At 44.4% G+C, this 72,089-nt stretch overlaps 3 protein-coding genes and 1 long non-coding RNA gene across 4 annotated transcripts; 2 read left to right on the top strand and 2 right to left on the bottom strand.

The window, feature by feature from the left end:
* Positions 1 to 1,744: 1,744 nt before the first annotated feature.
* GNG3 (G protein subunit gamma 3) lies at positions 1,745 to 14,218 on the top strand. The gene is made up of 3 exons (XM_083163616.1): positions 1,745 to 1,901; positions 9,799 to 9,905; positions 12,483 to 14,218. Exons 2-3 carry the CDS (start codon positions 9,807 to 9,809, stop codon positions 12,609 to 12,611), a joined length of 228 nt encoding a protein of 75 aa, XP_083019742.1. The 5' UTR covers positions 1,745 to 1,901; positions 9,799 to 9,806; the 3' UTR covers positions 12,612 to 14,218.
* On the bottom strand, positions 12,906 to 22,118 carry LOC146044942 (uncharacterized). Its single transcript, XR_014465351.1, has 3 exons — positions 21,835 to 22,118; positions 16,190 to 16,235; positions 12,906 to 14,046 (listed from the first exon to the last, which is right to left on the bottom strand). It is a non-coding gene; the product is annotated as an uncharacterized LOC146044942 (long non-coding RNA).
* Positions 22,119 to 49,706: 27,588 nt separating this feature from the next.
* On the bottom strand, positions 49,707 to 61,182 carry HNRNPUL2 (heterogeneous nuclear ribonucleoprotein U like 2). The gene is made up of 14 exons (XM_083165726.1): positions 60,437 to 61,182; positions 59,540 to 59,678; positions 58,032 to 58,102; positions 57,246 to 57,385; positions 54,895 to 54,985; positions 54,685 to 54,797; positions 53,596 to 53,859; positions 52,762 to 52,884; positions 52,292 to 52,420; positions 51,948 to 52,113; positions 51,674 to 51,859; positions 51,483 to 51,589; positions 51,247 to 51,330; positions 49,707 to 50,207 (listed from the first exon to the last, which is right to left on the bottom strand). Exons 1-14 carry the CDS (start codon positions 60,885 to 60,887, stop codon positions 50,145 to 50,147), a joined length of 2,127 nt encoding a protein of 708 aa, XP_083021852.1. The 5' UTR covers positions 60,888 to 61,182; the 3' UTR covers positions 49,707 to 50,144.
* Positions 61,183 to 61,569: 387 nt separating this feature from the next.
* On the top strand, positions 61,570 to 67,113 carry TTC9C (tetratricopeptide repeat domain 9C). The gene is made up of 4 exons (XM_083165727.1): positions 61,570 to 61,773; positions 63,233 to 63,485; positions 63,604 to 63,786; positions 65,640 to 67,113. The coding sequence occupies exons 1-4, from the start codon at positions 61,756 to 61,758 to the stop codon at positions 65,732 to 65,734; spliced, it is 549 nt and encodes a 182-aa protein (XP_083021853.1). The 5' UTR covers positions 61,570 to 61,755; the 3' UTR covers positions 65,735 to 67,113.
* The last annotated feature ends 4,976 nt before the right edge of the window (positions 67,114 to 72,089 follow it).

Raw genomic sequence — 72,089 nt, 5'->3', positions numbered from 1 at the left:
GCTCCTACCTGTCATTTTTCAAACCAAGCCTGTAACTTCACAGTTAGGAGCTGATTGGCCAGTGATAAAGTACTAGCCACATTATGACTTCACCGAGCTTAATGAATCTGCACCTGAGTTTCAAAAAATGACAAGTAAAAGCTGATTGGCTGGTTGTTTATCACTCTCCATTTAATACTTTTTGAAGCTTGATACATCTGGCACCAAAGTGAGAATAACCTATAACCAGCATTAGCTGAGTCACTGAGCCGGAATTTGAGTGCCTGCCGATTAGTTGACCACAGTGTGGGTGACATCAAACGCCACTTCCGTCCATCTCCCAGCCACACCCAGAATTCTGTGATCTCTGATAAGCAGCGACCCGAGCTCCCGCCTGATCACTTTTCCCCAGAGGCCGGGAAATGCTGTGATGTGAAACTTGGTTCCTAACAGCAATATGCCCTCAGCCAATCAGAAACAACTGGCGAATAGGGATGGACATCGCTGCCTTTGCCATCGATGGCAAACGTGCAACTGGCCATCGATGATCCATAACTGCAATGGATGACCATCAATGTTTTTACATATCGATGGTCACCCATTGTCTTTGACTGATTGGCCTGTGCGTGGGGTGTCCTGGGCGGAGCTATGCTCCATGTCCCAGGAAAAGGCAAAATAAACTATTCTTTAAGCTTGACATCGATGGTGGGAAACCATCTGGTTCTCCCCCATGGATGTCAAAACTATTCAACATTAGCCATAAACCATTGATGTTTTCTAAACATCGATGGTCGATGGCCATCCCTACTACCGATTATCATCATTGTGCTGTGTGTTTTGCACCAGTGGTTGGCCACCTGCAACTTTTAATCCTCCTAAAAATTCTGCATGTGACACATTTGGGTGAACATACTTGTTTCTGTACTTGTATAGTTCAGACAGCAAACCCCATTTAAGCACAAGAAGCCATAATGCAACCAAATCTACATCTGACAGAATTATTGTGTGATGTGTAGTACAAAACAGGTGCAAGCTGCATTCAAACACTGCATTCATGTCTATCTCAGCATAAGCTGGCATTTCTACTTTCAATATCATTTGAGGATCTGTTGCTCCAGATGTACTGGACATTCTGCTTATATGGGAACTGATGGATGACAAGTCCAATACTCCAGTTTTACCTACAGAACGAGTGCAGAAACAGCATAATGAAGTACAGGAACAAGCGCTTATCAGGATAAATGTATCTATGGGAGCTCTATTGCTATTTGGCCATGCTAAAATTGTTGCAAGGCATGCTGGGATGTGTAGTTCACAACAGCTAGAGGTCCAAAGGTTCCCCATCCTTGTTCTAGAAGATTAAAAGAATCTGATTGGTTGCAACATCTCATCTTCAATAGAACTCCCATCTTTGCAAATAAGCCTACAGTATGTATATATGTATGCAGTGCACCACTACACATGTCATTGAATGAATGCAGGAGGTTGCAGACAGATACTATTGCATTTTAATATATTATTGTACTGTTGCTAAAATCCAAAATAGGCAATGACATTAATAATGCAATTAACAAGAGAATATCCATGTAAATGTTTCTTTGGAGTTTCAGGTTTGTTGCTGCAGACAATAACAGACCATTATGTGTATGTCCATGGCCAGCTGTTATTAGCAGCACATTTGCAGACCTTGTCCTACAATTACATACAGTTCACTCTTTAGTCTCCTCCCATATTATTCCATCTTTCTCTCGCCTTGCTTTGCCTGAGCATATTCAGTCATTCACTCAGTTTTCACCATCCTCCTCCTTCCCCCAGTCTCTCCTCCCCCATTTCTCTTTGTTGCAGGGTGTGAGTGTTTGGTGTAGCTGCAGTGAAGGAGCTGCTCTCAGCATCCTGTATCCCTCCATCACCAAAACAGACAGGTGGGTACCAGCCACATAAACCTTTGCATTGCAGTGGGGAATAGAGGGCATAGACAGTGTACTTATATCAGGACCCCTTTATTGCACCATACACATTGAGCCGGAGTCTTTTTCTCTGAGAGTCTGTTAGAGGATGCCCCTCCCTGCTTCTATAGAAAATCTTTCTAGACAAAACATCTACAATACTAACATCACATGTCTGTAAAAGAACATACAGATCTATCTAAACCCTGGTTGTATAGGATGTGTCAAGTGAATATTTCTTTGTTAATAATTCATTTTTCATTTTCAGCCACTGAAATGAATGAATGAATATCAATTTAGTTTTTTCCCCTACAATTAACCATAAATGTGTATCTTCTCTGTAATTGTGCACCATGAATGTATGGGTAAAATGTTATGGCCTCCTCCTATTTGAGGGCACATGTAACATGGAATGCATAGGACTTGTAGTAAAGCAATCCGAGCAGCTAGGAAACCAGAGGAAGAACAGATTTATAATAAATGTATTGTTTCACAAATATGGTAGAATATGGCAGAATACAGCTCCAGTTACAAGGTAGACACAAACCTATGTCAATATGTGATTGTATGATACGGTGCATCTTAAGGCCCCCATACAGTCTGATTTCATCCCATTCCGACTGATTGGGCTGGTAGATTGGATGAGATCGGGCCAAATCGGAGGTGCTTGACATCAGGTCCGATACAATGAGCGCTTCCATGTGCATCGGATCAGATCATGTAGATCATACTTGCAGCACATGGTATATTGGAATCAGCTCATGATCAGCATATTGCAGGTGCTTTTTAGCACCCTTGTTGTATAGTATCCGACTCCCCTGGCAGCTCCCCGGGAGAACTTTTGCATTGCGATTTATCGCATTTAAAAAAAGGCACATTGATGTGGTTATAAATACATATGTAGGTTTCCTTTGTGACAAAGGGCCCGATTCAGACCTGCTCGCTAGGCTGTGTATGTTTACTGCCTAGCAAGCAGGTAAATGCCACCTCGCTGAATGCAAACTTCCCGGCCAAGCGAATCCCCACACTAGCATGCAAGGGGATGTGTATGTTATTACATCTGCTCGCATTTGTCCTCAAGAAGGAGAAATCATTCTATGGTCGCTCACCATCGAATAATACTTACTTTCCAGATGGTCGCTTTCTGCAGGCGCTGTCATGTGATGTCAGCCGCCCTAACTGAGGATGCATGGGCACGCCCTTTAACTGCTGGGTGGTCCCCTGCGACCGTCCGGTGAGTATGAAACTCACCAAAGGCGTTTGCTCCCAGGGTTTGCATATGCGCCAACCCCCCTTATCGGAACCGGGGACTAATTCAGACCTGAGCCATCAGGTCTGAATAGCCCCTAATATAATTACAAAGGCTTCCTAATATTCTTCAATTGTTATTGAATGATAGGACCCAAAAATGAATTACAGAATATAAAAACTATATATATATATATATATATATTTGCTTGTTGTTTAGGGGTAATGATCTTTATCCATTTATTACTAATTTAAAAATATTGTTTTATTGTTACTAAAGATTTTTTTTATGACGATTGATAACTTTGCCCAAAAACCATTGGAACCAAGTCATTTTTACATAACCCATTAGGAATGACTGCTATCCTCAGCGCAGCATCGCTTTACAACATATTTATCAGGTTAAAGCAGTGGTTCCCACCCTGGGGTGCCTCAGGACACTTGCAGGGGTGCCTTGGGTAGGTGGAACAAGATCAATTCATATTATTTATGGTCAATGTACCAGGCAAAATCAGTGCTTGTGGCTGCCAATCATAAAAAAAAAATTGAAAAAGTTGACACATGTCGACTTCTGTGAATTGCGTGTCCTGCTTTTTAAAGTATACAAAAACACTTTCTGATTGGGTGTAGATGGTTATAAAATAACTACCTTGACATATATAACCAGGACTTAGAATGAATATTACCTAAAATTAAACCATCCTTTACATGTAGAGAAGTGTAGAAAGATAAGGTTCCAATGTGTTTGAGGGCTGTGTGTGGCTTGCAGGTAGTGAAATAATGGTTTCCACTTAATAGCCTGCAGCATTGCTTATTACATTCAGGTGTAGTAATCAGCATTAATTAGCAGACCCAGGCGTCCACTCTCCTACGGTATCTCTAGGGGTGGTCTGGAGCTATCTTTGGTGTCCGCCTGTTTTTGGGCCAAAATGCACAGTGCGTTTGCCGATCGAGGCGGTTGTGGCAACGTGCATTTTGTGTGCACACCCAGTTTTCCTCATTATTCCGGCCGCTCCCCTAAAAACGCCCACTTGCCACCCACAATGACCGTGCTCTTGCGGACAGGTTTTTTCGCACGGAGAGACCCATCCGTGAGCGGTGTGAGGTCGCCACACATGCGCATTGCGAAAGCAACACATGCGCAGATGAAAAAAAAACCTGATCCACCCGTATATGGTCCCACCGTTCCAAGCAGAATAACCCCCTCAGTGACCATTTTCATCCACATGCTCATCTCCATCTTTGGCCACCAGCCCCTTGTAGTACATTGATCACATCCTCACTACCTACATTTTAGCTGTAGTGTGTTTTGGATTGTGGTGCACTTTTTATTTGTAATCTCTGTTATTTACTGTAATGTTCCCTTGTACCGCGCTGAAAAACACTTGTGGCACCATATAAATAAAATATATTAATAATGCAGAAACTGAAGTATTGGGTTTAGCCAATGCACGCAATATCTCCTGCAGAAGACTAATTAGCACTGCCGAACACAGGCCTGGTACCTATTTATTAAGTACCAAACTGATGCCAGGACTGCTTCTCCAATTAGAGCATGGGTCCTCAAACTGCGGCCCTCCAGATGTTGTGAAACTACAAATCCCAACATGCCTTGCCACAGTTTTGCTATAAGGGAGTGTTAAAACTGTGGCAAGGCATGCTGGGATTTGTAGTTTCACAACATCTGAAGGGCCGCAGTTTGAGGACCCATGAATTAGAGGCTGCCCCAGCAATGAGCTGGGAAGTGAAATGACAGTTACTGCAGGGTAGGTGTATTAAGCTTGGTGAAGACATAATATATATATATATATATATATATAGTAGGTGATAAATGCACCAGCCAATCAGCCATGTTTGAAAAATAAGTTAGGAGTTGATTGGCTGGTGCATTATCACCTTCCACTCTCTTTACCAGGCCTAATACATCTGCCCCTGTATCTGACACTTCTTTTCTGGGCACTATACATTTTTGATAATGTCCACTAGAATTCATTCATAGGAACAAACCAGCATTAGCTGATTTGTGCCTTTACATGCATACTTGCAGGAATAGAATCTTGTATTTTAACCAAGTACGCACAATTTTTGTATAATGGTGCTTTTGATCTTAGAACCATGGATACAACCATGGAGTATATGCAGCATGCTTCATGCAGCAATGAAGACCATGTCGGGGTTTACCATGAGCATTGAGGCTCTCAACCCTTCTAGCCCTGCAGGCTTAAGACTTTAATTTGAAAGCAAATATTTAATGAACTTTGCTTTAAATATCCTAGATGATGATCTTTGAAGGTTTAACCTGTGCAATGTATGTACTGTATGTATGTGTGTATATATATATATATATATATATGTATGTATTTATATATATATGTATACACATACACACACACACACACATATATACTCAGATATTTTAATATATTTTATCCTATTAACTGTTTGTGACTGTTATAGTTTGTTTTTTAACTGCATTTTACTTGTACATTACAATAATTTTTTTGGTAGATATACAGACACCTGATTGTTTTCTATATATTAGCGGAATCCAATGGCAGGCGAAGGGTGTGAGTGCCTGTAGCAATGGAGTTGGAATGCCGGCAACAATACCACATCTCGCACCCCCAGTGGTCCTTTCTGCCCCTGGATTTGCACAATTTTGTACAAAGCCCCATAACCAAAATGCAGTAAAGGGCAGTTGTTGCCAAACTTGCGGACATAAAAACTTCGCCCGCAATTGGATTACCCTCTGTATTTAAATTTGGCTGTGTAACCAACTCTAAAGGCTCCCACACACTAGTGCAATTTGCCGTTTTCACCCAATTCCGATGGATCGGCCCAAGAAATCTGGAGAGATTGTTCCAATCACGTTTGACATCCGTATCGAGCAGATGTGCAGTCCCATGCATATTGGTCTGAGTCGGAGGTCTGACTTACCTCACATAAGAAATATCGTATGTGCAGCCATCAGGGGCACATCGTGGGTGCTTCTTAGCACACCCGATATATCACATCCAACCTCCCTTAAACTCCCCCGGGACCAGTGTTCCCTCTAAGCTGCGCGCGCGCGCGCACACACACACAACTCAACGAGCGTGCGCACAGACAATACAGAGCGCACAAAGCAGCAGTGGTCCCTTTTTGCAGTTGTGGACTCAATGTGTGTTTCACACATTAACTACATTGTGTGCTGTGTTTTGAATGTTTAATATCATTTTAAAGTAAAGTTAACACAAATGCTGAATGTCATTTTCCAGTTATATAGAAGTGACGCACAAAAATTTTAATTTCCTTCCAAAGTTGCACAGCCAAAATCTTTTGCCGCACGCACACAGCTTTCGTAAAATTAGAGGGAACATTGCCCTAAATCAGCTTAAGCCCTAAATATATCCACGTGTGACTACCAAAGTAGCATAACTACAGTAATAATATGTATATAATCATATCCTATTTTTTTTTCTCTTGTTCCTACCATGCAACTGTATAAATGAAACCTGTTAATACTACCACCTTATATAAAATAACATCCATATACCGAAACCACTTAGCTGGACTCGACTTAATGTAATATCTGTACATTTTCTTTTATGTCTGTACTACTTTCTTGTTATGTAATTATTATTCTTAAAAATCTAATAAAGATTAAATAAAAATTAAAAAAACTGGCACATCAAGTGGGAAGTTGTATGAAGGGATTCAGTATTGAATCCCGGCGGTCGGGATCCCAGCGTTCAGAATCCCGACAGCCGAAATGCTGACAAGGGGGGGGACGTGGATCGCCCCCCCTTGCGGGCTCGCTGCGCTCGCCACGCAGCGGGCCCGGGGCCTCGCTACGCTCGGCACACTAATTTATTCTCCCTCCAGGGGTGTCGTGGACACCCACGGAGGGAGAAAGTGTCGGCATTTCGGCGGTCGGGATTCTGAACGCCGGGATCCTGACCGCCGGGATGGTAACTGCATCCCGTATGAAGGACTCTTGGGGAAGTTCAAAGGAAAACTGGTCCGACTTGTGCCTCAGACAAGTCGGACCAGTACACAGGGGCATTTGCAGAGTAGGAGGCTACTGGTTTTCAAGAACACTTGCTTTTATATACTTGTATATTTATGGAATCCCATAAAATGCGCATTCATTAATAACCTGATTGTCATAGTCCAGTACTTTGTTGTAATGCCAATGTACACGACAAAATGTAACTATTGAAATGTTTTTAATTTACACCTGCTTTGCTTAAGTCATATGAATAGTGGGAGGCCTGTTCTCACTCTAAACCAGAGGTTCCCAAACGCGGTCCTCAAGGCAACCCAATGGTCCAGGTTTTAGGTATATCCATGGCTCAGCACAGATGGTTAAATCAGACTGAGTTACTAATTAAGTCACCTGTGGCCAAGCATGGATATACTTCATACCTGGACCATTGGGGTGCCTTGAGGACCACATTTGGGAACCTGTACTCTAAGCTAATAACCCCCTTTTCACTTCACTATAACAAATAAGTGCACAGGAGAGTCCTCAAATCGGGGTCGCACCTGCCATGTCAGTGCCCTCCGTGTAAGTGCTGTGTTACACATATATAATAAAACATTCTTGGTAAACAGGAATAAGTAATCTGTCCTGGTCTTTGGGGTCTCTTTGGCCAATTACAGAACATTTTTAGAAAGTGTCTTGAATTGCCAATAGCGCCAAATGCATTATGGCATCACATTAAGTCAGACTTCTTGAGATGATTTCTATCATTGTTGATGTATGTACTAGCGCTGAAAGAAGCTATACTATACAGACTTAAATTAACCAGTGATAACAACCCCCGCTGTAAGGAATGAGCATGACTGAATGGGAATAATAGCTTTCATTCTTGAAAGCACTAGCATAATTGTGGCCAAGTAATTTTCCAAGTAGGTCATCTTAGGTGTTACAATGCAGCAGTGCCACTGCAGCAAACTATCCCTGCACTAATGGATGGGGAAATAGTTTTACACAAGAAGCTGACTTACAACGTGTATGGGAAAGCCTATTTCCAAGTATAGCACCAGTGCTTATATACCTATACTGTGATTAAAAACTAACAATGGTAGTATTAGATTAACATAATGAAAAAGATACATTTGAGAAACAAAAAAAAATTAAAAAAATTACTAACAAATACATATAATAAATTCTATATTTGTTGGAAATGAAAGCAGAAATTAGTTTTATTTCATTGTATATATTTTGTTCAATACTTTTAAAAACAAAAAAGGGTACTTGTGTATTTTGGCGGCGCCCCCGATGTCCGTCGTACGACGAACAGATCGCATCGCATGCCATGCACCCGATGGCATGCGATGCGACGCGATTTTTACCCCCTATACGACCAAAAATCGTATAAGCATCCTAAAGGCTGCTTTTGAGCACCCAAATGGGTGCTTACAATGTTAAATGCACCCCCACGCCACCCCCCACTATAAACGTGAACCCGAAGCGTGGCGAGCGCAGCGAGCCCGCGAGAGGCGGCGGTACGCGTCCTACGACCTTTTCATACCCCCACTATCCACGTCGGCGTGGAGTTGAGAATAGAATAGTGTGGCGAGCATAGCGAGCCACCGAGCCCGAAGCGTGGCGAGCGCAGTGAGCCCCGCGAGGGGACGCGGATACCTTCACAGTTATACGCGTCCCCTCGCGGGCTTCACAGGTGTCCGTGGCGACGCGGACACCTGCGAAGCCCGCGAGGGGACGCGTTTACCTGTGAAGGTATCCGCGTCCTCTCGCCACGCTTCGGGCTCGCCACACTATTCTATTCTCAACTCCACGCCGACGTGGATAGTGGGGGTATGAAAAGGTCGTAGGACGCGTACCGCCGCCGCTCGCCACGCTTCGGGTTCACGTTTATAGTGGGGGGTGGCGTGGGGGTGCATTTAACATTGTAAGCACCCATTTGGGTGCTTAACATTGTATAAGCACCCATTAGGGTGCTTATACAATGTTTAATCGCATCGCATCGCATCGTATGCCATGTACAATGGCATACAATTTCAAAATTGTATGCCATCGTGCACTATTGTACGATATCGCGTCGCATCGCATACCATCGTATGTGTTATGGTATGCGATGCGATGGGCGCCGCCAAAATACACAAGTACCCAAAAAAGGGGCAGATCCAATTAACTACTCTCAAACTCTGGCCAAGCGATTAGGGCCACTACCCCATGCAGTAAGCCCTACAAAGTGCATGGAAATATCTGTGTTTAAGGCCCTCTCCGCACTTACTGTGCACAGTAATAGATTCCAAGCACATAGCCCAGAATCTATAGGTTTAAGTGCAGTAGAAGCATGTTTACGGCATGGAACAATTGCATAATATTTGAATAGCCGAGCAGTAAAACACAGCATCTAATTGAATCTGTCCCTTAATGCAAATTACATTTTTTTAATGTTTTCATTATTATTCTGCAACATATTTAACTGTCAAATTTACATAACCACAAAGTATCTCCTTAACATTTGCCTTCCTGTGGATAGGGGTTGTAGGTTCTATAACTTGGAATTATTCCCTTGTTACTGTATGCCAACAAAAACAAAGCATTGGCTGAACCGCACACCTGTGTATTGTATATTCATCCTAGTTACAAGATCTTTTCACAATCTAGGCAGCACCATGAAAGGGGAAACCCCGGTAAACAGCACCCTGAGTGTTGGGCAGGCCAGAAAACTTGTGGAGCAGCTGAAGATTGAAGCCTCTATGTGTCGCATTAAGGTACGAAAACACTGTAAGAATATACTTTTATTGGTATGGACGGGTAAGAATGACAAAAATATTCATATTGTTTAAAGTGTATGGGCCTGATTCTACTGAAATCGGTACCTGTCGTGTTCGCACTAGTGATGATGTTTGGAGGCAGGCAGGCTGCTTTTTCTGGGCGTAACCACGAAAATGCAAAATGCTGGGCGTCCCCATGCAAACTTTCTGGGGGCAGGCAGCTAACGTCACAGGCCATCAGCCGCCCACCCAGTTCTCGGACCAGGATGCCGCAAGTCTAAGTCAGCCTATACGGACTTAGATTTGCGAGCATGGTAGAAATCATTTGATGGTCGACGACCATTGAATGATTTTGGCCCCGCATGCTGCCCTACGAATGGTTGTTTATGGAAAACATCCATTCGCAGTGCAGCGGGGATATTCGCAAGGCAGCAGGGGGTGGGCATTCACACGCCCGGGGTGTTAGGAGGCTCGCTAAGCAGCAAACTACCATTGCTTAGCGAGCCAACCAGGATGACCCCCCGCCCCCCTATGCTCTGTGTCGCTGATGATGCACACCCTCGCACATCAGTTACATCCATCATTGGCAGGTATTCAATGTGGCCGACGAGGGGGGTTAAACAGCAAAAATTGCAGAAAACCTCGCTGTTTAACCCCCTCGCCCTATAACGTTCTGGGGTAATCCCCAAAAAACAGTGAGACCCGCAGCTAATGCAGAAAACTTGCTGTATTTACCTGCAAGTCTCGCTGCTCCTGGAACCGCATACGCCAATTCCTCTTGCTCATTCGCATTCTGCGGAATTGGAAGCGATGTAGCCTAATACAGTAGTTCCTCAGCACAGATTTATATATTCATCCACCATTGTAATTACCGCTACTCTAGTTCAGACTTCTCCAATAAATTGGGAGGGTATTCAATCCCCCCTCTATTTCCAACAGGGGAAATAGTGGCAGGCACCAATTCAATACTGCTGATAGCTTTGAAGAGGCAGATCCACAGAATGGACCAGACTAAAAAGCCCGTTGGGCCCTTTTTGCCGAAATAGCCGTGGATTGTTGAGATCACAGCCAGATCTCGATAATCCATGGACATTTTCACAGACACGCCCCCTTTTCACAGATCGGCAGGTGGCACATTGAATCCTGTCTGCCGGCCAAAAATGGGACAGGGTCCCGACTGTCGGGACCTGGCATTGACTGCCCCCCCCCCCCCCCCATGTATCCTCCATATTTTGTAATCAATTTTCTGTCCAGTGTTTTCACTTTGCAAATTGACTTATCAAACAAAACAGTTTATTTAGGCTTAAACCCATTGACATTACATGGAGATGTAACAGTTGACAGTTTGCAGAGAAGAGTACCACCCAAACTGCAGGTGTGGGAGGAATGGGCCAGCTAAAAGTACACAGGCGGATGCCATGGCCATTCCAGCCAGTTACCACATCCAGTAATAACTCCAATTTTAAGGCACTATACACTATGCGATTTGGGCCCAATTTCGGTCGAGCAGGCCGAGAAATCTGATGTTATAGGCACAAATCATATGTATCACATCCAATGTCCCGTTCGATTCGAATCGGAGGATCATCCGTGCTGCAAATAAGATAAATCTTATGTGTAGCTGTCATCGGCACATCGTGGGTGCTTTTTAGCTGGGGTGACGCAGAGAGCAGGGCAAATTATAAAAAAAAAAAATACAAAGAGATGAATAGTCAGCCGCTGATTGGCTGAGAGCTCTCGTAGCCAACCAGTGGCTGCCCATTAATTTGTATGGTTCTTTTGTATTCTTCTGTAGCTTGGCTCCCTCTGCTCCCCCCACAGCTCCCTGGGAGTTACATGTGATAAATCGCATAAAATAAGGCACGTCAAATCGTATGTGAGCCATCCCGGTTAGCTGCCAGGGAAATCAGTGTCGACTTGTCCTAAGGACGAGTCAGCCTAGTGTATGGGGGTCTTTAGAAGACAATGTTCCTTTTTTGAAACATTCAAGTAACAACAAATATCCAGGGATGCAATGTTGCAATTTCACAAGATTGGTGCTTGGTGGGAACCCAACTAAAGAAGGTGTGCCTATAAGGGGCAACCCCTTGAACATCCCAACTCGTATTAACTTATTTATAAAAAGCACACATATTTCAGAGAATATCTTGACAGTCACATCAGTCCCTGCCCCAGTGGAGCTTACAACCTCTCAATTGTACATGCACACACATTCAAAGCTAGGGTAAATTTTGTTGGGAGTCATTTAACCTACCAGGATATTTTTGGATTGTGGGAAGAACCGGGATGAAACCCACGCAAGCACAGGAGCAGATGCAAACTCCACACATAAGGGCAGTGGTGGGAATGAAATGCAAGAACCTCAGCGCTGTGAGGCAGCACAGTAAATGTGAATCATTTCTGGCTATAGTAATGCACATGCCTTAGCTACTAACACCTATGCTTCAAAGCCTAATACAGATACTTATTCCATCCTGCAGAAAATTAAGAGATCTAAAAGTACTAGAACCAGTTTCATATCATCCATTATGCGGCTCTATGCATATGACAGTTTAACCTGTTCTTTCTGTGCAGGTCTCGAAAGCAGCATCAGACCTCATGACATTCTGTGATGCTCATGCGTGCGAGGATCCACTCATCACTCCAGTTCCCACATCGGAAAACCCGTTCAGAGAGAAGAAATTCTTCTGTGCCCTCCTCTGACATCTTTCATAAAGGCAAACCCTTCACTGACCCGTCAGACCACTGTTTACCCTTCATGTCTCTTAATGGCACATCCCTGCATCATCTCTCACATGTCCTCACTAGAAGTGGTTTTAATGTCGCCCCTCTTCTTTCTCAGCATGGAGAATTACGGACAATTATGTCCGTTTCCCAATACAAAAGGGACTTGAAAAACTTTTTCCTTTCTGCGGATGGGAGATTGCGAGGGGCATATACAAGCAGTATTTATTTGTAAATTATACCAACAGTGATTAATAAATCTAACAAAAAAAAAACGTTTAAATCAAACTATGTATTTTTGCACACACAGGTTTTAAGACCAAACAGCAGATATACAACAGGTTATTCCCAAATGTAAAAGGGTGTACACTTGGACTGTGCAGGTGGTGATTTTGAATAAGGTCATGGGCGATTTGGACTAGGAGACCGGTGCAGACCTGAACACACAACTGCGAATGGCCAGCGTTCACCATCATAGTCCAAGACTTACTCGGCAATGGGACGGATAACGGCATATCCTGGCTGATGCTCACGCCCTCACCCAACAGGCCTTTGGCACACCTAGGTTTTTCCGGACACTCCCAGCGTTATTTTCTGGCATGGCTGCATTTTTGTTAGCACTCCCACTAAACAGCCGGTTTCCTACCCTATGCGCCTACAGACAGCGATCAGAAAAAGTTGCAGGAGTTGATTGCTGACTGGCATTGGTCATGTGCATGGAGGCCTATGCACAGCTCAACGATAATCAGCCGCTGTGCGAATTTGCAGCCGTACATTCAGGTCTGAAATACCCCCTATGGCTGACTCGGCCATATACACGGGATAATGTCATTGGGTCATTAGCATTTTTCTAAATTTTTTGAGCTGACAGGCGGTATTTCACGCTCTACCATCCACTAGGGCGTGGTGGGAGAATAAAATAGTGCGCCCGAAGCATGGCGAGGCACAGTGAGCCACGCGACGTGGTGCTACGTTTGTGTCCATGTCGACATTCGGGAAAAGAGATGTGAAAAACCCCATGTCGACCTTTTGACTGTAGACCAACATGCTGGTGACCTAATGATCCATACCCATATACACTGTGTGGAATAGGCACAATTGCCTTGCCTGCACAGTCTATTTTCCGAAAAAGCAACGTAGCAGGACCACACATCTCCAGCAGGGGAAAAGCTGTGTACACATGGTGCAACTCTGCCTAACTTGCTGCCTATATAGTTACATCGCACTGTGTTTACATGGCTTATGTTTATAAGCAGACGATCCGATGCAAGACTGAGTATCAGCCACTTTGCACAGCAATATAACAGGGTGATCTTGTGTGTAGTTTTAAAGTGTTGTTGTATTCCAGACTCCTTGGGTAAAATTGGAGAAATAGTCACAGTTTCCCTCATTTTTTGTCTGCTCCCAGGGAATTCTGTAAAAAAATAAAATAAAAAAGATGAATGTGACATTAATGTCTAGCTGCTTAGTTAGAAGTTCATAGTAATCTATCTGTTGTCTACAAAGTGCTATTAACCTTAAAGTATTGATTATGGCTTAGAAGAGGCCCCTATTAGCACATGCTTCTGGGTACTTTATCTGTACAATATAGGCTACATGCAAACTATGGCTGCCTTCTATAACCGCTTGGGGCATGGCATAGGAGAAATACATCAACTGGAATATATTTTGCCATTAGGTCTCACCCCTAAGTTACTGTGGGGCAGATATTTTAAGCTTGGTGAAGTGATAAAATGGCCGGTTATAATGCACCAACCAATCAGCTCCCAAAGTTCAAGTTACAGGCAGTGTTAAAAAAAAATGAGTTAGGAGCTGATGGGCTACTGCATTATCCCCAGCCACTTGTAGCACTTCACCAATAATAAATCTGCCCCTATATTCTTAAGCTGTGTACACACGGGCAAAAATCGCTGGCAATATGGTCGCTGAGCGACCATATTGCCAGCGATTGGAGTGTGCACCGGTGATAAATCGCTGGGTGCGCTCTCCCGTTTTTAGCCCCCTTATGATCGCTGGAGCTTGCGACCAGCTAATAATCTCGGCGGCTCCCCTGGCAACCAATCCAACCCTGGCTCCCCCCCATCTCTGGTTGCTGCTGAAAACAAGACACAATATTTTGCCCCTGTGTGTACGCACCTTTAGAGGAATGCTACACTATAAAATTATCTTTCCAATCTGACTGGATGTAATGAAAATCTGGAAATTTCTGGGAGCAAATGACAATTGACCGTTTGCTCCCAAACATGGAAAAACAGACAAAAATGGTCAGACAAATTGCTTAAAGCCTTTTTATTTAAATTCAATTTATGCAAATTACTGCAGTTTTTTTTTTTACCATTTTCCAGCTTTTGGGAGCAAATGGTTGGTTGTAAATTGTTCGGAAGACATTTTCAGATTTTGGTTCCAACTAGCTTAAGGCTGGATACACAGTACATGGTCTGTGTACCCAGCCACAGCATGACCGATGCACCTATACATCAGGCTTAAACACTGCACAATATATCAGATGTGTCACAATATAGGGTACACTCCACATCTACTTGCATGCTGGCATCAGCGGAGTTGGCCTGTCTGTCAGATGTAATGATCCTGCTGATGACAGCTGGAAGCACATAATCGTGGGTACACACTAGTATGCAATGTGGCCCCCCGTTAAAAGACCCCCCTGGGGAGCTGGCAGGGGGTCCGTGCGGTGCGGAGATAGCACGTTATTTCCACTTCACTGCAGGGACCCCGGCCGGCAACATCATACTCAGCGCCGCAGGCGCAGGGACCTCCAGGCTCTCCCTGAATACAGGTACCTCCGCGCCCTGCCAGCTCCCCGCTGCACCCACAAGCAGTGGGGAGCTGGCGGAGAAAAAATAGCACCCGTAGACCCCCAGCGCCTCCCCGCCACCGCGGGGGCTGCGGCCTTATAGTTATGCCACTGATCAGGATGACAGCATCCTCATCAATGGGGGAATTAAGTCTTGGGGCCACAAGTTGGGATGCCTATGTCGGTACTCTGACTGCCGGAATGTTAACCACATCCCCTGCTATTATGTCATAGTACTGGATAGTATGTATGGACACTTATGCTGCTTGTACATGGGCCACAACCTGGTATCACAAGCGGTTATGTGAGGGCACCTGTAACATATTGCTGGTATACACACTTCTGTAGCTAAACACTGGTATAAAGCACCATCGCTGTATCATTATTATGAGTGCACAGCTGGGGCTTCTCTTTTCTCATGTCACCTATATGTATGTCTTGTGTCCGAGTCTCCAAAATACTGCTATCTGCTGGCCGAGTGAAACTACATCTCTTTCTCACACATACACAAACCCAGGAGGTGGCAGACTAGCTTGCAAAGCTTTTGCTTTGAGTGGGCTTACTAGTTATGCATAATGCTCCTAATTCACATTTTGCATAAAGAATTGCTGGATTTTAATATTTTGACCCTTGATTCTGTTATCGGAATAATTTGTCCAGACTTGTTTTAGGCAATTAGTTCTGCGTCTGTAGAGGAGGAATGGGAAAACGTTAATACATTTATCTATGTTGAGTAACATACCAGCATTCTCGCCAGCTCTTCTATGTCCGATTTATCCTCCAGTATTCTGTGTAAACAGATAATAACTTGAATGATTTCCAGCAGGATTCACTATATCATCACTGGACAATTGTGTCTTCACTTTCACCTATCTTGGTTGTCAAAATAAAGCCCTGCTGACAGGCAAGACATACAGTATTTAAGCTTTGTACTCATATGGGGGTGGGAATCCAATTTCCGGTGGTTTTTTCCAATGCTATTCAATTGTAGGAATTAAAATGGGACGCAGTATTTTCTATAGAAATTCTTTGTACACCTGCAGGAAAAATGACCAGGACTTGCTCTGGGACCCTGTCATCAACCAACATGAGGACTAGTTAAGCAATAGTAAGTTTCCAATTGGCTGAAGTAGGCAGAGGGGAGATTTTTTACACACCCTTGTTTTCATTGATTAAAAACCCTGCAACCATTTTTTGTACTATTCTGAAATCTCAGGTATAGGGAGCACGCATACACGCAGTAGTCCAAAATTGGGAGTGAAATATCCAACTTTTTTTTTTACCTATTACTGAATTCCCCCCACAGACAACAATAAGAAGCATTCATTCACCCACCAATGTAAATACATTATTTGGTACTTGTTTCCTAGCACGGCCACAATCTTATGGATCGTGTACCTTTAAGTTAAGGTACACGTTCCATACGATGGACCCGATTTCCTTTGAAATCAGGAACATTTTGCCGGCTATACACAATATCGGGGGCATCGCGTCGGTCGGGACCATTAACATTGGTCCCGACGCGACCGACGCGATGCCCCCGATATTTCCATAGGCTTCAATGTTAAAAAATATTTTAACATTGAAATCGTGTCGGGAAAGGTAAAATATCGGGGGCATCGCGTCGGTCGGGACCATTAACATAGGTCCCGACGCGATGCCCCCGATTTTTCCATAGGCTTCAATGTTAAAATATTTTTTAACATTGAAATCGTGAAAAAATTTGAAAAATGTGAAATGGGCCAATATGACCCATTTCACATTATAGATGTCCCCGTCGTCACCCCACGATAGACGCCAACCCGAAGCGTGGCGAGTGCAGCGAGCCCGCGAGGGGCGGCGGTGCGCGTCCTCCGACCTTTTCATTCCCCTACTATCCACGTCGGCGTGGAGTTGAGAATAGAATAGTGTGGCGAGCGCAGCGAGCCACCGAGCCCGAAGCGTGGCGAGCGCAGCGAGCCCCGCGAGGGGACGCGTATAACTTCACAGGTATACGCTGCGCTCGCCACGCTTCGGGCTCGGTGGCTCGCTGCGCTCGCCACACTATTCTATTCTCAACTCCACACCGACGTGGATAGTAGGGGAATGAAAAGGTCGGAGGACGCGCACCGCTGCGCTCGCCACGCTTCGGGATGGCGTCTATCGTGGGGTGGGGTGTACGCCGTTAAATTTGGGGGGGTTGGGAATATTTTACATTGAATCCAATGTAAAATCGGGTCCCAGGGACCCGATTTACATTTCATTCAATAAAAAAATCGGGTTGAAAATCGGTCGGTCGCATCGCATGCGACCAAATCGCATGCGATGCGATCGACCCGATTTTTCCGACACGTCCACCCCGATGTAAATCGGTGTGGCCGTGCTAGGAAACAAGTACCCATTACTTTATGGAAAAGACCTTCTTACTAGCAATGAGTACCCCACCCACTCCTTAATACCAACATGTCTGTCTCTTGTAGAGTTAAATGCTTTTTTTATGTGGAAAGCACAGGTGTAAAAAAAAAAAAAAGTTAAAATATCATACATACATAATCATATGCAACACATTTATGATAGATGCAAAAAAAGTGCACAAAAGTGGCCTCACAGTACTAGAGCTAAAGGCTAACGTAGGTATGGCCAACAACGATTCAAAATCATTGGTTTATAGCCAATGTTAAACACTTTTGCCATCAATGGGATATAACTAGATGGTTCGTTCTGGCCACAGGCAAGTCAGGTAAATTTATCGATGGTCATACATCACATTGTTTATTACTATCAATAGCTGGTTGCAGTATAGCCATCCCTAGGCTAACATCACATTACCCATTTTCTACAGAACAGAAGGGTAGACTTATCTTTCAATCAGGGCAATATGCGCTATCCTTGTGCAGCCGAGTGTCTAACGTGCGGTGCAGGAGACATAGTGCAGGGATGATATTTTGGTACTTGTTTCCTAGCCCGGCGCCCGGCGTAGGTGATCGCATACCTTAAGTTAAGGTATGCGATGGACGCGACCGACGCGATTTTAGGGCTATTTTTAGCCTTTTCCCTGACCATTAAAAAAATCGCGTCCATCGCATGCCTTAAGTTAAGGCATGCGATGCGACCGATGCGATTTTACATAGGGAACAATGTTAAATGGTCCAATGGACCCGATTTTATATTGTATACCCTTATGGGTATTTTACATGACAAATGGCCCCCCATTGTTAACGCCACCCCACGATGAACGCCAACCCGAAGCGTGGGGAGCGCAGCGAGCCGGCGGTACGCGTCCTCCGACCTTTTCATACCCCCACTATCCACGTCGGCGTGGAGTTGATTTTATACAGTGTGGCGAGCCCCGCGAGGGGACGCCTAATATATGTGAAGTAATGCGTATGCCCTCGCCATGCTTCGGACTCGGTGGCTCGCTGCACTCGCCACACTATATAAAATCAACTCCACGCCGACGTGCATAGTGGGGGTATGAAAAGGACAGAGGATGCGTACCGCTGCGCTCGCAACGCTTCGGGTTGGCGTTCATCGTGGGGTGGCATTAACAATGGGGGGGCATTTGACCCATCAGGGTTGGGAAACAATAAAAAATTGGGGTCTGGGGGCCATTTAACATTGGGGCCAATGTAAAATCGGGTTTCAGGGACCATTTTACATTGATTCCAATGTAAAAATCGCGTCCATCGCATGCGATTTGGTTGCATGCAATGGACACGATTTTTGGGGTCCCGATGGATACAATTTTTATCACTGGCGCCGTGCTAGGAAACAAGTACCTATATTTTATACTGCGCGCCTGCCTCCTACCTAACGTATGAACTGTCAGCATCACTGACCGTTCCGCCCCCTGCAGCTATCGACTTCAACAGCTGCAGTTGGTGATGTCCTATCCTCACCGCAGGGACAGCGCTGTCCCTGCTGCTGCCGCCTCTTAGCTGTGCTGGGGATCTTGCGCGAGTAGCGAGATCCCGCGCATGCCCAGTCCAGCTGGCCGGGGGGGGGGGGGGGGGGAGGAAGCAGGAGGAGGTATCAGCGCTCCCCCACTTCGACGGGCAAGATGTTCATACCCTCCAACAGTACCGATTTTGCCGGTACAGTACCGTTTTTAAACGGTCTGTACCGGCAAAATTCAAGTGTACCGAATGTACCGGTTTTTCTGCCCGCAATGCACCCGTTCCCAAGGGTGCATTGCGGGTCCCGGGCCAGCGTGCGACGCGTCGTGACGGCACCGCGGACCCATCGCACAGCAATCAGGGGAGATCACAGTGTGTGTGCTAGCCCTCTCTGGCATGCGCAGTGGTGATTTTCGGACACCAAGCACACAGAATGGAGAGCTAGCACAGCATGGGACTTCGCGGTCGGTGCGTGGGTGCAGACATGGTGGTGGCGAGTGCGGTCTGCTTCCTGCTCCTGGCATTGCGGGCTCCCTGTACAGGCACTGCTGCTCGCCCCAGGGCTGCTGCTTCGGAAGCGCGGAATACTCTGCACCATCCGCGCACCGTGTACTACAATGCAGCATTCTCCAGCTCCTGGTACAACACACTTTGGATGTGTCATCTCCTCAGCGCTCAGGGGCCGGATTCCTGACCACCGCGCCCTACTCCTGACCGCATTTGGTTACGGTAGGATACAGGAACCTGGCAGCACTTACACTGTGTATAGAACTAGAACTCTCACAGTTGGACTAGATTATAGATTATAGAGAAAACCAAAGACTGCTTTGAGTGAGTTTAATTTATTCTCACAACATACTACCTGTGGCTGCTTAATCTGGCAATCCAACCATAATATCATCATTTTTACATCTGCAAACAACTTTTACTATCACTGTTAATGCTTGTATTTGCACTGTCAGTTTTGAAAATGCCAAGCTGTACCTCTAATGACCTCACCTCTCCTGCTCTTCCATTGATTTTAGGTGTCCCCCAAAATTTTATTCTTGGCCCTCTTCTTCTCTTTCTCTATACGTCCTCTCTGGGTGAGCTTATGTGCTCACTCGACTTCCACTATCACATCTATGCTGATAACACTGAAATCTACCACTCCTTTCCTAATCGCTCTCCCTCTATCCTCACTCATATCTCCAACTGTCTCTCTGCTGTCTACTCTTGGATGACCCAGCTCTTTTTTAGACTTAAAATATCAAGGACTAAGCTGACCCCTTCCCACCCTCCTGCATAAAACCTGACCATCTCTCATACTAACCTGTTTATGCCCACTTCTTTCCCTTCTGTGTCACCCCTGTCTGTCTAACCCTCCCCTTTAGAATGTAAGCTCTCACGAGCAGGGCCCTCTCTCCTCATGTGCCTTTCTTAGAATATATAAACCACTGCCACCCTGATGATTGCTTCAGTGTCCTGTCCCCTGATGCAACTATCCATATTAACCATGTACTTGTCCTAAATGGTCTTGTGCTGTAATTTGTTATGTGTTTTTGCTAATAACTATGCTCTGTAAAGCGCTGCGGAATTTGTGTGCGCTATATAAGAAACTGTTAATAAATAAATAAATAAATAAATAAATAGAATCCTTCATGTTCCGCCTGTCATTTTGACCTGAGTGTTCTTGGGGTTCTTATACTGTATGTAGACTATCCTCTGATACGGTATATGGGACGATTTATTAAAGTTTGGGGAGAAGTGGAGAAAAATTACAGATTGTCATTTTTAAAAACACCTTGGGGCAGATTTAATTCTTTTGTGGGGGTCTACCAGGGCTATTTAATTGTTGCACCCATTTTGCTCACATGCGTTCATAAGCACTCGGTTTAGGAACACATTTACCATTGTATATTTGAGGCTTCATTGGCATACCCTCCAACAGTGCCGAGTACACATTCAGAAAGGGGATGACCACGCCCCCTTTACCAGTGGTCACACCCACTTTAGCCATGGCCACGCCCCCTCTATGTGTATGTACCGATTTCTGCCCTTCAAATGTTGGAGGGTATGTTATTGGTCTCTCCTCCTGCTTCGCCTGAGTAATGAGGCAAAGCAGGAAGTGTGCCTCAATAATAAATCTACCCCAGAATCCTGTAACGAAGTGTCTGGACAGTGTTATTAATATGTTAATTATATTTGCAGTGTAAAAATACAATGTAGACACAAATGCAAAATATCTGCACCTTCGTAATTCAATATTTGGGAAAAGAGGCATTGATATTTTTAAATAAGACACTACGGATAATGGTAACTAAACTATGTTTGTATCAACCATTCTATTAACATGATTAATTAACATTTTCTATTAACTCAGTCAGCAAACCAAAAACATGGCCGATTTTCATCAGAACAACGACATATCCCGAGTCCTCTTCCTGTGGGAAAATATTATGTCAATAGAATTAAAAGCGCAAGAGAAGCCCGGCGTGTACCCAACCCGCACCGCCGCAGACACAGCACGCACCTCTCCAGGTTGGCGTTGACGTTTCGTACATTAACAGTTATCGCTCGGGTCAGCACGGCAAAACGCCTTAGCGCTTCATCCAGAACCCCAGTCTCCCCGCCCTGAGCCGGGGATGCGTTCAGCAAAAGCCCTGAGCTCCGGCGGCCATACACTGACCCGCGCGTATCTGCCATCTCCTGCTGCCGGCCGTAATGCGCGCCACACCGCTCATTGGGTGGTAGTTGTCACGTGATGTAGTGCTGCTAGTGCCTCGTTCAGTGATCGCCACGCCAGCATCGCATCGACACATCCTCCATCGATGGTTTCCATCGATTGTTTTTTACAGCAGGAACCATCGATGGCTATAAAACATTCTTACCATCGATGGTTATTACTTAGCCATTTAGCCAATAGCCATGCATGCACAGAAGAATAGGTTGCACGCGTACCTCCCAACATGATCCTCTCCAGGAGGGACACAATGCTCTGTTTCTGGACTTCTCTTTTAATTTATGATTGCCATCACCTGTTTTAGACAGGTTCATTGATGAGAAAGCTGTATCACCACAGGTGATGGCAATCATAAAATAAGAGGAAAATCCAGAAGCATTGTGTGTGCCTGGCTGGGGGGGTGCCGGGTGGGGGAGGCGGTGTGCAGCTGCGGTGTGGCACCATGCTGCTGTTGATGTGTGTAGCTGCCCAGGCCCCTTCAGAGGCCAGAGCCCGGGACAGTTGTACCCACAGAACCCCCCTTGTCGGCGGCCCTGGGCGGGGTTCCATAGGTTGCCACGCTGGCCAAAACAGCAGCAAAATACACAGAGTGACACCGCATATATGAGAGACGGAGAGTGGTAGGCAGGAGAGACGGGACACAGGGACTGGCAGAAAAAAAACATTGCCAGCGGATGTTGTCCATCGATGGCATAAAACTATTCGAACCTCCCCTGTTAATACACAAAACATCGAGCACTAGGTCCCCAACCATCAATGTTTTGGGAACATTGATAGTTGATGGCCATCCCTATTGGCTTGTACAGTATCAGGCGACACTTGACCTGAGCTGTGTATGGCCAGATCCCCATCATGGTGATCATACAGGAGCTCCCACAGCGCAGCAGCACTGCTACACTAGAGAGGACACAGTATGTATGTTCTGGTCCTCCCCCTAGCCACACCTGCTGTTATGGACTCACAACTTTTCCACAATATTTGAATTTCATAATTTTTTTTTTTTGGGCCCACCTTACTGCATATCTAGCAAGTGTTTTGGAGGGGTGAGTTATCAAGTTGCCATTTTGTATAAGGGGTGGATTTAAATCACTAAGTAAACACACTCCAGCATGATATTAGGGATGTGCACCGGCCACTTTTTGGGGTTTTGGGTTCTAATTACCTTCAGGTTTTGGGTTCTAATGGGTTTTGGGTTCTGACTTAAAAAAAAAAAAAAAAAAAGGCATAAAAACTGCTAAACTCGCAGAATTTTTTTATTTTTTTTGCTCCTACGCTATTATTAACCTCAATAGCATTCATCTCCACTCATTTTCAGTCTATTCTGAACACCTCACAATATTGTTTTTAGGCAAAAAGGTTGCACCGAGGTAGCTGGATGACTATTATAAGCGACACAAGTAGGCGGCACAATCTAGGAGTGGCACTGCAGCGGCAGACAGGATGTCAGTTTGAAAAACTAGGCCCCGAAGAGCACGTAATGCTAAGAACAAAAAGAGGCGCAAGATGGAATTGTCCTTGGGCCCTCCCACCCACCCTTATGTTGCAAAAATAGGACATAAACAAAACAAGAAAAACAGGTAGCAGCGCTAATATTAGGATACTTAAGCCAATTGGACTGGTTTCACAATAAAAAACACAATTTATTACATGTACAGTGATCATTTATAATTAAAATCCAATAAATGTAAAAATAAGCAGTGATATTGATAGACTGTATAATGAAATGTTAAAAAGGTGCACTAGACTTTTAGTCCTATGATTCCTTGAATATTAGCATAATAGAAGGTGCTTGTGGGGTCTGTCTGTTCCGATTACGCCCTTTAAGAAGATCCCAAAAGATGGGAAGATGTTTAATTTACCGTCCACTCTTGGGGCACAGTCCTGCGCTGTTGGTACCTCCTCAATGGTAGTGGTTTGGTCCAGATTTGGTGTCCAGTTACCTTGGAGGGTGGTGGGCGCTCAGAGCTTGAAGGAATCTGCTCCTGTGCTGGAAATGGTGGAGTATTCAAAATAAGGGCTGGTTCGGATGGATCCCAATTGGAGATGGCGAATGTGGTCTAGGTCCAGGATTCAACAGGGTCTGGATGGCACCACTGACGCGTTTCGCTGTAATCCACAGCTTTATCAAAGGATCCTTTATTTTGAATCCTCCACCATTTCCAACAGAGGAACAGATGTTTATGTCATGACTAACGGCTCTTCATCTTTCCGTATTTTTAATCCTCCATATTTTGGATCTGCATTATTTTTGTGGAGTTATGCCACAGGCACCAGGGACTAGACTTATATATACACTGCAGTAGGAAGGCACCAGCAGACTGGAATTAAATATACGTCAGTAGGCTAGGTAGGCACTAGCAAACTGGTGTCATCCACACGTCAGTAGGCTAGGTAGGCACCAGCAGACTGGAATTAAATATATGTCAGTTGGCTAGGTAGGTACTAGCAAACTGGTATTATATACACGTCAGTAGGCTAGGTAGGCACCAGTGAACTGGAATTAAATATGCGTCAGTAGGCTAGGTAGGCACCAGCAGACTGGAATTATATATGCGGCAGTAGGTATGCACCAGCAGACAGATTTATATATATATATATATACGTCAGTAGGTAGGTACCAGCAGACAGGTATTACATATAGAAACTAAAAAAACTTATACCACTGGTATATCAGGCGCAATTAATTAAAAAGTACATTAAATTACTGCATAAACATACTAGTGAGCTGCTCCCAAAATAACCAAACAAGCAGAAGAATATGCAATATCACTGAGAGCGCACTGTAATGTCTATAACAATTTATTAAGGTAAAAACACATTAAAATATAAACAATAAAAATATATATAAAAATTTACAGTACTTTGTTGCCAAATAACATGCCTATCACGATATAACACAATTATATTGAAAGTATACCCCCAATGTTCTTACCCACTCAGGTTGTGTATAGTTTGATTGTAACGTGGGGACTCTTGGCAGGTAACGATTTTATGTCCAGAATTCAAGGTGGCCAATTAGCTTATATTTGTATCCAGATATTATGGTTTGAGTTGTGGTAGTAATTGTAATTTTTTCAAATGTCCCAGTTAGACACACAACAGGTATTACATATATACGTCAGTACTAGGCTCCAGCAGACAGGAATTATATGTACGTCAGTAGGTAGGCACCAACTGAGTGGAATTATATGTCAGTAAGGTAGGTAGGCACCAGCAGATGGGAATTATATATATATATATATATATATATATATATATATATCCCAGCTTGTCGACAGCTGCAACGGGTTTTTTTCTTCAGAAATAACTTGCACACAAACAGCTTTGCATAGCAAGTTTGTGTGCAAGTTATTTCTGAAGAAAAAAGCCAGTTGCAGCTGTCGACAAGCTAGGATATATGGCCACTCGCAGTGGATGACAAGCTCCGGGTGTCAGCACGGTTTTTGCTGGGTGAGAGAGCAAACGGAAAGAGAGTTTATATATATATATATATATATATATATATACAGTCAATAATACCGGCACTCCTCAGTGGCTTAATGCAATGTACTTGCCCAGGTGCCGTTCTTCTGGTCTGGTCCTGTGTAGGCCATCCCCCAATACCAATGTGCATAAGGAGGCACTCTGAGTCGGTTTGCAAACGTGAAAAAAATCACAAGGTGTTTATTTGGTGGGCAACGTTTCGGGGCTGCACCCCTTTCTTTGTTTTAGGCTTGAGAAAGGGGTGCAGCCCCGAAACGTTGCCCACCAAATAAACACCTTGTGATTTTTTTCACGTTTGCAAACCGACTCAGAGTGCCTCCTTATGCACATTGGTATATATATATATATATATATATATATACGTCAGTACTAGACACCAGCAGACAGGTATTATATATACGTTAGTTGGTAGGCACCAACTGAGTGGAATTATACTTCAGTAAACTAGGTAAGCAACAGGAATTATACTGGAATTATATCTACGGCAATAGGTATGCATCAGCAGACAGGTATTTTATATATATATATATATATATATATATATATATATATATATATATATATATATATAACCACGTAGTCGGGCGGAACTCATGGAAATAACTCGACAGACACTCAAAGTGCGCTTAACGTTTCAATCTTTACAGATTTTCACCAGAAGCATCTGATGAAAATCTGTAAAGATTGAAACGTTAAGCGCACTTTGAGTGTCTGTCCAGTTATTTCCGTGAGTGCCGCCCGACTACGTGGTTATCTGTGCTTGGACATAGGAGGGCACCCGGAGCCTGTTGTTTCCCCTTAAGCGAGTGCCAGACCGTTGAAAATGTTTTTCTGAAATGTGCTTTTTATATGTTTATAGCGAACCCCTGATGAAGTCCCATGCAGGGGCAAACGCAGGATTTTCAGAAGGGGGTTTCCAGAGGGGCGGAGCAAAGCACGGAGATGGACACTTAGGTGACCCAGTATATGCCGGGACAGTTAAAGTATTATAGATAGACCAAATGTATATAAATAATAATAATAATAAAAATATATATATATATATTTATACATACATACATACATACAGGGGCGTCAACAGCAGTGTAGACCCCTGGGCATAGCAATGTATTGGGGCCCCTACGATCCTCCAGCGGTAGGGGAGGGGGAAGCTTTGATGTCCTGCGGGTGTTAGGGGGTATTATATCAACCGCTCAGCATGTAGCGCCTGGATCAGTAATTTCCACTAATTACCCCTTTACTGCACAGATGGTGGGAGATGGGGAGGGAGAAGGGGGTATTGGGCTGAATGAAGGGACCCTGATACATAACTTCCAGGGTGGTAGAGGATGTTTAATATGCAGAGGAGGGGTGCATAGTGGAGTGGGCTTATTATTCATAATTTTCTGGTGGGAGGACAGCTTGCTTGACTGCAGATATCTCCAGTTCCTGGAAATAGATTGCTTAGATTTTAATGAAATTATAAACTAGAGAATCCCACCTACCAAATGTTACTGGGGACTAGGGGATCAGAGTTCAGGAGGCAGAGCAATCTGCCAACGAGTATATAAAACTACATACCAGGTGTGTGGAGCTGGAGCAGTAACCAGCTGTTGGAAGGCTGATATCTCTGGTTCTGGGAACAGTAGAGACAAGCTACTAGTGTCCATCAAAGGGGGAGAGTCCCAGCTTTTGGAATATATCCTCAGAAAAACTCTATGTCAGACAGAACCTGAAATATCTAACTGGAAATTAATTAACAGGCTTGGATGGGGACCACTGCTTTGAAGTCAGATATCTCCGGTTCCCAAGGGCCGATTTTTACAATTCTTATACCCATGGAAAGAGGGGCCCCTCAGCTTAGACTCCTGGGGGTGTTTCTGGGTACTCAGAAACCCCCCCTGCGTGCGCTACTGACGTGTAGGGACGAAACGCGTTGGATACATTCGTTTGCTACTCTGAAACATTAATAACACACCATTGAACCTTTTAACAGTCTGGAAAAACCACCTGTATTGTGTGGAATAAGAGACTTTTATAATAAACGTATATGATTTTTGGACTTTATTTTGCTTGTTTTACAATTCACTACAAGGCTATGTTGATCTAATTACTAAGGTCAACAAAAGGCGCCATCTTACAATTGCTATCCATATATATATATATATATATATATCTCAAAGTGGAGACCGGCACTCCTGTAACCAAGAAATTTCAGATGCCGGGTGCCTTCATAGGTTTATCAATATCGTGGTGCGGCACTCTCAGACTTGCTCCAATAAAACACTGTACTAGTTTATTTATTCAACGTTTTGGTCTTTATTTTACTAGACCTTCATCAGGAATAAAACATAACATATTACCACCACTTATATACCCTTCCAAACTAACAAAAAAACTGTGTCTATCAGACGTGGCCGCCCCCTTCTGGTAGTGTCATGACGTGTTCAAAAAGAGACACGCCCTGTTACTGACGTCTGTGGTCCGGAGTCTGGCTCGCGAGAACAAAAAGTGTGGTGACCATCACCATGGTAACCGTTTTTATTTACAGAGACCGGCTTCTGCAACTGCAATATTAAAGAATCAAAAAAATATGCATGTATTCATTTAAGATTTAATAAGCATGAAAATGTATTGGTATAAACAACTTTTAGAATCAATACTCTACACAGTTTCTACTGTTACATAGCATTACATAATTTCAGCATGTTACCATACGGTTGGACAGTATTTAATTGCGCTATCCATTTAGCTTCTATCCACAGCAGTTACAGATCTCTATCCCCACCCCTAATGTTTGGGGGTACATGGTCAATCATTTTATATTTAAGTTGAGCCAAGCGGTGACCCATTGTCTTAAAACGTTTTGCCACTGGTTGGTTTACTTGCTTACCCGATAAGATTTGTCTGATAGCACTTCTATGCTGTCCCATCCTCTCTTTAAAGAGGCAGCTTGTTTTCCCAACATAGAATTTAGAGCACGGGCATCTAATGTAGTAAACCACATATTGGCTATTTCAAGAAAGTACATGTTTGATGTAATTTTTTTTACCATTGTGCGGATGAAAAAAATGATCGCCTGTTTCCAGTAGCACAGCCTAAACATTTGTACACCCCTGGTTTGCGGTATAAAAATCCTGTTTCTGACTTCTTTTTGAAGCTAGAGATATCTATATGTACTATTTGATCTAAGCGACCTCTGCCTGTAGACTGTAACAATAAAGATACCAAAATAGACAATTCCATGATTTTTGTCAATACATTCAATACAGCCAGTGAATCTTTAATAAGAACAGCCAAACAGCTTTGGCCCATAATACAACAGGAACAACACCTCACTTCATTGAAGAATAAATTCCTCATGTCATGTTATCGCAGGGGGAGAAATATTAAAGTACATACAGATATCTCTAGCTGGATGTGCGGCAGGTGTCCTTACTCAAAAACATAGTGATGCTAACTGACCAATAGTGTCACCACCATCCATTGCAGCTACCCTGGCTCCCTGTGCTGTTCCAGTTCCACAGACCTCTGACGCTATACCCTCTGCCCTGGCACTCACCTCCACCGCTGATGCCAACGCCGACTGGTTACATTCTGTCACTCTGTCACCCAGGCTCCATGTCCATCTGCCGGGTGTCAGCTGTAGTGTACAGTGTCCTGGAGTGCTGGCTCCGGGTAGTGTGAGGCACGATCCGCCATGATGGTGTCCGCGTCATTCTAGGCCTCAGACCGGGAAGCGCCGGCTGCAGCGCCTCTGCATAGTATCCTCCGCCGGCTGGTTTCTGTCACCACAGCTGGCGGCGGCCATCTTCTTGGTATCCACAGCATATGCTGCACGACTCCAGTCATAATGTCACTCGTGCAGCCAATCATCTTCCAGCTCAACCCTTAAATACTGACTAGCCGGGCCAGACCGGCAGTCAGTACAATGTTGTCCACTAGATAGCATTGTTGTGCATCCCTGGCAATTCCTGCAGTATCCGCTGCAGGCTGACTCTCCGAACTCCTGGGTGAAGTCTATCCTGATCTTCTCTGCTGGTCGTCCACTGCTCCACCATATCCGTCCACGGAACTCCTCTGCCGCCATTTAGGACAAGAACAAGGTTAAACACCCCAAAAGGTGTCATCTTCCTCCTGGTATCCTGACGGTCAATATCCATGGCCAGTATCCCTGGTATTCCGGCACCCACTACCTCATTCAGCAAAAGATTACAATTGGACTTCATCTTATTCTCATTCCTTCTTCATTATTATAAAACCATCCAATTTTCCAATTATCCAACCATCCAATCTTTCATCCAATCTTCCAATCATAAAATCATCCAATCTTCCAATCATCCAACCTTCCAATCATCGTCAAGCTTCTTCAATAAGTATTATTATTATTATTGTCTTCTTTATCATTCAAATCAATATCTACAGTTATTTCATTGTGCCATCATCCTTATCTTGTACCGCAGTATCTTTATTAAAAAAGGTTTAATTTTATTCAATTGCTTCACTCCATTCTGTCGTTCATGCAACAGCCCTTCATTAAAGCACCCAGCCTCCGTTACACACCGGCTGGTGCTTTAGCCAGCTCACAAAACGTGACAAATAGCATACTACAGTGGCCAACTGGACACAGTGGCATGCTCACTCCCAACTTCTTTACTAAGTGTAGCTGCAATAGCACAACTAGTAAACAAGAGTGAGGACGTGGTATTAGGACACGATTTAACTGTTTATGCTCCCCATGCTGTTTCAGCTCTCCTAAATTCTGCTCAGACTCGATATGTGCCATCAACACAGTTAACCAAGTGGGAACTGGCGCTGATAGCCCCAGTAAAAATCCCCATAAAAATAGATGCAGAGGCGGATTGGCCAACGGGATACCTGGCCATTTCCCGATGGGCCGGACCAGATTTCCCTCTGGCTGGGCTGCCTACCTTGGTTCCAAGCGGCCGCAGCCCAGCCTGGTCACAAACGGCAGCATTGCCCAAAAGAAATATGGCTGCCGCATATATGCATATATTATATGCACATGTGCGGCGGCCATATTTGTTTTGGGCTATGCTGCACTTTGTTAGCAGCTGCGGCCGCTGGATGATGACGGAAGAGCAGCGGTGGTGAGTAGTGTCCGTATCCAACAGAATAAACCCAGCCACATTCCTACCTCATGTGCCCTCCAAAGGGTGGGGGTCGATGGGAATGTTGCTGAAAAATGCAATGTTGCTGAAAAATGCAGAATTTGGTGAAAGTGATGACAAACAAGATTGCATGACCTACTTGAATCAGACCTCTACAGCACGTACTGACATAAGCAACAGCTCATCAGGTAAGATAGACTTAACCTTTTTCACCAATGGCAGCTTTCATAGACAAACAGAAACGGGAGAGCTTTGCCCAGGTTACGTGGTGGTAGATGGAGAAGGTATTGTGGACTGGAGACTGAACCCCTTGGACCACCTCACTCTGCACAAGTAGCTGAACTAGTGGCAATGACCAGGGCATGTGAACTGTCAAAAGGGAGATCAGTCAATATATATACAGACTCCAGATATGCTTTTGGGAGCAGAACATGATTTTAGGGCCCTATGGCGCCTCAGAAATTTCATGACGGCAGCTGGCACACCAGTGGCACATGCATCATACATTAAGAGACTACTGGTGGCTAACCAGTTACCAGACAGAGCGGCTGTTATCAAATAGAAGGCCCATTCATCGGATAAGGATCTGGTGTCCCTTGGTAACAGCCGCGCTGATGAAGCAGCGAAAAAAGGGCCGCATGCCCTGTAAATATTTTTTTTCTCATCTTCTCTTTTCTCCTATAAACACTTGTACATTTTACATGATCTACATCAAAACTCACAGGAAAGGGCGGTTTGGAAGTCGAAGGGATGTGGCCAAGAGTCCACTGGACTCTGGAGAGATGGACAAGGAAAACCAGTGGCCCCAAGGGCATACCCTCTTGGCCTGGCCGAGGCGGCCCATGGGCTGACACATCTCGGCAAGGAAGGTATGCGCAAATTGGTTAAGGCATACTGGTGTTCCCGAGGGTTTGCTCCACAAGCAGGCAGAGTGGCAATGTCATGCCTCACCTGTTTGAGAAAGAACATTGGGAAAACCATTCCAACAGAGCCATCCCACATCCCTCCTACAGAAGGCCCTTTCCAGATAATACAAATCGTCTTCATACAGTTGCCACCTTGTAGGAATTTAAAGTATATATTAGTTGATGTTGACATGTTTTTCAATTGGGTGGAGACATTCCCTGCTGCCTCCAACACTGCTACTTTTCACTGCAAGGAAAACTATGCCAAGAATTTGTTTATAGGTATGGTATCACAAAGGTTACCGAGAGTGACAGAGGCACTCATTTCACTGGAGAAGTCTTCCAAATCATGTGGAAACTCCGGGGAATTAATAGGAAACTTCATACTCCCTATTGACCCCAAGCAAGTGCCAAGGTTGGGAGAATAAATGGTACTACTTCTTTTTTGTATTGAGAGCAAAAGAGTCGAATTATACTTACCGATAATTCCTTTTCTTTCTAGAGATCCCATGGCAGCCCACTATGGGATATTTCCCCTACTCATTAATTGTAGACAGGTTGATTTTTCTCTCCACCTAGGACCGCCCACCTCTGGTATATAGCCCAGCTCCTCCCCTTCCAGGATGTCTTTGACTGTCTCCTACATCTTTAAGGAGAAAAAAATCATACCACACAGGGAGGGCAAAAACAGGCTGCCATAGGATCTCTAGGAAGAAAAGGAATTATCGATAAGTATAATTCGACTCTTTCTTCTACGATTCCCATGGCAGCCCACTATGGGACATACCAAAGCAACAAAAGGGTCGGGCACATGAATGCAAAATTGTTTATTTAAGGCACAATTTAACACTTGAGCACCAAACAGATTGGAAGAAACATCCAGGGCATAATGTCTGGTAAACGTGTTGATGGAAGACCATGTGGCGGCTTTACAGATATGAGCAACTAAAGCTTGTGCCTTCCTAGCCCATGATGCTGCTACTGCTCTAGTCGAGTGTGCCTTAATGATAGGTGGTGCGGTCCAACCTCTTGTTCATAAATGTATGCAATTAATTCTCTGATCCACCTACCTAGAGTTTGCTTGGAAGGAACCAAACCCTCTCTTGGACCTGCCGGGATTACAAACATGTTTAGTCCTCCTGATTTCCTGAACTCTGTCAAGATAGATGGAAATAGCTCTGACTAAATCCAACAAGTGCCAATTCTTTTCTTCGTCATTCCCTGAATCTGCGTGGAAGGCTGGAAGAATGATCTCTTGATTCAGATGAAATTTATATACTACTTTGGGCAAGAAATCTGGATGAGTTCTTAGTAACACCTTGGATGTGGGTAGGTGTGATAATTTTTGACAGGCGCCCAGAATTAAAGTAAAATTCAATTTATTGATATGTGAATATTCAATGAAAAACAATCAATAAAAAAACAATAAAATGTAGAGAAAAAAGGATATAGATCTTTGTAATATAAAAAATCAGGTAAAATTCTTATTTCTTGTAGAAACAGATAAAAGGTGAATCCTTACCCCTAGGGGTATTTGGAGCCAGCAAGGGATGGAATGTGGCAGGGATGCAGTCCGGAAGTGCACCCTGCTGTGGCCCCAAATACCTAAGCACTGTGGTAGGTACACCTGGAATCCGTCAGTCCGTTAGTCACTTGTGCCGACGCGTTTCGAGCCTCTAGTGCTCTTCTTCCAAGGCAATGTGACTACAATCTCCATAAGGTGGGTTTTTATGCCTGAAAAAGGCGGCAAAAATGTCCGTGACCGGAAGTGCTCACCGCGACCGGAAGTGCGCGGCCGTGACTTCCGGTTTCGTATATGTATTAAGTTCCTATTAAAAGGTTAAAATAAAGTGCCCCATAGTTGTTTTATAATGTATCCCATTCTTCTGCTGTACGCTGGAGTGAATGTCATAAGATCTTGCTGAGAAGAATGCCGCGGATTCCCGGACTTTTAGCTACTTCCGGTTCCGGTTGGCAATATGTACTTCATTGGTTGATCACCTTATGGAGATTGTAGTCACATTGCCTTGGAAGAAGAGCACTAGAGGCTCGAAACGCGTCGGCACAAGTGACTAACGGACTGACGGATTCCAGGTGTACCTACCACAGTGCTTAGGTATTTGGGGCCACAGCAGGGTGCACTTCCGGACTGCATCCCTGTCACATTCCATCCCTTGCTGGCTCCAAATACCCCTAGGGGTAAGGATTCACCTTTTATCTGTTTCTACAAGAAATAAGAATTTTACCTGATTTTTTATATTACAAAGATCTATATCCTTTTTTTTCTACATTTTATTGTTTTTTATTGATTGTTTTTCATTGAATATTCACATATCAATAAATTGAATTTTACTTTAATTCTGGGCGCCTGTCAAAAATTATCACACCTACCCACATCCAAGTATCTATACAAGGTCTGAGGGAGACCTAACAAGTGGTAACTAAGAAGGCTGCCTGAGAAGGAGCGCAGGACCTGAGACTCAAATACACTCTTTCCAAATCTTAGTAACACCTTGTCTGGTAACAAAAGCAGATAAGGCTCCTCAGCCCATAGAGCTTGGATCTCACTTATCCTTCTGGCCGATGTGATGGCCACTAAAAAGACAACCTTCCAAGTCAGGAATTTTAATTCAGTCTCTTCTAGTGGTTCAAATGGTGCTGTCATAAGAGACTTCAGAACCATAGTGAGATCCCATGAAGCAACCATTGACTTAGTTTGTGGTCGTAGTCGTTTGACTGCTCTGCAGAATCTAACAATAAGATCATCTTTAGCCAGCTTGCGCTCCAGCAAAATACTTAATGCGGAAATCTGACACTTCAAAGTGGAAATAGTCAATCCTTGACAGAGAAACTGTAAGACAGAAACTTCTGCCATTACCACTGGCTCTTCCAACCATGCTAGGAACTTCTTCCAGATCCTGTAATCAGGCCCGGCAACAGGGGGGGTCAAAGGGGACAGCCGTCCCAGGCCCCGCCGATCTGAGGGGCTCAAAGCATCACCCTTCCTCAATCCCCAGAGCCGGATTAAGGATCTTGAAAGCCCCCACCCCCCCCCCCCGCCACAGATCGGGTCGCTTACCAATCCGATCTGCGGTGCTGCTTTTCCGACCCATACCACGGCTTCCTGCTGCCATGATTGACAGCCGTCGGCGCGACCTACTGGGACAGGGCAGCTGAGCCATCGCTCAGCTGTCCATTGGTGTTTTAAGCAGCAGCCTGCGGCTCAGTAATCGGCTGAGCACGCAGGCTGCCGGAAAGAAGGAGGCAGGAATGTAGACCTGTCATCTCACCTCACCTGCCTCAGCACTTGAAAGTTGCTGCAGAGGTTTGCATCGGAGTGCTGCTCTACAAGAGAGTAACCATGTGAATGCCTGTCGGCAACAAACGTAAGACAGGCTGCACTTTCTTTTACTACTGTTGTAACCTTTGCTCTGGGGCTTTATACATGTATGTATTTATGTATATATGGTCTTAATGCTTAATGCTTTTCTTTAATCTATTCACAGTTCTTTTTAATGTATTCATATATTTTTCTAGTGACAGTTTTTATGATGATTGGATGCATTTACATATTTGTGCATTTTACATATCAACAGTGTTCATGATGCCTTTATTCCTTGTGGTTATACTATTGTGAATATCCGTGTATAATCAGTTACTTTATGTATGTTTTTTTCTTACATGAAGTTCCATTTATGTCCATACCTATGCCTTGTTTTTAAATTGTATATGGTTTTGTTTGCCTTGGTAGCCATGGCTACCGTGCGGCAGTGGTGTGACGTCAGTTGATGTGCGTCCTCCTCCTGGTATCCTAATGTTTCCATTCTGAACCTCTCCTTCTTCAGAAAAGTGTTCAGTCTTCTGAGATCTAGGATCGATCTGAAGCCGCCGGTACTTTTTGTTACCAAGAATAAGTTTGAGTAAAACCCTGTTTTCCACTGCGATCTTGGGACTCTTTCTATTGCTTTCATTGCAAGAAGTTGTTCCAGAATGCTTGTTAATGCTTCTCTTTCTGTTCTTCCTTGCGGAGGCCGAGATATCATGAACTTGTTCCTTCCAGGACGCTGACGGAATTGAAGTCTGTAACCCTCTCTTACAATAGACATCACCCATCTGTCCTTTATTGAGTTCCGCCAAATCTCCGCAAAGGTCAACATTCTTGCTCCTACTGGATTATTCTAAACAATGACTACAGCATAGTCATTGTTTAGAAAAACCTCTGGCTGGTTGACGAAATGACTGCCGTCCTGATGCGCCTCTCCTGTCATACTGTCGCCCTGGTCTGTAACTTCTGGCTTCCTTAAACTGCCATTTTCAAGACATTGGTAATGGAAACCTGTTCCTCCTGTCTTGTGGCAGACGCACGGACTTGCCTCCTGATATTTTATGTATCATAGTATCGAGCTTCTGGCCGAACAGAAAAGATCCTTTGAAAGGTAAGGATGCTAGTCGATTCTTAGAATGTATGTCTGCATTCCAGCTTTTTAGCCACAAGGATCTTCTTGCGACTACACCTGCCGCCAGGGTCTTAGCTGAAAAGGATACAACATCCAAGGAAGCCTCGCATATATATCCTATCGCTCTCTGCATAACCTCCACGTTTTTTAGCAGATATTGTCTGGATGTTCTATCTTCCAGATCCTTATGCATATCTGAGCCCCATAGTCTCAATGCTCTGGATGATGACGCAATAGCCTTGCCTGCCTTCATTGATACTGCTGCTGACATGCGCAGTTTCTTTAAAGAATTTTTAGCCCTCTTGTCCATGGCGTCCTTAAAAGAGGCACCATCTTCTAAGGGTATAGTGGTCTTTGAGGTTAATTCAATTAATACAGCTGCATCAACTACATCGATACAAAACACCAGGATGCCAATTGATCATCTTTGAATGGGTACATCCTCTCCAGTCTGGGTAATGGACCCAGCCTCTTCTCCACTGTATTCCATTCTTTAAGGATTAGTTCTTTCGTCACCCGATGAACCGGAAAGCACCTGCCTTTTCTCGATCGATCTTCAAACAGTCAATCCTAAGCATTCACCGGTTCCACCATTTCTTTATATTCAATGGCTTTATGTATGTTTTTTAACATAGATAGATAGATAGAATCCTTTATTCGTCTCACAATGGAGAAATTTCAGTGTTACAGCAAGGTTCAAGTACAGATAAGAGTAGTAGCATAATAATAAGAACACACATAATAAGATAAGATCCAAACAATATAACTCAAGAATCTAGGAACATGAAGGTCTTCTTCAGACCATGACAGTTGTACATTCTAATTGCAGCCGGAAGGAACGATCTGCGATATCTCTCCGTTGAGCATCGAGGGTGAAGCAACCTATCACTGAAAGTGCTACACAGATCTGTCAAAACGTTTTTGAGCGGGTGTGAAGCATTATCCAATAATTATGTCATCTTGTTGATCAATTCCAGGTCATATGAGTTCTTCTCCTCTCTGACCTCTCCTGACTCTTTACTAGAGGAACCTGTTAGTTCTTCTTCCAACAAACCTTCTACATCGCGGTCCAAACCTGCCTCTGACCTAGATCTTTTGGACTGCAATAACGACAGTTCCTCCTTGGTGACGAATGATTTTTTCATCCAATCCATCAATTGTTTTATCATGTCAGGTTGTACCATATCCACGGCAGGCGCAGGTTTATTACAATCTTCACACTTGCCATTCTTCATTGCAGTTGACAGTACCTTGTCACATGTCACACATCACACATATGATAGCTACTCTTTTGTGTTTGCAAGCCTTCTTCTTAGGCGGAGATGAGGACATAATTATCACCTAACTAGAAATAAAAATTAAATCTAATAGCCCAATAAAACACAAGTTTACCCTGAATGGGCAGACTCAGGCTTATTGGAGGGAAGGCTCCACGGTATACCATACTACTCTCCTGAAAGTCTCACCGCTATCAGGGAGTTAATACAGCTGTCGTCAGGAAATTAACCTCCTGACCAGGAAGTAGTATCCCAACTACAAGTTAATAACTTCAGTGCTGCAACCCCTCCGGCTGGGAGTCCCAGAGTAACACCTCTCCCTGCTCCGGTTCGCCTGCTGTTAGTCAGTGCAAAGCGATACACAGAGGTGGGTGGGAGCCGAACGAACACCCGTGACGTCACCCGCACCGGCATCTGGGGATACACAGTGGCAGGTGGGAACCGCATCTGGAGATACATGCAGACACAGCCCAGCGTGCAGGGTGGGGCATCATATATATTGAAATATCTATATATATCTGATGAGGGGGACTAGATCCCCGAAACTTTATTAAATGCACCGTTCACACTGTTATTTGTCTCAATGAGCAGTCTGTGAGTGCCGCCCCAACTGTCTACTATCTAACAAGGGAGAAATACCCCAAGGGGAAGGCACCTCAGCAAGGTACCCGAGGAGGGGTCCGTAGTGCCGGAGCACTCAAATATATATATATATATATATATATATATATATATATATATATATATATATATAGCAATGGTAGACACCTGCGCCTTCACTATTTAAGGATATACATATTTTATATATTCTGTAAACACTGAAGTGATATGCGTACCGGATGATACGCTTTGAAATGCTTATAGCAGTATCTTTAAGAATCCCTCCTTTTCCTCTGATCTCCTTTTATCCACAGCTTGCCAGCTCAATTGTAGTATATAGATCCAAGGAAAAGGATAAAGGTATTAATCACAGTGCTTTGTGCAATCTAGTGATTTTTGGTGATATACTGCCACCATGTGGTAAAACGAATGTGGCACATCCAGTGTTAAATGAAAAATAATAATAATAATAATAATAATATATATATATATATATATATATATATATATATATATATATATATATATATATATATATAACTCACACTAGTCAGGGGTCCGAGTACCAACATGGACCTTTCCAGAGGACTGGATAGTGTAGTATCAAAAATGAATGGACCCTTACATTTGAAATAAATTTTAGAAAGCTTATCTGATGTGTATCTCATATTCTGTGGCGAGGTAGGTACTTGTGACAAAGAAATATGGGGTTTAAAACCACTTTGCGCTGCTAGTGGATATATGTTATAGAATACCACCGGACAGAATGATACTGGACACACTGTTCAATATTTGAATAAATTTATAAAGAAAAATACATATATATATAAAAATATTGTACATATCAAAAAGGACATAAAATACAACAACAATTCATACAATGGTATACAATATTAAAAGAATTTATCTATATGGCCATGTGTGGGTCACGTTTGCAAACTACTATTAAATATAGAAAAACTCCGGAGTATATTAGTATTGAGAGTTAGTAGCAATCATTCATGGCAATTAGAATGCATGAGCAGGGGGGGAGGGAGATGGGTAAGAGGAATTGAAGCAGGTATGCCAGCGGCACAGGCAAATGTAACTCAGTCAAATCAGGCTTAAATAGCAGGTTAGTATGAGACTGAATGGTATGCAGTATATCTCACCCTCCGTTGATGAAATTGAGGGGATACGTGTAGCGGGGAGCTTCCGATGGTTGTTTGTCTCAACCCGACCACAGTGCGGTGGTGTTGTGGGGAGCTGTTAGATCTTATCGCTCAACCCAAAATCCAGTGGCAGACGTGAATGCCCTGATGTTGTGAAGTATGGGCGGCTGAAGTAGGAGCCAAATAGCGGGAGGAAGCGGGAGGGGGACCTCGACCGCCGGCTGGTAATCACTCGCTGCTGCCAGATGACGGTGGATCAACAGATTTTTCAAAGACCGCGGCAGACCAGCTCGTGTGATGGGCGGTGGAGAAAGAAGGCACGGACGTGACGTGACCAGTGACGTCAAGGTAGGTACTTGTGTCCAAAGCATGCTCTTTCCTCATCTTTGTGGCCATGCCAGTTACATTAGCCGCTACTTAACCGATACGTAAGGATTTTTGGTTTAAGGATTAGCAGCACCATTGTCTGCTCGCCATGCTTCGGGCTCGGTGGCTCGCTCTGCTCCGCTTGTAACTGAGTAGAGGGGGGTGTCCGCAAGAAGCAGACCGAAAGACAAATGTGCCTTTTTGGGCGCACTCTTGATATTATGAATTTGATATGGTTATTGCATTTAAGACATAACTTTTAATTAACTTCTTCCACTAAAAAACTGTGAGCACTCTTCAATTTACGATCAATCGTTTGATGGATATTGAATTGAATTATAAGTCAAAAAACAAGACATCACACATAACATAGAGACAAGACATGGACAAACGAACAGTAAAAGACATGCTGTATCGATGGCTTGTCTTGATATGCAACCTGATATTTGGTCACATTCTGATATTAATTGCCTCAGCAAGATATCATTTTTTCTGTCTCATTAACCACTAATTTTTAAAAAATTTGTAAATGCCTCGGCACATTATCAACTGATGGCTCAGCCGCTTAAACTCCGACCATCTCTCATGCTCTTCAAATGAAATATCAAATCAACTGCTGCCCCTTATGATAAAGTGGACAAGAGAAAATACAGAAGAGAATCCTCGTCAGGTAGTTGAGAATGTAGGAAAGAATGAAGGAAAAAATAATCCCAGTGATCAGTACTCCTACAACCGGTGGCTCCTGGGTGTCTACTGTTCAATCACCCGTCTGGGTTACCCACCAGTCAGATCACCAGGAGTCTCCTCTCTGGTTAGTGAGCTGGCCCCGTCAAGGCACTGCTGGATTATGGCCTGTATGGGTGTATAAGGGTAACCTAATGGACTGAGTGTTGAGATGAGAGTGCCAGGTTGGTTGTTATGTGGGAGTTAAATACAGTGCACTTCTGCTGTCCAGTTCAGCTCCGTGAGTCACCTTGGTGCTTTTCAGTATTGCAAGGAGACACCACGGGCTGAATGGATGAGAGAGTGTTACAGAAAGGGTGAATCCCAGTAACAGGTTGTCTGTTGACCATTAGATGGGACTTCTGCTTTCAGAGATCTGCAAGCATCGAATCACTGATGAGAGAGCCCCAAATGAATGGATACCTAACCGACATTAAGAAAGAGACATTTGGATAGAAAGTAGGATTATAATAAGAGAAGAAAAGCAATAAAGATTTTATTAGACAAACATATAATAACTATAGATGATCACATTAGGTTTTACTGGGTGGCTGAAATCCAGCATCACCCTGGATATCCCAGTGTGTACCAAGTCGCAACCAATCTGTTGATGATCCTTCAATTGAGTAAGCTGTCATCTGAAAGGGTGCAACAAATTTGATCATCAACAGATTGGTTGCGACTTGGTACACACTGGGATATCCAGGGTGATGCTGGATTTCAGCCACCCAGTAAAACCTAATGTGATCATCTATAGTTATTATATGTTTGTCTAATAAAATCTTTATTGCTTTTCTTCTCTTATTATAATCCTACTTTCTATCCAAATGTCTCTTTCTTAATGTCGGTTAGGTATCCATTCATTTGGGGCTCTCTCATCAGTGATTCGATGCTTGCAGATCTCTGAAAGCAGAAGTCCCATCTAATGGTCAACAGACAACCTGTTACTGGGATTCACCCTTTCTGTAACACTCTCTCATCCATTCAGCCCGTGGTGTCTCCTTGCAATACTGAAAAGCACCAAGGTGACTCACGGAGCTGAACTGGACAGCAGAAGTGCACTGTATTTAACTCCCACATAACAACCAACCTGGCACTCTCATCTCAACACTCAGTCCATTAGGTTACCCTTATACACCCATACAGGCCATAATCCAGCAGTGCCTTGACGGGGCCAGCTCACTAACCAGAGAGGAGACTCCTGGTGATCTGACTGGTGGGTAACCCAGACGGGTGATTGAACAGTAGACACCCAGGAGCCACCGGTTGTAGGAGTACTGATCACTGGGATTATTTTTTCCTTCATTCTTTCCTACATTCTCAACTACCTGACGAGGATTCTCTTCTGTATTTTCTCTTGTCCACTTTATCATAAGGGGCAGCAGTTGATTTGATATTTCATTTGAAGAGCATGAGAGATGGTCGGAGTTTAAGCGGCTGAGCCATCAGTTGATAATGTGCCGAGGCATTTACAAATTTTTTAAAAATTAGTGGTTAATGAGACAGAAAAAATGATATCTTGCTGAGGCAATTAATATCAGAATGTGACCAAATATCAGGTTGCATATCAAGACAAGCCATCGATACAGCATGTCTTTTACTGTTCGTTTGTCCATGTCTTGTCTCTATGTTATGTGTGATGTCTTGTTTTTTTACTTATAATTCAATTCAATATCCATCAAACGATTGATCGTAAATTGAAGAGTGCTCACAGTTTTTTAGTGGAAGAAGTTAATTAAAAGTTATGTCTTAAATGCAATAACCATATCAAATTCATAATATCAAGAGTGCGCCCAAAAAGGCACATTTGTCTTTCGGTCTGCTTCTTGCGGACACCCCCCTCTACTCAGTTACAAATACTGAATGTGTTGGGCGCACCACCAATCCACGACTACTCTAATTCATTAATAGTAGTCCAATATATTGGTTATACCTATGTCTTTCAGATATATATAAAATTTATGTACCAGTCTGTGCGGATCCATACCCCCTCTCTTTTCTTGCAAATCTGCTCCGCTTGTCACAACTTTACTAAAGGTAATAGGTGATAATGTAGACACAGGAAGGTGGCTGCTGGTACGTAAGTTCCGTAGCATAAGGTGTCTCAGCCTGCAATGGCCGGGGATGGTCGCACACACGCGAGCTCCCATCCACCGGAGCTTACATCCCCGGCCCCCAGAGCAGCGGGGAGACGCAGACGGGGGAGGACGGAGGGGAAGATGAAAGGTGACCTGGCGGCAGCTACCCGGCTTCCTACGGCACGGTCACGGTGTCCACCCTCCCGGCCGCACCGCCATGGCCCGGCACGACCGATACACAGCAGCGTGACCTCTACTGCGAGGTCAGCGCCAGGGAAGCTAGGGAAGCTTCCGATCGATCACAGACGGACCAAATACCACCGCCGCCGCCGAAGACACCCGCGGCACGGAGCTGGCCCCCGGGAAGACGCTGGTTCAGGGCTCAGGAGGGAGGACCTGGCGGCATGATCACGAAGACGGCTGCGGACCCCCCGCCCGGCTGACCCACATATGAGAAGCGATCAGGCCGCAGGCCCCAGCTGCTGATCCCCAGCACCAGAGGCTGCAGAAGACATTTTTTATGCCTCTGGCGTCGCCCTCCAGGGAGGAGGTACGTCTGGTCCATTGGATCTCAAGCCAGGGAGGGCCCAACTCCAGCCCTAGGCCCCACTGACTCCATCAGGCCCCAGTGACTCTTTCTCCCCCCCTCCCACACCCCCCTGCTGGCTCTCCACGCTGTTCCCCTACAGGAAGCTGGCGCCGCAAATGGCTGCCTAGGATCTGTGCACTCAGCATATGTAACCCCCTGTGTACCCTGTGTTTCCCCTGTGTGAAAACTGTACTGTCCCTGCTATAACTGCGGTATCTTTGCTCATACTGTTACCACCCAGCTGCTGCAGCGACCAGTGGCGCCGCTGATGGCTGCCTAGGCGCTGTGCAGCTTGGCGGGTATATGTTCAGTGTGATACTGTAATGTCCCTGCTTATATTGTCACCTACCTGGCTGCCGCAGCGACCAGTGGCGCCGCTGATGGCTGCCTAGGCGCTGTGCAGCCTGGGGGTATATGTTCTCTGTGTGACACTGTACTGTCCCTGCTTATATTGTCACCTACCTGGCTGCTGCAGTGACCAGTGGCGCCGCTGATGGCTGCCTAGGCGCTGTGCAGCTGGCGGGTATATGTTCTGTGTGATACTGTAATGTCCCTGCTCATATTGTCACCTACCTGGCTGTGCGGTGCCTAGGCGCTGCGCAGCTTGGCGGGTATATGTTCTCTGTGTGATACTGTACTGTCCCTGCTTATATTGTCACCTACCTGGCTGCTGCAGCGACCAGTGGCGCCGCTGATGGCTGCCTAGGCGCTGTGCAGCCTGGTGGGTATATGTTCTCTGTGTGACACTGTACTGTCCCTGCTTATATTGTCACCTACCTGGCTGCTGCAGCGACCAGTGGCGCCGCTGATGGCTGCCTAGGCGCTGTGCAGCTTGGCGGGTACATATTCTCTGTGTATACTGTACTGTCCCTGCTATACAGCTGTGCTACTCGATGAGCATGTGTTGCCAGCAAGAAATGTGTCTGTAACCTATGTAATGCCTCTCCCCCCCCTTTTATCCCTGCTTGATGCTGCACTGTATATCCACAACAAATTCCGAGTGTGCGCAAGCACACCTGGCCAATAAAGTTGATTCTGATTCTGATTCTGATTCTGATAAGCAGTGGCCACAGAGAAAGTATCAAATTGCACACTGCACCAGGATTATGCCCCATTACACTTTATGGCACACACAATTATGCCCAATACACATTATGGCACACAGAAGTGAGGTGGGCACACAGAGTAGGATGAGGAGGTTTCATAGGATGAAGGTGGTCAGAGGGAGGTATGAGGTACACACAGGGAATGGTAAATTGAGGGGGAAACTCTGATTCCCCCATCATGTACAGCAGCATCACCCCACTTTATTCACCAGCCATGGCCTGAGACCCTGTGAGCTCCCTGTGGTGGCGGCAGCAACACCACCAGCTCCTCCTTAGAAAGCACATTCAGTCTGCATGGCCTCTGACCTCTGCCATGCAGGGTGACCAGCCAGCAGGTGGGGGGAGCCGACCCGACAGTGAAGGGTGTTGGAGTGAGAGGAACCCGGTGGAGGGGGGGGGGGGGGGGGTACTGGAGGAGGGATGCTAGAACAACTGAGAGCTGCACAGCGGAAGGCAGGGTGTAGCTGAAGGAGCTTACACGCTGCTCTGAGTTTAGCAGCATGTCAGTTCTTCCAGCTTTAGTACATCCCACCCCCTGCCGCGCTGACAGGCAGGTCAATCCTGACCTCTTGATGAGTGTGGCTATCAGCGGCGGGATTTTATTGATTTTAAAAGGGGCAGGGCGCTCAACGAGGAGAAAAACTGGGCACGGTGTGGCGCCAGCAAAATAGAGCTATTGGGAACGGTAGCTAGTGATGCTGTGGGCATGTTTGGAGTGTGGGCCTGTTTGGAGTGTGGACCCATTGTTAATCCGGCCCTGTTGGTCTGCTACGAGATGGTCGAGTTTGCCCAGTTGCACTCCAGACCACTACAGTTGGAGTTTCTCAGCCGATGGAACCGTTTCACGACCCATACTTTCCTTCTATCCAGACAAGAATCTGCCTTAGCTGGGGGCTTCACCCCTCCAATCTTTGGAAGGGTTGGCAGTTTTTGGTACAGAACTGGATGCTTCTGACAACTGATGCAAGCCTCAAAGGTTGGGGGGGGGGGGGCATACTGGGACCCCACTCTTTTCAGAGTCAGTGGTTGCAGGAGGAAACCAAACTTCCCATAAATATCCTAGAGTTATGCACCATTTATCAGACTCTCACCAGAGCTCGGCATTTGGTTCAGCCCAAGGTGGTGAAGATCCAATCGGACAATGCCACGGCGGTGACGTACATCAATCACCAGGGCAGGACCAGGAGTGCAGCAGCCATGAGGGAAGAACTTCCGATCCTACATTGGGCAGAGAAACATCTACTCATCAGGAGAGTGGGCCCTCCACAAAGCCATGTTCAGGTTACTAGTGGATCGTTGGGGCCTTCCTCAGACAGACCTGATGGCCTCACGATACAACCACTAGCTCCCATGCTACGGGGCTCGCTCCAGAGATCCATAGTCGTTTCTGGTGGACGATCTGTCTGCCCCTTGGATGTTCTCTCTGATTTACGCATTTCCCACAGTTGGCCTCCTCCCACGTCTGCTTAGAAGAATCAAGCAGGAATCAGCTGTGATCATTCTCCTGACACCATACGGGCCACACAGAGCCTGGTTCACAGACCAGATCACCATGTCGGTAGACCCTCCCTGGCAGCTTACGTTGCGACAGGACCTGTTGGCATGTTGTCACAGGGTCCTTGTCTGGATCCATTTCTCCCCAGGTTAGTTTTGAGGGTGTGGTTCTTGAGACGGAGTTCCAGAGAGCCAAGGGTTTCTCTCCAAGGGTGGTCCAAACTATGATTGCCGCAAGAAAGCCCTCTTCTTGTCTATTATCTAGTATGGCGCTCCTTTTACGCTTGGTGTGCTTATGGAGGAGTGGCGCTTCGGGGCTTCCGTCTCTCTAGGATATTGGCTTTCCTACAGTTGGGCCTAGACCTAGGTTTGCGTTTGGCATCACTTAAGGTACAAGTGTAGTGCTTTCTGTCCTTTTTCAAAGGCGCGTCACTAGGAGAATAGCGATCCAAACTTTTCTTACAAGGAGTACTTGATATACAACCTCCTTTTGTATGGTTCAGCCTTGGGATCTGACTCTTGCAAAAGAGCGCAAAACCAAGTTCTAGTCCAAGGTGGTGTTTTAAGGGATACTCAGCCCTTATTTAAGAGAAAACTAGCTAAACAGGTTAAACAGCGCTAATGGACAATAACAAAGATGACAATAATATTTTTTGAGTAGAATACAATTAATATTTATTATGAATAATATAAAATATGAACACCGGCCGGTGAGACAAAATATAATTACATAAAATGACATGAACTCACAGAAATATCTGCAAACAATCTAGCAGTAAAAGATGATTTGACCTAGCCTGCAGATGATTTCTGTAAAGCGCTATAAGTCTAGAGAAAGTTCTGCATTAGGTATAGCATTAATTGTTAGTCTGTAACTGGCATAGAGACAATTTTTATCCTCAAGCAGTATGAGGGTTGAAAGCTAGAGCAATTTATCAGTCCTTCCAAACAGGATTAGTTGTTGGTCAGCTCTGTGTTCTTGCCATTAGTTTCTCATTCAGGCATATTTGTCCTCAAATACGCCGGCACCTCTATCTATTAGGGCTCATTCCACTCACTCGGTGGGATCCAGTTGGGCGACTCGCCAGGGTGCGTCTGCAGAGCAGTTGTGTCGGGAAGCCACGTGGTCCTCGTCACACATTTTCTAAAATGTTATCAATTCGACACAGCAGTATCTGCATTTGCGCACCGTGTCCTCAGTGCAGCTCAGGCACGTCCTCACCCATGAAGGGACAACTTTGGGATGTTCTGTTGTCCACCATGAGGACAGAAAAAAAATGGATTTTGGTCATACCTGTAAAATCTTTTTTTCTGATTCCATGGTGGACACTGGGCGGCCACCCTCACGCACTGTGCTGACAATGAGGGGTTTTCCTTCAAAAGCCTGTTTTCTTCCCTCTGGTTTTCTCCCTCTCGCTTTCTGTTGGGCTAGAGCTGTTGAACAAAAACTGAAGCCTGTAAGGGGCATGGAGAAAAAAAGAAAGGAAGTGGCGCTGATATTGATGAAATAATCACACAAATATTTAATGTCAATTAAAACAACATTGCATGTGGCAATTATATACAAAATTACAATAAAAAAAATGATAAAAAAATGCAATAAAAAGATAAGTCAATAACTGGACCAGAGGCTGAATATGGTGGACCCACTGGGTGATGCTTGGAAAAGAATTAGGTGACTGAGAAATTCAGATTGCCCTGTAGGCTGATAGTTACCACTGATGGCAGTTGACATCTAGTTCCAAGGATTGCAGTGTGAAGTGGTCCTCAAAAGAATGCGACTGTGGGGCCACGGAGGGTCAAGACCCCAATTGATGTGATGGGCTTGACAGCTTGTAAATGGCCTGAAAATGTCTCTCACGTCGCTAGAGGCTCCAATGGGAAAAGGCAACCATGTGCAGGTATCCTCAGGGTTGGTGACTTTTAAGACCGGCTGGTCAATGATCTCAGTTTGTATGAGACCAACCTTGATTCCTGCTTGAGGCTGTATCTATGTGGTGCCAACAATGGTGAGTCGCAAATGCGGGATGTTGAAAGGCGGTTTGGCTCTCAGGGTTGGAAAAGGGCAGCCTAGGGTGTTTAGGGGTTCAGAGTGGTGGGTCCAAAGGTGATCAGCTTCTCCTGGTCCAGGCTGAAACCTAACGCGTTTCGCTGCTTGTAGGAGTGCAGCTTTTTCAAAGGTAGGCCTTTGAGGGCATGGAGGAGCCTGGGCTGCACTCAAAGAAATCAAATCTCCTTGGTGCCTGCAGCTGGTAGCTCCCATCCACACCATACTGCCCACCATGGATTCAGAAATGAAATGTTCTTAGGAAGTTGGTGGGACTTCATTGCTGATACAGAAGAATGGAGTATGGACAGGATACTTATGCCAAAGAGAAGTCATCAGGTTCAATTCTTCCATGGTCAAGCTCAAAGAACAGCTTAAGCAAGGCCAACTTATGTCTGCAGCTTTGAGCAGTTAGCTGGCTACAAATAGGTGTGCATTAGACCAATTTTACGTTATGTCTTTTTAGAGATGGATCTGCCTAATTTATGTTCTACAATAAGCAATAGACAAGAGAAATAATAGGATTGAAGATGGTCTGATTTCATAAGGTGAGGCAGTACAAGTACCACTATTAGGTCAGACCTTTATTGGGTTTTTATTAGTGTATTCTAAATAGCCATATTTAAAGATTGCCCTGGAAGAGTGCCCACTGATGTGCTGCATTATGGGGGTGGAGCAGATAACAAGGGCTAGCCACCCTAGATCGCAACAGTAAGTATCACCTCTTGGTTTAATGACAGATCGTACTCGTACTAAAAAGTCAGTAGCAGGCCACATGACCGGAGGGATGCCATCTTCCTGAAGCTCAATTGCATTTAAAAACCAGACTATAGGAGAGCACTTAATCCTGAGGCTTTACTGTTTATTATGTAGCAATAAGAGTTAGTAAGGCTTGAAGTCTAGACACTATCCTCTGTATGTAAAGTAGCGAAAAGTTTGACATTTAAGGAATGTTAAACTTTTAAATTAAGGACATTTAACGCAGTAGACATTCACTAGTGTCAAGCTACGAAGAAGTGGACACAAGTGCTGGGGGACAGATGCAATTTTAGATACCGGTTCAGTCTTCTGCAGTTTATTTCTGAAGTGTTTCCTCAGTGTCATCCGAGGACAACATGCATTTACAAGATTACACTCCACCTTTAAAATGTCCATGTATGTATTCACTCTGTCTGCAATGATCAATGTTAATGTCTGAGCAATAATGCATCGCTTATTACTCTGCAAAAGCTTTATTGCCCAAGCTAGCAGCCAGTGTATCAGGGTAGCAGCTCACTTCTCTCCAGGACAGCTCTGCTGTATTTTTACAAAAAGGACCACACTTTCCCATACCCCACACTTCTCTGAGATCTTTAGAACGCAGCCTGTTGTAGTTCCTACACTTATGAACACTCACCATCTGTGTAAAATTCCATACACACGGGGTGATTACAGGGCTATTTCTAAGCGATCTGACTAGATTGCTTCGAAATGAAGCGCACCAGAGAACACTGGTCCGCACACATCACTGGTGCACCACATGTGTACCAGCAATGTGTGCTTAAGGCCCAGGCATGTCCAAGCTATGGCCCTCCAGCTGTTTATGAAACTACAAGTCCCATCATGCCTTGCCACAAATGCTAAAACTATGGCAAGGCATGCTGGGATGGGTAGTTTCACAACAGCTGGAGGGCCACAGTTTGAACATGCCTGGCTTAAGCACATCGCTCAGCACCAGGCATCTATTGCTCTGTGCGTAACGGTCTTTAAACTGCATGGAAATCCGCTACGTTTCATTACCATTCTAAAAATCTTAAAAACCAAGCCATTATTCCTACCTTTACTACTGCCTCACACGCTCTCTATTTCTGGACAAAGCTTGCAGTCACAACTTAGAGCTATACTTTGCACCATTTACAAGCTCCTGGAACAACCAGATGTGCACAACCTCTATTCTCCAGTTGCACTAACAGTCCAGATGTTAAACATAGCCATGATGGAGCATGAGTGACTTAACTAGCACATTAGTCATTTGGATTTGACGTTGTACTACAATGTATAGCCTTAAAACCTGGAATGTTAGATTGCCTTAAGGACCAAGTTTGGGACTACTGTGGTACACATTGGTACAGAGACTATATATTTGTCACATTTACAGATGTATATTTTCCCCATTACTATACAGAAATATAGAATAAAAATAACGTGACATACTTCTATACACACCCTGACTGAACACATTCACACAAGTTAGATGTGGGTTGACCAGAAGACTCAACACAAACCTAGGCAGAAGCGATGTCACACAAATTTTTATTTCTTAAAAATGTTTCTTGGCATAAAAATTAAAAAGGTTACAGGGTTATGATGAGACGGAAGTAAAAATTACTGCATATTACTCCCAGCTAAGCAGGAGGATGCAAGGCAGGACGGAGCCCCCATTTAAGAACACTCACTCAGGCGTACACTGCCAGTTCTGGAGAACATTATGGACAGTGCACCTCAAACATAAGACAGCATTTGACAGAGTCCTGAACCTCAGTATGTTTTCTAAGCTTGACAAAAACCATACACATTGAAAGGAGATAAAGTCTCTGACATCTTACATGCTCTGCAGTTTCTCCTCCACAAAAAATTTTATTGATTTTTTTTTTTTGCTTTTTGTTTTAATGTAGAAAAGAAATATACAATCCAAGCCCCCCTGTGCTGTCTTTCCCCTGTGTCATCACTTCATTCATCGGTATCCTTGGTAGCCGTAGTAATCCCAATATTGTGATCGGTCGTCATAGTTCTGCCACTGGTAATAGAAGATTAGATTAGAGTCAGGATTTATGCGATACAGACCTCATGCACAGTTACAATGTGCCCAATCCACTTCCAGTCAGGTCCCTTTACAGGGAGTAACCAGCTCCACGTGACAAGTTTCATGTTACAGCATTGGATTTGCAGCCATCTAAAAGTGCCAAGCTATAAAGTCATATCAACGTGGATTCAATTTTGAACCAACTTTATATAATCTTGTTTACATTTTAAATATATACACAAGACTATGAATGAACCCAATATAATGATGCTCGTTACCAGTAACATTTAGTACAGCGATACAAACATATATGCCATTGTTTTCTAACATTACTTAGCTCCTCCACCAGTCTGCACAGTGTATGACTGTCACCCAGCAGGGGCTCTTCAATGCCTAGAAGGCTGATGCTGTCTCCCCATTGCTGGCTGTGGGCACTGTGCAGCTCTAGCTAGCTATGGATGGCATAAGCGGATGGCATAAGCAGTAAAGGGACAGCAGGCAGCTAGGCTTACCACTGGTTGTTAACTACTGAAAGGAAGCCATAACTACCTTTATCAAGTATTAAAAGGGAATCTCTCTAAATAAATGAGGCCCTATATAGAGAGCCCTACTAAAAATCCACACCTAATGACAGAACAGGATATTACTACAAGGTACATGCTTAGACATTTACTAGAGAAGTCTTTTCTTAGAATATAAGGGAACTTCATGGTCCAAAAATAACTTTGAGAGCCTCATGCCATGTAGCACTAACCAGCAAATACAGATTTCTACTTGCTCAGTCAAGGACTGGAATTCAAAATCCATGTTGACACTGCAAAGGCCTTGTTTTAATTAGTAATTGATCAGGGGACTGGGTTAAGTGGACAGCTTTTGGGGCTCAATCCACAAAGTCAAGAGGTTCTGTTGCTAACTGCATTCCACCTTACTTTACAGACTGCTACGTAGAGTTGGAGAACACATAGAACATTTTCCTTTTACAGAAATCTGATGATTATGTAGCTGGGTTGATGGAAGTTCAAGGCAAACTTACCCCTCTGTTCTGTGGTCTGAAGTTCTGTTGTCCATAGTATCTATTCTGCTGCTCAGAGTACCGATCAAAGTAATTCTGGTAGCCCTGTGGAAGGACAGAAAGGGTGTTACTTGACCTAATCGGATTAAACATGGAATTTGACGAGTGTCAACCATTGGCAATTTAGCATAATGGAGCAGTTCCTCTTTTCTCAATTTGCACAAAGGCATTCACTTCATCAAAACCTAATTTCTCACCCCTCTCTGGGATCCCCAGTACGATCGCGGCTGTTGATGGTAGGGTTGTGGCCTGGAGTGCTGCATGAACATACGACTGTTGAAGTTCCTCTGTTGATGGAAGTTCCCTGGGAAAACACAAGTACATCATCAACAAACATGCAGCTTTGTCTCCATGTACCTCCCTCTTGGGCAAACCCCGTTGCATTTACCTCCACGTCCCCCCCGGTCAGTGCGGACACGCTTCTGCATGCGATTTCCCCTCTTGTCATTTGAAGGAAGCTGTTGACGAGCCTCCTTCTTAGCTTCCAATATCAAACTATCGGCTTCTTCCTGACCAAGTTCTGCATACAGAACATCTTCTAGAAAGTCACTCTTTGTAGGAATCATGAAGTTGGCTAAGTTACAGAAACAGACAAGACAAGTTATGAGTCTTCCACATTTTGAACTTTAATGTTGTATATTGGGTATTGGAGTGGACTATACCTTTCATCTCTAGAAGTACGTATTCTGGAATAATCTCCCCTTTCTCTTTGCGAGTTTCCAACCTTTTCTGCCATTCTTCATCGTTAAGGACCAGCATCACTGCTTTGCGTTGAAATCCTTTAAAGCAATGCATCTTCCTGCGCTGAGCAGAGCTATAAACCGTGCACTGGCAAGAGCAAAGAAATAAAACATGATGATGTGGATGAATACAATAGAGCAGGGGTCGTCAAAGCACTATAGACAGTGTGTTAAGTATAGCCATACATCCTGTACTCTGTGTGCTTTGACAGAGCATGGTAGGGATTAGCCACGAGTCCTATGTACCGCAATGTTAGTGCCCTCACCTGGTCAATAATATAATTCCCCTTCCTACGAGCAGCTACTGGTACCAGTCTGATCAGACACTGTGTTGCCAGCTGCACAAGATTATCTTCAACTTTTTGGTTTTCCTCTTGGGCATCCGGTCCAGCAATCTGAAGGGTAAAGAGTCAGAATGGTTGTACAGTTATGGGACTAGATTGCACCTAAACAACAGTTTTCACATTTGGACCTCTCCATGGACACCCTATATCAGAGCTGGGCAACACCGGCCCTCCAGATGTTGATAAACTACACATCCCAGCATGCCTTGCATCAGTTTCAGCATGGCCACATAGCAAAACTAATGCAAAGCATCCTGGGATGTGTAGTTCATCAACATCTAGAGGGCTGGTGTTGCCCAGCCCTGCCCTATATGAAACCGAAAATGTGTAACTGCAAGCAGGTTTTTAAAGCATCTGTCCAGTTACTGTTGCTTTCCCTTTTGCCCGCTCACCTTTAACTGCGGCAGCAGCGCTTCAGTAGAAAGGAGCTGATAACGCTTCTCTGGGTTTTCCTGAATATGTTTTTGAGCCCATGTGGTTTTTCCAGTACCTGGCAGACCGATCATCAGTAACACCTAGGTAACAAACGAAAAGGAAAAGAATATATTTTAAAATAAACGTGCATAAAATCATACAGACATTATGACAAGGTTGTGATAGCCCAGGCATAACACCGCATAAGATATTTTAGATTATCGCAGTGGTCATAAACTGGCACCTTATAGGTTTAATGTAAGAAACATCAAGAATTCTGCAATTTAATGATGGAACAATTTTGTTTTTACTATAGAGTCTCTTCTTCCCTTGGTTGTATCACCCCTGTATATTTAGGCTGTTCAAGACTAGTGGGTAAGAGGGGTATTTAATCCCAGATGACATTCCCAACAGGTGAAAACAAAACGCCCATCAGTATTCAGACTTGCTGGATTGTGAAATCTGCGGCCGTTTGACAATCCACAGGCATATGGACAGTCAGAAAAATGGGCCCAACATAGAACAGGTCAAAGGTAAATTCCACCTGTTCTTGTCGAACATGGCCAATATCTCCACCTCTCTGAAATACCGGCTAGGATTAAATACCACCCTAAAAAAAAAAAAAATGAAAGCCCTGCCAATGCACACCACGCACCATATATTTAGTAGATCAAAGTGGAAAGCTGACATGCCCCAAGAATGGTCTCCAGCCATTCAGAGCTCAAAGAATAGCTACAAAAAAAAAAAAAAAAACACCCTACAAAGAGTTGATCCAATTTTCATTTATTGCTCAGGTTATCTATACTTCGTACCTCACACTCCTCTACGGTTGAAGGTGGCAATGGTGCCCTTGTCAGGTCTTCAGCCTGAATTGCTTTCAGGAAGGTGAATCCATCAGGTGGAAGATGCCAGGGCTCCTCCTTCTGTCCAAAGTTGACCTGGAAAGTGCATCCCTTGCACAAGATGTGGGGCAGCAGAGCCTGCTCTCCCAAAGTGCTCTTATCCACAACAAAAGCCTGACCCAAGTCCACACCATTTTTAGAGAAAGATATCTCTACAGAGTCACCATCCAGGTTCTGTAGGGAGTAAAGAAACGGAAGCTTAAAAAAAGACTAAATCTCTTGGCAATAGATAAACCAGTATCAGCCCCTACTGTCACTTCTTTAAAGCAACTCTTTACAGATAATTCTGAACCATTCACATTAGTCCCCTACATATAGTCACAAGCCAGATTAATACTATAGGACTCCCCTTAGATGGGGCCTATCTATTTTGCCGCCAACTGTACTTAAACGTCATCAATAAAAACTAATATATATAAATATATATATATATATATATATATATATATATATATATATATATATATATATTTTTTTTTTTTTTTTTTTAAACCTCAGGTGTAAAACATGAACCACTGCTTGTATTTTCACAGGCACGACTTTAGCTGAATAAAATTAGATTGTGCTCATTAACCCTTTTGAGAGCCAAAATCTGAGAAACATTCGCAAAATCAGCTAAAAACCCCAACATCAGTTAGATATGGAAAATATCCATACCAAATGCCAGCAGCGCTCACATTTGTTATATAAAATTATTAAAAAAAACAAAAAACAAAAAAAAAAAAACACACACACTCTCTCACTCACTCTACAGGTCATTATGATGAATAAAAAAATGTTTGCTTGCCAATTTTCACACTTTTTACAAAGTCACTTAGCATTTAAAGGATTAAATCAGGTTTAGTCTGAACCTCTCATAAATCAGTGGAGCAGCTGGACAATTCCCCGTTCTCTCAATACCGAGATCAGGGAACGAATTACCCAGCTGAATATTAGGCCTGTATTGCACACGAAGCAAACAAGTAGCTTTTTACCAAAGACAAAAAAGAGCAAACTTACAGCAATACAGCCAACCACATCATTTTCCCCAAATGACTCCGCATAGGTTTCAAAGCGTGAACTGGTAACCTTGAGACCACGACTGTCATAGGCATACGATAGGTCATCCTCACCTTGAAGACAAAGGGAAAGGTATGAGGAAGACCAGGTCTATAAACATAGAAGAGGCACATTAGTAAAGGACGGTTTGAAAGGTTTTTGCATTTTTACCCAGCTGAGGAGCAGACTTGCTAACGGACCAGCCCACACGGAGTAATGGGGATTCTGTACTTCCTTCCTTCACAGGCAGATTCTCAGTCACCTATAGAATTTTTTTAAAGTCAGAATCAAGGTCAATTACACCTATAAACTATTTCAGAAATCAAGAGTGACACCATGGGGGAAATTTACTAAAGGAAATTTGTAAAAAATAGGTGTATTTGTATCCAGAAATACACTTATTTTTGATATTTACTATCCCGAAAATACGGCTATTCGTATTCGTATTGATAGCACATCAATACGAATAGCCATATTTTCGGGATAGTAAATGTCAAAAATAAGTGTATTTCTGGATACAAATACACCTATCTTTTTACAAATTTCCTTTAGTAAGTTTCCCCCCATGTGTCAGGTGTGATAATAATGCTCTGTAGAAGACTAGAGTTGTTCATGTTACTAATCTCCCTTTTCAATGTTAAAAGGGGCATGCAATACCAAGGTAACATTTATCTAGTAGGATCACATTCATCCACGATGAGAATGTTTGCTCTACTAACGGTTTACAATCATGCTCTCACTTCTATAGCACAGGCTAGGTTACCCTGCAAGTGGGGAGATGTGTGCTAGGTGCGATTTGAGCTATACAATGTGTGCTATGCAATTGCAACTACATAAGATTTATACTAGACTACAACATGTAAAGTGCACATCACCTACGATTACCTACACAGGATGTGAATTGAACTAGACAATGCAATGTAGTACAAAACTATCTGCCTGCACATACTATTTTGCCTTGCGATATGGACTATGCAGGAGCGCACATTGCATGGCAAAACAAACAAGTGTTATTTGAACTGGACGCAGTGAGATTTGTACTAAAAAGTTATTTGTGGGTTCCGATTATGGGTAAACATTGGACGTTTGTGCTAGCATAGTAGGATTAATATATGTAGGTGGTGTGTGGTGCGCAATCAACAGCTGCTGGCACAGGGTTGTCAAAACCTAATAGGTTATTAAACGTATTTAAGAAAAAAAAAAAAAAAAAAATAACACTGGCTGTCCCAATAATTAGACAACATGGTTCTCTATACATTTAAAACACAATTTTATTAAAAATAAAATAAGTGAATCGTTTTGACCTTTTAAGAGTCATTGTGCACTTCTTACAAATAATATCACAGGGACACTTTTTGCATAATAAATAAAGGATTTTGTCGGTAAACCAGGCTGACAAGTAAGGTGGATATATTATCAGTTTTCTTCTGGTAGGATATTTGTCCAGAATTATGTGACTCAGGAGACCTGGATTGCCCTATATTTTCAAGGGCTCAAGCTTCCCATTTGACGATCTTCCTCTTTCCTGGAATAATTAGGGGTAATGCAGATAACCCAAAAACGATTTGTATCCAGATATTGTGGGGGACGTCAGAGGGATGATGGACAGGTCACAGCAGGAGCTTCTTCAGGAGCAAGTTTGGAGCTCCTGAGGAAGCAAACTTGCTCCTGAAGAAGCCGGAGGTGTATATTCCGGGGAAACGTGTTGAGCTTATTCAATTTGCTGACCCCATCCATCTGCTGTGACCTGTCCATAATCCCTCTGATGTCCCCCACAATATCTGGATACAAATCGTTTTTGGGTTATCTGCATTACCCCTAATTATTCCAGGAAAGAGGAAGATCGTCAAATGGGAAGCTTGAGCCCTTGAAAATATAGGGAAATCCAGGTTTCCTGAGTCACATAATTCTGGACAAATATCCTACCAGAAGAAAACTGATGGTAATATATCCACCTTACTTGTCAGCCTGGTTTACCGACAAAATCCTTTATTCATTACGCAAATCGTGTCCCTGTGATATTATTTGTAAGTGCACAATGACTCTTTAAATGTCAAAATGATTCACTTATTTTAATTTAATAAAATTGTGTTTAAATGTATAAAGAGAACCATGTTGTCTAATTATTGGGGCAGCCAGCGCTGGCACTCACCCTCTTTTATAGTAGGATTAATCTATTTGAGCAAAAAAGAGGTATTAAACAGCCATACCCAGTCCTCAAGTCACACTAACCAAGTTTTAAGCATATCAATTGATTGGCAGATTATTAAACTCAAACTGTCAAATACAAATTAAAATCAACTGTGCTTAAGCCCAGAAATCCTTAAAACATGTTAAAGTACCTTAAAGACAGTTTGGAACCACTGATCCCTTCCTTACTTGCAAAAATAAATGCATTAAATAAACTAAAGGGACACCCCCATCACCCATTATATTTGCACACAACCCAGCAAATCTACAGTATCTTACAACTCTGTATCAAGCAATAGATATGCTACTGCCAAGAACTATAAAGTACTAACCTTAACTTCGAAGTAAGCCTTGCCCTTTGTCACACCATGAGTTGCTCGAGATCCAGACCACAGAGCTGGAAATCTCTCAGCAAAGAGAGGTCGTCCGCCCAAGCGGTCCTTATCCATTTTAAACTGCAGGTCACAGGCGGCTAAAAGTCCAGACAGAATGTAATTAGACAAGCTTCAGCAATGGAATATTAGGTGTAGAAAGCAGAAACCAAAAGTCAATATACTTTGCATCCTATTGGTACAAACAAGACTCGCTCAAGCACCACACAGGGCGATTCTAACCAGAATCGCCGGTGATATGGTGGCTGAGCGACCATATGTCTGTGCATACGGGGTCACTGTCGCCGCAAGCGCATTACTGCGACCAGCGGCCTCCCCCAGCAGAGTGTGCCTTTTCAAACCAGGACACTGAGCAATCTATCGCTCAGCGATCAATCGCTGTGTACTGATTAATAAGCAATCTTTTATAGACCAGTGCAATAGGATTTCTTTCAACAAACCATTGGAGTGCAAGGGGTTGTGAACCAAGTCCTAACATTGTTACCTTAAAATAGGTATTTTCTAAAACTTTGCCCCGGCTTAGGGGCTGTGCAAAGAAATAGCTGTATTAAACCCTATGGTGGGTTAATGCTGTTCCATTTGTACAGTTAACAATTTGCATATATCCATAAGATAAAGAATACAGTGTACTAAGTGATGTACAAATAAAATAAGACATGCATAACTGAAGAACAGTAGACTAGAAACACAATGTATGGGAGGTGAGGATTAAAGAGAAGCACCTACATTTATCAAGGCACACCACATTATCGTCCACTTCATCACTCGCCTCTTCAGCAGGCACAGGAGACTTCGAACTAAAGCAAAAAGACCAAGTCACAATGAGTTAAGATGAACAAAACTAATTGCAACACAAGATCAGACGATAAAAACAGATACACACAAGGTTTGAGCAATTCCATAAAACACATTTTACACAGGAGTGCAAATGCTAAGAAATTAGCTTAGTCAGTGTTTGAAGTTATGAGAAAGTTGACCATTTGTAATTCATTGATTTTTAGTTGGAATAAGAGGTGCAAAATTGGCAAACTGATTTTATATGTAAATCATGTCTGCGTCTGGTATTATCAGCAAGCACCAGTTAGGATATTCATCTTCCATGGACTAGGTCAGTCAAGATTTGCAACTGAATTGAACCCACTCTCACTCCTAAATAACAGCAGTGATTTTTCATTCATTTTCGCTGAACATGATGCTTTATGAACAGATGAATTTGAGACACTTGTATGACCCATTTTATGACCCATAATTAAAGTGAGATATTCCAACATGGATTCCCATACATCTACACATTCCCAGCAATAGAAGATAGATGCTCCCTCTACCCCACAGGTTCTCAAAGTCGGTCCTCAGGACCCCACACTGTTTTGCAGGTTTACTCAGGGAATCAAGTGAAATTAGCTCCACCTGTGGCGCTTTTAAAATGGGTCACCTTTTGGGTGACCTGGAAAACGTTAAATGTGTGCGGTCCTGAGAACAGAGTTTGAGAACCACTGCTCTATGCCAAAAATAATTATTTTTACGGGTGATGTTGTAGGCACATATTAACTTGTAGAATGACAGAGGTATTCTTACAAACCATTTGTGTACAGACATGGAGTATAACTATTTGACTAACAGTTATCTAATTAACAGAGGTAAATATGGTTAAGAATGAAATGGTCGCTTTGTCTCATTTTTCAACAAAGGTACCAACATAAATAAGTTATACCTCAAACCAATTGGGTGCATTCACCAAATCTTTGAGCGAAAAATTGAGAGAAATAAAATACTAAATCAATGCCTTTCATTTGTCAAACAGAATGTAAAATGTAAAAACAGAAGATGAATGTCTGGTAGAAATTGTGTTTTAAGATCCCCCATACACTAGGCAAGTCACATGCAATTTGGGCACTCTCCCCGCAATCACTCACCGGAAAAGAGCCTAAACTGCAGATGAATGTAAGCAGATTTGATGCAATGCGGGGTTCCGTGTGCATTGGACCGGCTGCACAAACACAAACTTTTGGATTGCTTCTGAGCCTAGTTGGCCTGGCTCGGATCGCATGCAAAGGACTCTGTGCCATAGATCACATGCAATCCTGCCAACCGGGAAGGCTCTGTGCAGATCAAGTGTGGATTGCTGTCAACTTCTCCAAGGGGAGAAGTTGACATCATGTATGGCCAGCTTAAGCATGGTGAATGGATGATATAAAAAAGGTATAGAGCACGTATACAATGAGGACCTATCTTACCGGCTATAATAACCCTCTTCTTTGTATTCGTGATATGTACGGCCACGCTGTTCCTCCTCCCGCATCCTCTTCACGCCATGACGTGTGGCCCCTGAGCCCTTTGAATCAGAATACTTTTCCTTCTGGTCTAAGTCCCCAGCTGCAGAGCAATGAACAATGTAACAAATGAAGGAAAAGAATTAACGGCTAAGGTATGCAGTGCAAATGACAAAGAAATTGTTACCAACAGTCAATGAAAATAAACCATACCCAAGAACAGTACTCCACATACATGTAACATGTTCCAAGTGTTATTCAAGCAGGTCTAAATCTATTAAATGAACAAATGTACACTACAGTCTCCCCTATAGGACCAGTTTGGAACACTACACATTCATTTTACATTAAGAATAATACAATTGGTTGCTTTAAAAAGCAGCAGATTGAGCCACACTCACCTGAGAAACAGAAATATAACTCGCTCTCAAAAAACTAACTGTACAGACAGCCTCAATTATGAATGTAGAACATAGAAATGATGTAACTTATTTGATCTGTACACAGCTGCCTAGGAAGCGTGTAAATGATGCCTTAGTACAAACAACATGGCGGCATATGGCATGCTACAGGAGTGCACAATCCGAGCCTGAGCAGGGACAGAGCCGGCACACTGGACGGAGCAGGAGTGCAGCCCTATCTCTAAGGGAAGGAGACACGCAGCCGCGTCACTAACAATAGGGAACCCCGCACACGAGGATTCCGCGCTTCTGGCGGGGGCGAGAACAGACCTGGCCTATACACTAACGCTAGGAAAGGATTATGTACATGCAGACAGGAGCCCTCCCACGGCGCCCACCCAGTCTGCCCCCGCACAGGCCCGACACACCATTAGGCCCAGCCAGCCAGCCATGCACCCACCGCCAGATTGCTCTTTCCCTCCGTCCTCCGCTGCAGCCTCCCCGGCATCCTCTTTCTGAGCAGCCCCGTTCAAGGATCCCTCACCAGCAACGGCCGCTTCCATCTCCTCATCCTGCTGATCCGCCGATGCGGCGCTCTCCGAGGCCGGGGCGCCGAGTACCTTCCCTTGATTGTCGGGGGTGGCGGCGGTGGCGTCGTCTTCCTCATCCTCCTCCGGCATCCGATCGTCGTCTTCTTCCTCCCCTTCCCCGGGCTCCAAGGCCCGTTCCTCCTCCTCCAAGCCCAGGCTCCCCGCCGGCCGGTCCTCTTCTGCCCCCAACAGCTCCGAGTCCAGCGCCTCCTGCAGCCGATCGCTCAGCTCGGCCTTCAACCCGCGGCAATCCAGCCCCCTGCGCTGCAGCTCAGCCCGCAGCTCCGTCACCTTCATTCTGCGCGGGTCCAGGCCGCTCATGGTGCCGCTGATCACAGATAAAGACACAGGGCGGATGTGCTCTAAACGCACCGGAAGTGGACGGGGGTCTGCGGGTCACACCCCGGAAGTGGGGGCGGAAGTGCAGCAATAACTGGTCCGCAAACCGAAACAGCAAAGCGGCACCGAGCACGCTACAGCGCTCCCCTCTGACGTGGGTCGCACCCTCCGACACAACGTGACGGCCAAGCAGAGACACCCCCGGGCTGATCCGCTGTAGTGCCGCTCCGACAGCACAAGAGCGCGCTGCTTCAATCACAGTACACAGCACGCTGCCCCGCCCACTGTGTCATGTTTCACCCAGTGATTGGCCGAATCAAGCGGTTTAGCGTAATCCATTGTGACCGTCGCATTCAGCGATTAGTCGAAAGGAGGACATGTCCTGCCTCTTGAAATAAACAATTCTGGTTGGACAAAGCATCCCCAATCGACCTGCCTGCCTATTGGCCCTAACAGAGCCATCCATAGGTTCCCGCCCTTTTTTATCCATTGATTGACAGCTAGTAAACAATGACGCCAGGCTGTATGCCTGGCTGGTGGCCGATGTGCGGCCTTTGTATCATACATATGTTATACAGCGTTATATAAAATAGGCCTCTAAGCAGTGTATATGTGGAATTAACACACCCTGGTTACGTCAACCATATGAGGCCTGTGTATCACGCAAGGAGGGGCAGGGCAGAGGGGCGTAGCTAAAAATCGCCGTGGTCTTCGGCCTTCGTGTCCGGAATCCTTATTGATCGTTATAAATAAAGTTATTTTGGAGTCGCACAGGTCACGTGATGCGGCGCGGCGGCTGTAATGTGTTTGAGAGCGGTAGCATGGTGGCGCTGTAGTAGATGCGGGGAATATGGCTGAGCAGCACCAGGTAGCGTGGTGTGAGTGCAATCAGTGCATCCGACTCTCGCTGTATTTGGGAGCTGCTTACTGAGGAGTAGCTGCACCTATATGTGCCGGGGGTAGTGCTACCAGTGTGACTCTGCAGCAACCCTGTGGTCGCTGTGTTGCACAGCAAGTGTATGCTGCCTAGGCAGGGCTGCGGAGTCGGTAGAAATTTGCCAAATTCAGGTTTAAAATAAAAACTTTAGGGCCCTATTAACTCGTCTTATTAGAGTCCCGTTTCATTTAGAGGCAGATTTATTAAGCCTGGTGAAGTGATAAAGTAAAGTTTCCAGTGATGAAAGCACCAGCCAATCTGCTTCTAACTAATAATTTACAGACTGGGGTTGAAAAATGACATTTAGGTGCTGATTGGCTGGTGCTTTATCACTGGACACTTTATCACTTAACCAAGCTTGAGAAATCTGCCCCTAATATCACAGTGATGCTGTGACAAAAGTGCATTTTTCTATTCAGTATTATTCACCTTACCTGGACTATTACTACCAGTAATGCTCTGGTTTTCTTATTGCGCAACTGCCAGTCTGCATGATTCCTTCACCTGATGTGGATCCAGCAATGCCCAAAGGCTGTGTTGATGCTGGAAAGGCTGCAATGGGTTCCCCGTGGCCAGTAATGGCAGCTGTCAAGTGGTAGTAGGGCAAACAGTGGTAGACTTAACCTTTGCCGAATATTGAAAGGCAGACCTAACCCCTTTAGCGGGTGCTACTATTTTACTACAGTATTTTTCATGTATTGTATATATGGTGCTTAACTATGACATTTTTTATTCTGAGTGCTGCTAGTGTAAACTACTGTTTAGCAGTGTACATTACAGCTACTTCATTTCAAGAAGAAGGGTGCCATATAGATCTTTATAGAAATATATAATGTATATCTTGAATACTACATAATGCACCCACCACCACAGAGGCACATGCTCGCCTCGCTCCACTGTCTCCCAAGTTGAGTTTTCTGAAGCGCCGTGGTGGGGGCAGGATGAATTCAATGCTTGAAAGAATATATATATATATATATATATGCAATCACAAGTTAGCAGACTAGCTTTCGAAGCATTTGCTTTGAGCAGGCTTACTAGTCTGTTGGTGTCTTTTATGCACTTTTGCAGTCGTTATACATGGTCTTCTGCTTTGTGCCAAGTTGCTGTTTTTTTACTAAATGCTTCCACTTTTTTATAGTACAGTTAACCATAGAATATCTAGCAGTGATAACTTTTCAGGAAGTGTCTTGTTGCGAAGGTGGCATCTTATCACTGTACCATGCTTGAAGTCACTATGCTCTTCGGAACAACCGATTTTGTATAAAAAATGAAGACTTCATGGCTAGGTGCTTGATGTTATACACCTGTGGCAATTGAGACGGACGGATAGATATAAATTCTGTTTAATATACTCTATTGTTAATCACACTCCATGTTTTTTTTTCAGTCCCAGGAAGGACCAGTTGAGGAACGTCTCTTGTTGGCATCTTCTTTTAAGTCTCAGGGCAACACTTGCTACTCTGAACATCAGGTGAGAGAAGCTGTGAGTCTCTACCACCGCGCACTCCTGCAACTTCGTAGCTTAGATCCTCAGTTGCTCAATCCCCTGTCTGGACTGGGCCCTCCTTCTGCCAAACTCACTTCTCAACAGCTGGAAGTTCTGCAAACTCTTCAGGCGGACTGTTATAATAATTTAGCAGGTACTGTATAGAACATATAAAAACAAGTGTATTTGAAAGATGCAGTGTACAGCATTCTTGATTAAAGATATATATATACATTTTTTATTATTATTTTTTTTTTTTTCCTGTATCCTAGCATGTCTCCTCCAGAGTAATCCCCCCCGGTATAAGCGTGTCTATGAGTGCAGCTTACAGGTCCTAAAACTGCAGCCTTGTAATGTGAAGGCATTATACCGCGCTGGTGTCTCCAGCTACCATCTGCAGGATTTTACTACAGCTCATCTTTACCTGACACAAGCTGCCACCCAGCAACCCAAAGGTGGGATATCACAACCTGGTCTCTCTAATTTAGTTTTACTCCATGTAATGTTGTTTAATAAATGTTTTTTTTTTTTATCAACTGGATATTGTACTGAAATATTCATCCTGATGAAAACCATAGATGATGTGTGTGATCACTGCCAAGTACCATGTAGGCCAGTGATTTTCAACCTTTTTTACCTTGCGGCACACTAAATAAGATTTTAAAATTGCCAAGGCACGCCATGAGATCCCCACGGTGCAAAACACATTGACCCCAAAGGAAAAAAAAAAACCTATTGGCTCCCATTAAAAAAAAATTAAAAAAAAATCACACTGGTCGCCACAGGTAATAAAAATAAAATACATTGGTCCTTTACATGAAAGAAGAAACCAGTAAATAACAGATGAGCTGGTGGTGGCTGTAAACTGGTTTGGGCATCTCTAGATCTGGGGGCACACTTGAGAACAGCTCAAGGCACACTAGTGTGCCACGGCACAGTGGTTGAATAACACTGATATAGGCATTACCATATCTGGGAGGTGAAAAGAGTAGGCATTGTACCATTTTTTTTTTATGGTAGACTGTCTGTAGTGTCAGCATTATTTTACTGGAACCTGTGGGTGGTAAATTATTAAAGCTCTAGGCTAACTTGGGGCAGTACTTGCTGTTCTTTTGCATGATGATCCTTTAAGGCCCCCTCCCCTTTTAACCACCTCTTAAGGCAGCGGTTCCCAAATACACCCTTATGGACCAGGTTTTAAATCTCTGCTTTATGGATCAATTATATTATTACCTAACCATTGAACTGAATGGGATTTTATGTAACTCATTATATTATCAAAAGCCAGTCAAAAAATGTAGGCGTATTTATATTGGGCTTAGTGTCAGATACAGATAGCATTAAACTACCTTCGGTGTAACCAGGGCTATTTTTCAGCAGGCTCCAGCAGGAACTGAGGCCCTTATTCTAGTTCACTCTTTCTGACAAAATATTTCTTAGATGGACAAAACCATGTGCACTGCAGGTGAGGCAGGTGTTACTTGTGCTCAGATAATTAGATTTGGGTGGGGTTTTACACCTGCCTCACCTGCAGTGCACATGGTTTTGTCCATCTAAGAAATATTTTGTCAGAGAGTGAACTAGAATAAGGGCCTCAGTTCCTGCTGGAGCCTGCTGAAAAATAGCCCTGCGTGTAACCTTTTATAAGCAAGCAGTATAGCACCACATATTTATCTCCGGGTTGCACAATGGGCGGTATTCAATGTGAATACCGGCGACGTGCAGCGAATCCTGTTTAGGATTCGCTGCACATTCGCCACTGGTCGCCGCGTTCCGGAGCCTCGCCGGCTCCGGTATTCAACGAGTCAGGGGCTCGCTGCCCCTGACCAGCGAATTTGAGCTCCTGCGGCGAACGCCGCAGGGAGCCTGAGGACAGTGGCAGGCAGGGAGATGGAAGTCTGCAGAATACTAATAATCACTTATGCCTTCAGTATTTGATTTTTCCTCCTTTAGCATAAAATAAAGTAAAGTGAAGTGGCTGCTTACTGGAGTGATTGTGCCAGATACCTTCACCTGTATATTTATGTGACTAAAAAACCCATACCATATGATATGTGGGCACTGCAAAAAGAATTCTAATTTGATGGATGATTGTTTGTGTGTAGGTGTTTGTTTTTCTAATTATAGTCTGTTTTAAGGTAAATAGTGTACTGTTGTAACAACAATGTGTCACTCAGCTTTGTCATACAAGTCATCTGTTCTGGAGCTATAGTTTATTTTCCGCTCTTGCCTTCTGAGCATGTTTTGTTTAAAAAAATAGTTTTCATGTACAATTTCTTCCAATAATTCTTCTATTTTATTATTGTAGACTCAAACATCAGACGTTATTTACAGCTGGCAGACTCAGCTCTCAGCGCTTGCCGTGAAAAAGAGAAACAGAGATACCAAGGAATGTTTGACTAGCTGCTTGCACAATTTTACTTGTGGTTTGGTGTCTCTTAAAAGCTCACAATAGATACAAAACTTTGTATAGTAATAACAATCTCTCTATATAAACCTGAAAGCATGCTTCTGTATCTGCCTTCCAGTATTGTATCACACAAGAGTGTAGCAAGTACAGTAGGAACCTATGTACACACAGCTTTACAAGTTTGTACAACATGACATGCATGCTTTTCAGCAACAACAGTTTGTTTTAGGGGGTTTTGTTTGTAACACATAGGTGATGTAATCCAATGCTGAACAAGAATGCACGCTAAAGAAATGTGGGTTCATCCAACACCGCCGAATTTGGAAAAAAAAATACATTTTGGTCACAAAAATAATGTATAGGTAGTGGGATAATAGAATACTATAATATCTTAAAATACATCAGAAACTTTATAAAGACTTTTGAGGGGCAATTCAATTGTCTTGAAAGCTACAATAATTAATGGGTACCCATTGTAGAAATTTGTTTGGGGTGCATTTAATTATTGTGCCCATTAGTTGAACAGTAGACAGGGGCTTTTCACACTCTTAGGGGTCCACGACCACCATAGACAGAGAAGAGAACCTGTGGCGAGCCTGCAAGGGGCTTCGTAGCGCTCACCCCCTTGTTGGAGCCCCAGCAGTTAGGATTCTGATGTCCAACTAATGACCGTTGGAATATCAACTGTCTGAGGGTCATGCCACACCCTGAGTTCATAGGCTGGTCTATTGTGAGTGACCATTTACATTGTGCACTGAATGTAAAGGATAGCTATCCCTTTGAAACACATACACAATCATTGGATGCAGGCAAATGTTATCATATGGATAATTCTAGTATAGTAGCCAGAAAATATTACCCAAACCATTAGGCAAGTAACACTCACTGTGAAAAAGTGTAAATGTTCCCCAGCAACCAGATTATTAGACCTAGGTTGAAAGACTGTGCTTGCCCTAACAGTGCAATATAGTCTCTTCTGCACAAAACACTAAGAGCAAATTTATTGGGGGTAGAGATGCAGTTGTAAAAATGTATGCAGGTACTAGATCTGGGGTGGCCAATCAGGTCATCGAGACCTACCAACGGTTCATGGTTCCAGGGCTCCTGTGGATCTCTACAATATGTCTGTTATAAATACATGAACCGTTGGTACATCTCGAAGACCGGTCTGGCCAGCCCAATACTTGATGGTATATTGTGGAGGACATTGTTGCTTGTACAATATGGAAGCATTGACTGATACACTAGGGGATATTGGTGTTGGAATACTTCATGATTCTGCACAGAACACATTCATCCTTCTAAAATTGCTGGCTTCTTTCCTTTTCCACTGGCTACCTAGAATTTTAAGAAATAAATTAATGTAGCTGATTGGGCCTGTGGTGTCAATTCCTGGTGGTGTAGAGTTGGGTTTATACAAACATGTATCACGCTACTCTTAAGGCCCCCATACACTATCCGATTTTGGGACGATTTCATCCGATTTCGGCACTTTGTGCTGATAATCGGGTGAAATCGGCCCAAAATCGCAGGTGTGTGATATCTGATCCGATCCGATGCGCGGTCCCGTGCGCATCGGACCGGATCAGGGAGGTCGGACGGTCAGTACATACGATCACGTCTGACCTCCCTGTATGCATATGCCTGCCTACCTGACAGGCATATGCATGCAGACACCGGGGGAGCAGTGGGGCGGGCAGCGGGTCCCTGAGTGCCGGGGAGTGTAACTGTAAGCCTTAATAGCTTCTTGTTCCAGAAATGTTTACTTGTTTTGAGTTGATGTGTTCTTAATCTCCGTTGCTGCTGGAACTGTTGCAAATAAGTAAGAAGTTGCAAAATATATGGAAGGAGAGACCAGGAACTAAAGAAGAATGCATATTATAAAAAAATAAGTGTAAAAGATTCTCCCTTTTTTACTATGTCTTCCTTCTGCAAAAGCTGTATATAAATCTGCTGTTGACCCAAAGCTTTTTCACCACTATAGGTTTTTGCATCTGGTCACTGTACATCCAAGTTCTCAGAAGTTACAGGTTGTAATTTGTAAATTGCAGATTCTTGTACACCCAATACTGTCCTCAGTTGCTTCTTTTTTTTATATATATATATACTATGAGAAAAATAATGTATTTTGCATTTATATGATTTTTATTCTTTTTTGTATTGATTGAATCACAGAAATAAAGAATACCAACCTCAGACAGCAGGCTCTGCTTCGTTTAGGTGTATCTCTATCACTACCAATGCTTTTATTAGCATTGTAGGTGTGTGACACTTGTGGGGGGAAAACAGTCACCATGGGTGACGGGGACAGCCCCGGGCTTCAGTCCGAAGCCTGACGGAGTGTCCACTCCCCAAGGGACCATGGCCAGGGTTGACTAGTCAGGGGGAACCTTGTATAAAAAAAAAAAATTTTTAACCAGGACAGGGGGGTCCTAATAATTTTTTACCCCTGTATATCTGAATCCAGGGCCGACTCAAAGATCGTGTGGCGGTCCCCAAGCAGTTTTTTTTTTCCTTTTACACACTTTTCCTGACCGAAACATGCATGGGTCTCACTGATCTGTATGTGCATGTGTCAGATTTGCCTGCCAGAATCAGGTCTATTTTTTTTTTTTTTTAGAGAGGGTAGGTGTGCAATTATAAAAAATTACACCCTATTACATTTGCTGTTTTCAATGTGAAAACATCTGCGGCGAAATGTAATAGGGTGCAATATTTTAGACAAAGTCAGAAATCACTTGCGTTAATAACAGACAAGTGGATTATTATATGGGCACTACCAGTCATTTCCTCTAGAATCCCATCAGGCAGTGTTCTGCCAACCTACATTTATACAGGGGGAAGATGGCTGGATATCTAAGCAGACGTGGTGGTAAGGCCCCCATACATCATGCGGTTTTGGCCCGATTTCACCCGATTCTGGAGGATCAGATCAAGAAATCGGGTGAAATGGTCCAAATTGCATAGTGTATGACATCCAATCTGATCCGATGCATGATCCTGTGCGTCAATGCGGCAGGGAGTGAGGTCTGGGGAAGCAGGGTCCAGGTGGGGACCGGAGAGCAAGGTCTGGGGGGGGGGGGGCGGGGACCAGATTGCAGGGTCTATGGTAGCTGCGGGAGAATAGAAAAAAAATCCTATTCAAAAGACTAGCGGCCACTGATTGGCTGAGATCTATCCCGGACCCTGTTCTCCTGCCGCTACCCCGCCTGCAGCTCCTATACAGAAAGGGATCTTTTTTGGCTGCCTTTGTGCATCGCACGGTGGGCTGGACTATTTTCATGAGGAGACCGCTCCTTCCCGGCATCTTCTACTGCGAGTCGTGCTGACTAGCCCTAGCAGCCCCTTGCTGAGCTCCTCCTGCTGCTCCCGGCCAATGGCCAGGTAAGTTGGAGGCTGAGCCGCTGCTAGATTGCCACCAGCACCGACCACAAACTGGAGAACCACAGCATGTACTGCGTGCGTTGCAAGATGCCTGTCTGCTATCAGTACCTGGAGGAGGACAGCGATTACTATGTGCGGTCCAGCATGTCACTATCGCCTGCTAACTAAGTCAGTACATGCAGTCAAAATCTAGTCAAATTGCTTAGCAAGTGACTGAAAATCTCTGTGTGACCGATACTGAGTGAGATCTCTCATTCTGAACCACTACCTTTTTTTTTTTTTTTTGATTAAGCAAAATTGCATGTGATCCATGGGCGATCTGGACACAGGGAAATTGCCTACCCTAAATGGCTTAGCACAAGGGTCCTCAAACTATTTTGCTCTGGGACCCCATCAGACAATAAAAATTGGGACCCACAGTTTGAGAGCCGCTGCACTAGACAATAAACAAAATAAGAGCAGCTCACGGACTTGAGAAAGGTGTTTTAGACAGTGAAATGCATGTGTTGCCAGATGCCCGTTCTGTTTGCCCATTGGTCTAATATATGTAGTTGAAATATTCTAAGTATTTGATATTTAGTCTTAGATTTGTTGCATCCCAGCATTAAATTGAGCTATTTTTTAAGTTTTATATAAATTTACACTATCAGTGTATATAAGGTGCATTGAATTAGTAGGTGGTATTAGAAACGCCTCACATCGGGGGGGCGTGGCTTGGCGGCCATTTGAGCAAGTCGCACTCTGCGTGAGCTCCGGGCCTTACTCAGCAAACCCCACTATATGCACCGGCTCCCCAACACCCAAAACACCTTCCCCGGTTCCCCAGCTCCTTCTGAACCCCCCCATACCCAGCACCTGAAGCCGCGGAATCGGGAAGCCGTTCTAACGGCTTCCGCGGATTGCGGCCTAAGATCCCCGCCTGCACCGGGACCCGGAGTTTGGTGAGGGACCGGGCGAGAAGCTCCACAGCGTGGAAGCCCCTTCAAGCGGCACGAAGCGGACGCCGGCGGGAGAAAGGAGCCATCCCTGACTCTCCGCAGCGCCGCTTGCTACATCCCGGTGAGTGCCTCAAACCGAGCTGCACGTGGGGCGGGCTGGGAGAGCGCTGGGACACATAGTGCGCCGGCGGCAGCTAGCTGCTTGGCGTCGCGGCGGAGCGGGGATCCAGGCGCTCAGAAGTCAGAGCAGTACCACTGCATCCCCCCCGCACTTTTGATTCCCCCTGATAAGGCCCCAGACAGCTGAGGTCTTGCTGGGACTGATAGTGCGCCGGAGGCTGCTGTAACAGCGCATCCCCGGCCCCCTGTGCCCTGTTACCTGCTGCCTGGTCCCTAGTGCCCTACCGCCTGCCGAATACAGCACAGCAGGGGCCCTCTCACCTGGCCCCCCTCCTCCCCCACCATTAGGGGAAGACATACATATATAGAAACGACTAAGTGGGGGAACGGCCCGGCTGGGCCAGTCTTGGGTCCCCAGAGCTCCTTCTCACCCCACCCGACCAATATGCATTCGCCAGGCCTAATGTAACGCGTCTGGCACCCCCCTGCTCCCCTTGGGAATTCAATGTACAACGTGTCTGACTTCTTCTGAGTGCTCCGACAACTACCTTAACACCTCTCTACGGTGAACCCCCTTAACTGTTATTACTCATCTAAGCGCCTCTCAGCACCATGCCTCCTAAAAAACATAAAGCGGTGGGCTCAGTCCCCCAGGTTCCTTTCTTTAAACCTTCCCCCAAGCGTCCCTCTGGAGGCGACTTGCTAGCCTCACAGACCCAGTCCACGTCCGAGACCCCCCAACCAGTGGCCCTCCTGGACCCACCCCCAATTCAACCGCTCTCCACCCAAACGCGATTAGATGACTCGGAGGCCCTGACGGTGGGCACACTGAGGCTTCTATTCCACCAATTTAAGGATGAGGTTGCCTCCGAATTTCGCTCCATGTTTCAGACATGCCAAAAATCCATTGATGACTTGGCCGAACGTACTGGCCACCTAGAAACCAAGATGGGAGAGATGGTTGAATCCCACAACGCCCTAATAGATTCCCATGATACCATTGAGGGGGAGGTGTCAGTCCTGAGGGAGAAGGTCGCCGATTTGGAGGATCGCTCCCGTAGAAACAACTTAAAATTGAGGGGCATCCCAGAATCCATCTCCAACAGCAGCCTTTATGACTTCGCAACTGACCTATTCAAAAAGTTACTCCCCTCCACCTCCTCCCAAGATCTGCTATTAGACCGAATTCATCGTCTGCCAAGATCTAGATCCGCCCCGGATGGTGCCCCAAGAGACGTGTTGATGAGGGTCCACTTCTATCACATTAAGGAGGCTATCTTAAAGGCGGCCAGACCCTCTTCAGATACTGCTGCCACCCTGGGCTCCCTACAACTATTTGGAGACCTCTCCCAGTTCACATTGGCTAAGAGACGTTCCCTCCTCCCGATCACATCAGCCCTGCGCAAGGCCTCTATTCCATACAGATGGGGTTTCCCGACTAAACTTCTTGTGACCAGAGAAGGCTCTACGATTGTCATCTCGAGTGTGGAAGAGGGCCAGAAATTGATCGCGAGATGGAACATATCAGATGACCCCAATGCCTCTTCTCCCTCCCGCCGACTTCAGCCGGACTGGTCGGCGGCCGAGAAACACAGCTAGTGTTCAAGATGGAGGTTCAGCAGTGGACTTTACTTTACAGTTCCAGATTCTTTACAAAAATAGAAATGTAGTATTATCTGTTTTCTGCCTTAATCTCTCTCTTCCTTTTGTTTATATACTCTGACTGTTTTGAGGTCTGGTTGTGGTTTGGGCTCGGGGGGACCCCAGGCGGCTGACCATGGGTGCACTATGCCTACCCTGTGACTAAGCGGGCTAGGCGAATCAGGCTATGGGATATTCGTCTTATACACCTGTTGGCTAGTACTGTTTGCTACTCGTGTCACGGGTCTGGCCGCGTGGGGTCTCT

This window comes from Crinia signifera, chromosome 11 (genome assembly GCF_055691185.1).
Source record: "Crinia signifera chromosome 11, ASM5569118v1, whole genome shotgun sequence".
In the NCBI taxonomy this organism is placed as follows: Eukaryota; Metazoa; Chordata; class Amphibia; order Anura; family Myobatrachidae; genus Crinia; species Crinia signifera.
This window is presented reverse-complemented; position numbering and strand designations above follow the sequence as displayed.

What these genes read in the sequence shown, in the direction of transcription:
- GNG3 (XM_083163616.1), top strand. Translation starts at nt 9,807, where the DNA reads ATGAAAGGGGAAACCCCGGTAAACAGCACCCTGAGTGTTGGGCAGGCC. An exon ending in CCTCTATGTGTCGCATTAAG is followed by an intron (nt 9,906 to 12,482) that starts GTACGAAAACAC and finishes CTTTCTGTGCAG; the next exon opens with GTCTCGAAAGCAGCATCAGA.
- HNRNPUL2 (XM_083165726.1), bottom strand. Translation starts at nt 60,887, where the DNA reads ATGAGCGGCCTGGACCCGCGCAGAATGAAGGTGACGGAGCTGCGGGCT. An exon ending in GAAGAGGGTTATTATAGCCG is followed by an intron (nt 58,103 to 59,539) that starts GTAAGATAGGTC and finishes TTTTTGCTTTAG; the next exon opens with TTCGAAGTCTCCTGTGCCTG. An exon ending in TGACCGGGGGGGACGTGGAG is followed by an intron (nt 51,590 to 51,673) that starts GTAAATGCAACG and finishes GTGTTTTCCCAG; the next exon opens with GGAACTTCCATCAACAGAGG.
- TTC9C (XM_083165727.1), top strand. An exon ending in CTGTTATAATAATTTAGCAG is followed by an intron (nt 63,486 to 63,603) that starts GTACTGTATAGA and finishes CCTGTATCCTAG; the next exon opens with CATGTCTCCTCCAGAGTAAT. An exon ending in TGCCACCCAGCAACCCAAAG is followed by an intron (nt 63,787 to 65,639) that starts GTGGGATATCAC and finishes TTATTATTGTAG; the next exon opens with ACTCAAACATCAGACGTTAT.